Below are 72089 nucleotides of genomic sequence, written 5' to 3'. Positions count from 1 at the left end.
TGGCTTCTTTCTCCCTTTCTTTTTTTTTCTCTAATCATTGTTTGCTATTTCTTTTGACATTAAATTTTATTCTAAACCCTTAATGAATCGGATATCCAATTAATAACAAATTGCGTATAAATTCATTCATAAATAATGTCAGGTTATCGGATCAGATTGGATAAAAAATACTCTTATCAGGTTCGGATCGGATCGAGCATGGCCGGGTTTGAATCCAATCTGATCCAATCGCAAGCCTATTTGTAAGCATAGGAGGTTGGAGAAGTAAATTTAATGGAGGACTCGTAAGCATGGGAGGTTGCCATGTCATTTGCTTTGATATCACAATTGATGGGCTGGTAGAATTTGTAAGCATAGGAGGTTGTAGAAGTATCTTTAATGGAGGGGGACTTGTAAGCATGGGAGGTTACCATGTCATTTGCTTTGATATTGCTATTGATGTGCTGGTAGAATTATAGTTATCCTGCCCCTTGCATTGAGTTCATAACTGATGGATTGGTAGATTATGGACGACTTTTGCCTTATGTGATAGATAAGTCGGGGCTTGTTGAAGAGGTTAAAAAGAAGTATCTAGTTGATATCAGGTGTCAAACTCTATAGTTTCACCCTTCATCCGGTTGTTTGATGCCTTGTTTGGTATTGAAGTTTTAATTAACTGTCAAAGTTCGTTTAGAAAGTAAAGAAATATATCGTAGTTATTTATAGGTAGAGCTTGCAATGGATCAGATGTGGTTATTTGAAGACTCTCTAACCTAACCTATCCTGCATCAGGTTGAAAATACTCAACTTGATTCCTTAATGTGAAACTAACCTGGCAACCTTATCATGTAAAAGTTTTATTAAAACATAATAATGGAAACTAATTAATGATAGATAATAGTTGGATTGTTGATTGATGGATGGATGTGATCTTCGTTTACCTTGATCTATCCTTAATTTAATTTGAGGGAGTTCTAACAAGGAAAGCAGAGTCCGATTCTTACTCTCTTTTATCTTTCTGGACATCCATTCCCTCACGCACTGGATGTTTTGTTAAATGCAGGATGGCTAGCCAACCAGCAATGAACAATCCCAAGCCTCCAACAGTGAATATCCGTGGGCAGCCTGTTGCACAGAATAGTGGATGCTGCTCATCGTAGGCAAAATGAAGTATCTGTGATTTCTGAACTGTCTGGTCTTCTGTTTCCTCCATGGGATGTGAAAATATAGTCTTAAATGCTCTTCGATTTGAAGAGAAAATCCTATTCCTCCTGAACCAACTTATTTAAAATTTGCTTCTATTGGTGGTTAAATCTGTAACCATGAGGATCCCATTCTTTTGGATATATTTAATTGCAAAAAGAACAAAGAAATCTGTACAAATTAAGTTTACTTATAAATGTCATTGTTTGTTACATTCCTTGTTCTCTTCAATTCCATGTCAATTTTACATTTGCTTTGGATTTTATTTTATTTTGTTTCAGTTGCTCATAACAACATTAGATTATTGTTGGGCTAGCTCCACTAGTTAAAGCAAAGTGATTGCAACTTGAGAGTCTGAGATAGCTCTGGTTTGGCCCGTGTCCAGCAAATGTGGTGCACATGCAGACATGTCTTTATGAGTGGTCTGTGGAAAGTGATTAATGGTGAGTGATGAATCATTCTTCAAATTCACTAAAGAATGGACAAGGTTAAATTTTTTACGTACTTGTTCGGATATGACCTGAATTCAAGTACATTGAGGCAATACGAATTTTGTTATGGGCAGGTTTTGTACTGTTCTTAGTCTCTTTTGTATTAGGGTTTCTATTGTTCAGTCTAAATAGACGAAATTCTCAATATTGAGAGAGATAGAAGGGTATTATTAGGGTTAGGATTTAAGAGACTCGTACATTTCTTTTTTTTTCTTTGCATTTTGAAATCTGTCTTCTTCATCCGTAAACAGATTTTTTCTTTGCATTTTGAAATCTGTCATCTTCATCCGTAAGCAGATTTTATCAGTCTAGCTATATTCAGTGTAGTATGTTGCTTTGTTCTGATTTGCCACAACCAACCTGCCATACAAGTATGCAACAGTGCCTCATTGTATCAAGAATCCAAACCTTGGCATCCGAAAGTCATCCCTACCCGAGAGGAAAAGCTGATTTGCCTAAAATGTAAAGCAATTTAGACATCAGTAACATCAGCTTATGCTCTCACGTTTCAACTCATTAACCCGAGAAATTATTAAATGGTCCTGGTTTATTTAACACTTGGTGGACTAATTCAATGAAAATCCTCCGATCATGAAACTTGATAATTTATCAATAGGGCCATTTTTTCAATCACAGAGTCTGTATTTAACTAGTCCACCAAGGCTTTTTTTTTTTTTTTAATTAAAACCTCCGATATATGAAACTTGATAATTTATTAATAAACTCTTGTGAGACCATTTTTTCAATCATAAAGTCTATATTTAAGTAGTCCACCAAATATTAATAGTCCAGGACCATCTAATAATTTCTTCCAGAACCCTCCGAGGCTTTTTTTTTAGTTAATTAAAACCTCCATTTATACTCTGACACCCCTCAGAGTGCTCACCTGGACACCTCCGGGGCCAACTCCAAAAATTAATATCCAACCAATTTATACCCATTTCAGACAACTTGCCCATTATTACATCACCCACAGTTTTGAAACGTGATGTAAAAGGAAAAACTCTATCTGTACCAGGCTAAGAAAAACTAGGGGACGGGACAAGTTTCTTAAAATAAGATGAAAAATATAACTCCTGGGTCCGCAATGATTCATGACGAGACTAACAAAACCCTGCATACCCAAATTGTTTGGTTGATTTCAGTTACGTCTCGCCCCGGTTACTTTGAGCATATTAAAGAATGCCCATTGGAAATTCATTTTCCACACATCAAGCATTAATAGCAAATCTGAAATGATAACTGAATGGCCATTCCATCTATTCCAAATCAAAACTGAGCATCAATAAACCAAGTCATAAATATGCTCCATATGCCCCAACCTCCAGAGTGTAAAACATGGAAGGAAGACAATAAGGGAAGAAGAAAGCTACAGGGTTACACATGAAGAAACACCAAAATTTACATTTAATAAAAACTTAAATAGACCTTTCTGATACAGGAAACCCCATTATTCTAGACAATTTCCTGCCGCTCAGACTTGGAGAGACCGTAGGAGCAGATGCAAGGAGAACGAGGTTGGGGGGCAGGCAGGGAATAAATCTTACTTGGCAGCTAATGTTGGGAACTGCCCAGGATCTTCGATGGAAGGGGCTGCTTCCACACTGCTCATTGGGCGGCCGCCACTGAAACCTCCTCCTCTTGAACCACCACGGCCACGTCCCCGACCCCGACCACCAGGATTGTAGTACCTTTCTCCCTCAGCAGGCTTCAAGAATTCATTAATGCTGACAGACTAGAAACACAAGCAAATAAACAGTTATGGAACAAGTCAAAAGAAACATTAATACATAGACACCTGTGATACATGCAAACCCAAACTAAAAGTCCCATACATAGTTTATCAGAACCAGGCCGGTACCAAAGGCCAGGTCTTAGGTAAACCAATTGACCTGTCTGGCTACTGTAATTTATTCAAGAGACTGGCCTCCAACACCTTGGGATCCAATATTGCTACATATTATACCATTCCCCTTCTAATAGCTGAAGGGCACTAGTTGCATGGCCAATTTACTTCCCACTTCCCGGTTCTGATAAATACTAGCCACTTGGCAGAAAAATTTTAGTGGCAAAAGTTCTTGCGATGAGAGAGAGGTTATTTCGAGCCATGTATGTTAAAAGAAAGGAAGCATGTGCTGTCATATAAAAATTTTATTTTCTTAAAAAGAAATCAACTTCTTGGATGCATGACTTAAATAGGTGCTAAATAAACACGAACTGAATGTCAATCGAAAGTGGGAATTATGGCAGACTCGAACACATGGTCCTTTTGACTTCCTATATATATGTGTGGGGGAAATGAATAGGTAAGTAGGACTACCTTCTTGGCTCTCTCTTCCTTGTCAGCAATTTCTTTCCGCTTATCCTTATCAGAGTTCTAAAAACAATATCAAATGGAACAGAGGATTAGAATACTCGAGGAGCTTCACAATATTAACGTATATGCAGAAATTCACAAAGAGTGTTGGCGTATTTTACCAATTTAATAAATATGTCATCATTGCCCTTCTTGCTTGAAAGTTGCTGCATGGATTTGAGCTCCCTGTCAACATCCACCTTCCTTTCCTCAGTTTTAAGTGCCTGCAGAGCCTTTCTCTTCTCTTCCAGGACCTTCTCGTACTCTTCAAGTGTCATTTCCTGCATTTTCCAATAAAAATTTATCATGGGAACACTTAGAGACGCACGACAAACATAAAGCCACCTAAATAACTACTAAACTAATGAACTGTGTCATTGAAGGTATATGTCTTTAAACTCTTCAAGCCTCTGTTCTTCTGAATAATAATTTGTAGCCATCACAATGGAAAATTTGTTATCTATTAATATTTTAGTAATTGTAAAGAAGTAGGTCACTCCAACTCTTCAATAGGAGAAAACTTGTCATTTCAATTTCCCGGTAAAAGAGAAGTCTAATGCTTCTGTAGAAGACTATTTACCATTTTAAACCGATGGCACTCTTGCGAAAATATTCTCAATTAAATGAAGCAGCAGCTGAATACCATATCTTGTTACCATCATAATCGAAGCTTAGTTTGGAATCTTACACACAATTAAAATGACAATCAAATAAAATCACCTTAGCTTCAGGCTCTTTTTCTTCAGTTTCGTTTGCAGGAATTTCTTTGCTGCCATCTGTTGCATTCTCCTCTCCGGGCAGCTTCTCAGCAGCTTTTTTCTCACCTTCGTTGACTTCCTCAGTCACCCTGGATGAAGCAACACAAAAAGAAAAACTGCTTTATGCACACACCCACAGACACAAGTAATGCTCATCTCAAAAGAATATATGGTGAAGGTCCTGACAACATATAGGAAGTTACAGTAATCAAGAAAATACTCACTCAGCAAGGTCATCATTCTGAGTTCCCCAGTTTCCTCGACCAGATCCTTCACGTTTGATCTCACTTCTGCACAGAGCAAGCAGAGATTGAAAATGTAAATAATCAAATCAATAAAGACAGCAAAATGCAGGATACATCAAAGTTTTTTTTTCAAGGGCCATATGGATAGCTATTAAAGACATCAGAGTATAGGATACAGCATGAAGAACCATAAGAGAGACATATATACCCGCGCCCAGTTCCACTACGGCGTTCATATGCCCTACGAGGGCGCTCCTCGTCCCCCATCTCTTCATTACCAAAACCACCGCGGCGACCTCCACCTCCACGGAAAGGCCGGGGTCCACCATAGCCCCCGCGCCTTTCAGAAAGTTTTCCAGTATCTGCCTCTTCGGGGGCACCTTGACCACTAGAATACTTGCTGGTGCTGAATGAATTCTCACTGTAGGCCGTCTCTCTATTAAATCCACTTCCACCTCCACCTCCACCTCCAACTCCACCTCCACCTCCACCACGTCCACGTCCATACCCACGTCCACCACCACGGCCCCCTCCACGTCCAGTTTCAGTCTTTCCCTCCCTCACTAGTAAAAGAAAGCACAAGTGAATACATAACAAGTATGCAAAAAGAAATAAAGAAAATACCCACACAAAAAAAATAAATAAATATAAATCAAATCAAGACTGAATATAATATACTGCACACCAAATTCAGTATTCTGCACAATAGAAGAGCTACAAAACTCTTCTTGCCAGAAAATCATAATCAACAATACCTATGCGACAAACATAAATAAGTAAAAACAGTATATAGCATGAGATGAAATGATAATATGGCATGTGCAAAATTCGGCACTATGAAAAGCCTTTGAAATATAATCTGATTTTTCTCCTTCTGAAATCAGCAAGCTTAGGACCTAGGTTTAATACAGATCTAAAACCTTGGCCCCAAACTTGACCCTCTAAAGTCTAACCGACAAGTATACCTAACCACCACCCATATCATAGCACCAGATGCATCTAGCATAAATAAGCACAAGCTAACAAGTGCTCGAGAATTTGAGATCATTTTATCATCTTCAATAGCAAACAATCAACCACCCATACAAACCTAAAGCCTCGTATGGTTCTAAACTTCAGAGGAAAAAATTTGAGCAGACTTCTGTGCATCACTTTGCATTTCAATTTCCTCATATACAACATATACACCGTCATTGGACTCATTTCTAAAACGCAAAATACCAACACAGCAAAGGATAATTGATATACCCTTTTTTATATTCTTCTCATTATTTTGTGTATAACTCCTATAAGGATAAAAATATTATGAAATCTTACTATTTTGCCCTTCAAATTTGGGCAGACTTTTTTTCTGAAATAAAACAAATCTTGTGGGGAAATTTGGTATTTCGAAATTCCAGATTGCTGATACCTGTTAAAATCGTTGTTGAGTGGTTATCGGTTAACCATTAACGGTGGCGGAATCTGAACCATGTTTAACAAAGGAGGTCTGTAATTTTTCAAACAGGGTGAGCTACCTCAGGGAGGTCAATGCAAAATACCCATATCATTTTGACAACACCAGACCTAGCAAACCATATATTTACATAGAAAATTTTGGTACAAATGCTAAGTTGCTTACATACTATTTCTAGTAAAAGAAATCGTACCAGATACATACCAATTAAAGGAGAAAAAAAAGGGGGGGGGGGGGGGGGGGGGGGGGGGTGGTCTCTCTTTGTACATGGTAAAAAGTACAGTGTTATAATAAAAACACTATAAATAGTTCAGTACAAAAGACGAAGTATTGTGTCAGATTATAACAACAATATCAAAGCTACCCACTTTATATATGAAGTACAATCAACCATCGGTAAATTCAAAGAAACCCATTTATTCAACTGCAATCTATCACACCAAATTACACTATCCACAAAATCAAACTATATACATTAAAACATAATCAAATCCAAACAAACCCCATTTAAACACTGTGGTCTATCATTTGAAAAAACAACACAACTGATTTAGTCAAAATGAACAGCTTGAACACATGAAACAAGTATATGAATCAAAATAATAGCTCACCAGCCTGAGATGGAGGGACGGGCTTGCTGGGCAGCTTAGCCGCCGGCTTCTGCTGCTGTGGCGGCTGAGCCTTGGCTGCCGCTGGAGCCGTGGCTTTCTTGGGTACGATCTTCTGCTGCTGAGCAGCGATCAGCTGTGATGGGTCATCGTTATCGTCATCGCCCAACAAATCAAAAGGGTTCGCAGTCGCCATTTCTGGTCTCACCCACACCAATAGAAATCCTAGCTTTCAGCGTCAGGCGACCACAAAACCCTAACTCCACTTCACACCCATCATCAATCAATCGAGCAGATCGGAAACACACAAAACCCTAGTGCTGTTAGAGAGATGAGAGAATGGATTGGGGGAAACCCTAGCCGCAATGCAGTGTAGAGGGTGAGAGAGTGGAGAGAGAAACCTAATCTGAAAATCCGAATTTATTGTTCTACGGAGCTGGTGAGCTGGATTATAATATCATTATCAATCTTTTATCCGTGTGGTTTTTTTAAGGTGGAACTAAGTTACCATTTTAGTGCTTTCTGTTTGAGAATATTACGAGCGTACACTCAATCTTGCCTTAATGCCACACCCTTTTGCTGAAAGTGTGGCATTAAGTATGTATCTTCTCAACTAGTGTGGCATTAAGGCAAGATTGACAACACGGTCGCAAACGGAACTTTCAGCAAAAGTGTGTGTATATATATATATATGCTTCCTCCAAATTAAGTGTCGTATTTTGGGGACTGCAATTCACGTAAATTATAATTTTTAAAGTAATAAGTCACAATTTTTAAAATACTGCACTTAATTTGGAACGAATGAAGTAAATAAGATATATATCATAGAGAAGTTATTGTATTTTTTAATTTTTTTTAATTCAATTTGATGAAAGAGAAAAGTAAAAACTAAAACTTATGTGAAAAAAAAAAAATAAGAGTGTTTTAAATTATTTTTATAAGTATAGTAATATATATATATATATATATATATATATATATATTATTTTACTATTATATCTATATTTATTTATAATATTATAATTTAAAAATTTTATAAAAGTCTTACTTGTCTTTCCTCATCTCTTGTACCTATATTTAAAGGATAAAAATTCATAAAAGAAGAAAGACGGAATTCTATTTTTTTTTTTTTTCTCAACTCTTCTCTACCAGATAAAATTTGTTCAATTTTTTCTATTTCCCTCCACCCATTTTCCTTTACTCCCACAGTTTCGAAGTATAAGTCTTAGATGCATATGTCCAAATTATCTAAGTATAGTATCTTGGATTTTCTCAAAAAATGTGCGTTACACCTATTTTTCTCTTTCTTTCATTAGTAACCATATTTCGTGAGGCTTAACACTCCACTCCATCAACATATTTGGTCTAATAACGATCTTATAAAAATTTATTTTTTAACCTATGTATCATTCTTTTATTGCATAAAAATTAAAACCCACTAGTTTGCCATCATTTTGTCTAACCCGCTCCAATTTTACTCCATTTGTATTATTGATCTTAGATACTAAAAGTGATTTTTTTGAAAAATTATTTTGTTTTGAAGTGTTATAATTATATTATTAGCATTCAAATCTTTATTAAATTTACACTCAATATACCCCATTTTAGTTGGACTAATATTTCTCAAGCCTTTTGATTCTAATTCTTTGTTTTTAGCTTTATTACCAAGTTCGTTTCTAATTTTATTACTAAGTTCTCTTCAGAGATTTCCAGACAAATATATATATATATATATATATATATATATATATATTTAATAAGTAATTGGTGTTGGATTCTAGAAACAAAATTGTAAAGGTGGCGGTGATTTCACTAGTCAACGCATTCTATTATTTTGTAGGAGGGAAGAAAATGAAGGTTTTAGATTTTTTACCATCACAACCCTTCTATTTAAACTAATACAAATTATAGAAGGGTAGCAAATGTTACTTTTTAGCACACATCATATTTATCCATATGATTCATTCCGTCTTCCATCCATTTTATTCCTTCCTTTTCTCCCCAACTCTCCTTACGGTCTAAGCAATGAAAAACATGTTTTATTCTTTGTCTATTCTTTGCTTCTCTATCTTTTTTTCTTTTTCCTACCAAATCAAGCATAAAAATATACAAACGATTGTTCCCCTACTTATCGGTGTACAAAGAATTTATGCGTAAATTAAATCTTAACTCGTTGAATATAAAATAATAAACTATTTTTTTAACTATTTAATAAAATTTGACGGTTAATATTTGATAGGTTAATATTTGATAAGAAAAAATAAACCTAACATATCTTGACCTAACGATAAAGGCAACTAAGTGTTGACTGGCCGCCAGATCTCTTCTACTTTAGAAAGATAATATTTATTTATCAAGGATAACGATTTTCATTAGATAAGTTCGATGGGATAATGACAAATCTTATCAAGGATAAGATTTTCATGGATAATGATTATGATATTCCCTTATCAGGAATAAGGGAAGTGGCGATAAATAGGAAGACGACTCAGGAATAAGGTACGACTAAAAATGATTATTAAATCCCTGCCTTTCTTTTAGACCTCTGGTGACTGACTTGATCGTCGGAGAGCTCTTGGCAGGTACCACACCGGTGCCGTCAAGATTCATCAATCTTCTACTCTCTTTTTTGTAGGAAAACAGTGTCGTATCGGACGGCGTGAATTTCACCCTCAACAGTTGGCGCTGTCTGTAAGGAAATGACAATTCCCTTAAATCAATAAATTACTCGGTTGGGTATATGCACTTACGGTCCGATATGGTAACTGGAAAAGAAACATCGTTGCAGGGATCCAGTCAAAGAGAAGGGTCGGGTGAACACCTAAACGTCCCGAATGACCAGGAACGGCTTGTAGCGTTAGAACTACAGGTCCAAACTCTAAATCAGGGTATGAACCAGTTGATCCAGCAAAATGCAGAGATCCTACAACATCTTATCCCAGCGGGACCACCACCTCAACAAGAATTGTTCGACCCATGTCCTCCCAATCTGAATGATGGGGGACCACACGAGGAGGACCGAGAAAACAATCCTTCTCACAAGTTCGAGGCAGAACAAAGCCAAGTCGAAAACCGACACAAATAACCTCTTTCCCCGCCTCCACAAAATCCCCGGTCTCAAACAGGCACAACCTTCTGCGTTACGGAAAAGACAGAGAAAATTACCTATTTCGACCTACAGATTGAGGATCTCGAGGCAAAAATAGAAGATGTAATGCAGGCTATGAAAGGGAAAGGTCATGTCGCCATAGATGACCTGGTGCAGAGGACCACCTGCCATTCACCCCCGCCGTTATGAAATACCCCCTGCCTAGCAAGTTCAGGATGCCCTCATTCGAAAGCTTCGATGAGACCAAAGATCCCCTCGATCACCTAGAGACCTTTCAAGCTCTTATGCATTTGCACGCCGTGCCAGATACAATCATGTGCCGAGCTTTTCCTACTACACTTAAGGATCGGCAAGAGTTTGGTTCAATAAGCTGAAGCCAGGAACCATCAATACATTCGAAGAACTGAGTAAGCTATTTGTGAGCCACTTCATTGCAAGTCAGAGGCATAGGAGGCCGGCCACTTACCTACTTACTGTGAAGCAACAGAAGGGCGAATCGATCCGGGAATACATCACCCGATTCAACACAGAAATGTTGCAGGCAGAAGAGATGGACGACAAGGTGGCTTTGATCGCTTTCATAGGAGGACTTCAAACCTCTAGATTCTCATTCGCCTTATCCAAAGAACCTCCCACCAACATGGTAGAGTTGTTGATTAGAGCGCAGAAACACATGAACGCTGAAGACGCCATGAATGCACGGAAGGGGAATGAAGGAAAGGACAAGAAGAGGTCAGGCCCTCTCACCGGAGATGAAAATGATACCAGCTATAAGAGATCATTTTTTAGCCAAAGCGTAAGAACATATAGTGAGGAGGACTCGGGGGCCAACAACACATTTTTCCCTCATTAAAGGGATAAGAAATCGATTACTTCTTCTACACATAAGGTGAGATAATAAAAACTTTATTCATTTACTAGAGAGACGAGACGACTACCTCTCGTATTAAATGGGTCACCCTCCTTCAGACTACACCTCTTTCCCTTATAAAGAAACGACTGGTCAACTTCATCTTCTTCCCTCAGTAAAGAGACAGAGGGTTAACTACTTCCTTATTAAAGGGTGAGCTCACAACGCTCGAGCAAATCTACTTCCCTTATTAAAAGGGGTAAGAAAGTAATCATCAAGCATGCTTAGCTCAGTAAAACTTGGTATTCCCGACGCTTGACAAAAATCTAATTCCCTTACTAAAGGGACGAGCTTAATGAAACTCATAAAACCTAATTCCCTTACTAAAGGAACGAGCTGAGGAAAGCTCATAAAATTTAATTCTCTTATTAAAGGGACGGGCTAAGTGAAGCTCGTTCCCTTATTATAGGAGTGACGAGCTAAGTAAAGCTCGTAAAAATTATTCCCTTACCAAAGGGATGGGCTGACTGAAACCCACGAAGTTTACAACTAGTCTACTGAATTTTCAAAAGAAAAATCCAGTTTTACATCACTAAGAGTCATTGACCATGGGTTTGAATCCACGCCCTTTCAAAACAGAATCTTGATTTGATATCTATGTTAATTTCACCATTGGGAAGAGTATCAAAGTGAACATTACCCAAGGGCAAATTACCCAAGGGAAGATTACCCAAGGGAAAAGTACCCAAGGGAACATTATCCAATGACAAAGTACCCAAAGAAAGATTACCCATGGGAACATCACCCAAGAGAAGAGTACCTAAGGGTACAAAATAAATAAATAAATAAATAAAAATAAAAAATTATACTGTTCAATGAACAGTACCAGCAGGCACTGTTGGAACAGTGCCGGGGGGGGGGAAAAAAAAATCTACTATTAAAAAAAAACTACTGTTCAATAAACAGTACCCCCCCCCCCGGAGGGCACTGTTCCCGAGGGAAAAGTGCCGGGGTAAAAAAAAAAAAAAAAATTTACATTCCCAAAGCTAGACGAGCAAGCTTGAGAATGAGGGGCAACTGATAGAGAAAAATAAACCTAACCTATCTTGACCTAACGATAGAGGCAACTAAGTGTTGACTAACCGTCAGATCTCTTCTACTTTCGAAATATAATATTTCATTATCAAGGATAACGATTTCCATTCGATAAGTTTCGTGGGATAATGACAAATCTTATCAAGGATAAGATTTCCATGGGATAAGTTGTAATACCCCTAATTTTAAAAAGATAGTCTCGGTATTTATTTATTTGTTTTAATTGTATTTTTAATTATTTAATTGATTATTTGACTCATTGTTTATGGGTTTAATTGAATTAAGTGTTACTTGAGTATTTGATTATATGTCTATGTGTTATTTGTATTTGTCTATATGTTAATTGTTTAATTAGATTATGTGCTTAAATGGCATTTTGATTAATTGTAAATTAAATGTTTTCTTTACTTTTATTATTTTATTTTATTTTTCTTTTATAGTTATGGTTAGTAGTAATGGGTCAACCAATTGGGTCCCATGAACTACTTGGATAGGAGGTTGGATGGGTATAAATTATTACCCATGGATAGTTGTGTGTGTGTGTGTATATATATAGATATATATTATATACATATATAAAAGGGAAAGTAATTTATTAATTACTTTTATGGTAACTTGGGTAGTAATATTTAATCTGGTGTATATGTTTTATATTTAAATAATAAAAATATACATAGATTTGATACGTGTTATGTTTTAAGTTACTTTATAATATTATGGTAACTTAAGCATTATTGGATAATCCATTAATAAATAATGAGTAATTTATTAATTACTTCTATGGTAACTTGGATAGTAATATTTAATCTGATGTATATGTTTTATATTTAAATAATAAAAATATATATAGAATTTGATACGTGTTATATTTTAAGTTACTTTATAATATTATAGTAACTTAGGTATTATTGAATAATCCATTAATAAATAATGGGACGTGTATAATTTATTTATTTCATAAAGATATACATAAATTATATACGTAACATATTTTACTTATCTTTTAAATATTTTTATTATTATTATTTTTTAAGTTGAATTGGATTGGGAAAAAAGTTAGGGATATTTTATTTAGCCTATAAATATATAGTTATAGGTTGTAAAAGGGGGTTAGAAATATTCACGTGATATATTAGAGAGAGAGAGTTAGAGAGTGAAGGAGGAAAATGAAGGAATGTGGAATAAAATTGTAATACCCCTAATTTTAAAAAGGATATTCCTGATATTTAATGGTATTTAATTTATTATTTAAGTGCATTTTATTTGATTATGTGTCATTATTTTTTTTTATTAGGTGCTTAATTGTTTTCTTTTGTGGTGATTTAATTTATTTCGTTTGTGGTGATTTAATTTATTTAAATGATATTTATTTTTAATTATTTGATTGGAATTACTTGTTGGTGTTTTAATTATTTAATTGGCATTAATGGTTTAAGTGTAATTGGTTTAGTTATTTGATTGGAATTACTTGTTAGTGTTTTAATTATTTAATTGGCATTAATGGTTTAAGTGTAATTGGTTTAATTATTTTATGTGTGTCTTATTTGGTTTAATTGGGTTTACTAATTATTATTTTGTTCAATTAGATTATTTGTTAAGTATTTAATGGTGAATAGGGTAATTAGGTAAATACATATAACTAGGGTTTTAATTATAGTATAAATTAGGATTTTATATTATAGCCGTCGTAGGTTTCTACGTTAATTGGATGGGCCGGTTAGGATTGTGAGTTGGACTTAAATGAACCTAGGGTTTAGGAAAACTCTATAAGTATAAGGTAGACGTCTGTGTAGGGTTTTTTTTAAACAAAGCACACGTTTTGTGGAAGTAGAGAAGGAAAAACGCAGTTTTTCACATTCTGCCAAGGTTTTATCAAAGCTCCGATCCCGCTTCGTCCGTGGTCCGATCGAGCTGAATTTTGGAGGAGAGGTTCATGACTCAGTGACGCACAATCTGAACGGTGAAGATCAGAGTTTGACCTCGGGAACAGTGATTCGTACTCGTGAACAGTAACAGGGTCGCACAGGTTTTTTTCCATTCTGCCCAGATTTCATCAAACATCCGATCCCGCGTCGTCCGTGGTCCGATCAAGCTGAAATTTGGAGGATAGGTTCGTGACTCAGTGTCGCACAATCTGGATGGTGGAGATCAGATTTTGAGTTCAGGAATAGTATTTCGTACCCGTGAACAGTAACCGGGTTTTGGAACTCGCCGGGATTTTTTAAGAAGACGACGTTGAAACTTTGAACAAAAGTTTCTGAGGCAAGATTCTATCCTTACTCTTTCCCTTAGGCTTCATACTCTTTGCACTCTTAAATGATTTCAGGATTAATGAAGATTAAACCAAACTAAAATGATATCTGTTTTGCTATGAAACTGGTAGTTACAGTAGTGTTGTATGCTTGTTCAACCTAGACTAAGCATGTTTGTGGATGCATTGTGGTTCTGTGGTTCACGTTTTTCCTTACCACTTCTAGTATAAATTATTGGAAGGATGGGTCTAGATGATAGCTATCTTAACTTCTGTAATAGTAACTGTTGGAACTTAAATACTAGGAGGATTTGAGTTTAACACTAGATCGGTTTTGTGGAACACTATAATTTGAGCATGTCTACATACATACTGTGAATATTGTTTTGATACTTACATTATCACAGTTAGTATCAACTGTGGAGGTTAGGATTTTGTGATACATACCCCACAATTCTGTCTTTATATCAGACTAAAGGGAACAACTTAAATTGGGCATGTATATGTTGTTGTTGTGACCCTATTTATCAATGCTTATTTTATCACTGCTAACATTGAATGTTGGATGTTGGAATTTAGTTGATATATACTTGATTTATTGGTATTATTGACTACTGGAGGATTGGAAAGTAAGCACCGGTATGGGACGGTGGCATACTAAGGATAGGTTTGGTTTTTAAAACAATACCATTACCCACCTACTTGGAATAAGAATGGGATTAACTAAAAGTTAAGTCCCGTGGATTTGTATTGTCATGGCAACTACTTGTTGAGCGGCAATACCAGGGATTTTGGATGGATTTTATATATGTACTGTTATGGTGCCTCGGTATGAGCTTGAGCCTCAAGACCGATGGCTAGGGAGCGATATGCATCGGGATGTGTAGCTGGCTACGATGGTTGGAGTGTACCCTTTTTAGGTATAGGTACATATGCCCACTTCGTGTGCGTTTTAGCATGTTACCTCTATTCAGGTTGAGACCGGCCTGTAGTCCAGTGAGAGTCCTTTAGTGTGATTATATATATATTTACGGACTATTAGCTATTGTTGAATTGTTTAGGATGTACATGCGTATCGGGCCTCTGTTTGGATTGTAGTAGTATAGAACTTGCGCGTGGGCCTGACCCACTTCTATTTTTCACGTACACGACAGTTCCAGGCTTAGACGTGTTCGTGCTGAGCAGAAGTCTCTATTCACTCTTCCGACGATGTAGGGCCCTCTCTATAGTTTTATTTCTGGACGTTTATTACAGTTGTTCTACCTTCCGTTTGGATGTTTAATAGGGGTCCACTAGAGATGGATTCCCAAGTTGTAAACTGATGGAGTTTTGGAGTTTGGGTTTGATAGATTTTAATAATTATAATATTTTGCGGATTCTATTTTTAGTTCCTTTCAGCTTTAATTTCATTTCTTAATTTATTTTGTATTCCGTGTTCATTATAAAATATTAATTGTTTGATATTCCCTCGGGTTTGGGCCTGGGCCTAATCAACCCGTGTCTCGGATCCGAGGGGTATCTCAAAAACCCTGTAGAGAAAAAATCAAGGAAGAAGAAGTTTAACTTTCGATCCAAAAGTTTAAGGCAAGTTCTTCTTCTATCTTTTTCCTTTGATTCGTGTTTCTATACATGCCTAGGAAATTTCAGGATATATTAAACACCTAAAATTAAATAATTATGCATGTTTAATTGGATTAGAACATAGGTTTTATGAAATTGGTTCATATCTGTTCTTGTGTTATGAATTGATAAATGCATGATTTTGATTTGATTTCCGGTGTGAATTTTTATATGTTTACGTTATGTATTTTTCATATCTGTGGAATGATGGAACGTAGAAACATGCCTAGGATTCCTGAACATTAAATAGGAACTAAGTTTGGGTTTAAATAAATTTAAATAGACTCAATCATAATGATGCTTGCTATTTGAATGTTTTAAACAAACGACTGGATTTAATCTTTTAAAATGTTTTAGCAATTAAGATTAAATGTGTAGGATGAATTGGATATGGAGAATGCTTATTTGACGGCATAATAAAATATCATTATGTATAAGATTCAGTTTGTGTAGGACATATGATATAGGAAGCTTAAATAAATAATAAGTCATTCTTATTTTGTAATAACTTGATATCATATTATCATAGTTATTTCTGAATTGTTTGATGTATTTCCTTAATCGTTACATCAATTGTTGGATTGTGTGATTTAATGCACTGGTATGGGATAGTGGCATTCTAGGGACGGATTAACTTATCAGTTAAGTCCTACCTATTTTATATAAGGGAATTGATTAACTAAAATGTTAAGTCCTACTTATATTCAAGTCAGGTCACCTGAACAAGTTGAATGACTTATGGATGTTTAATTTATACTGGATATGATGGTTACTAGATTATATATATATAAGTATGGTACCATGATATGAGCTTGAGTCTAAGGATCAGTGGTTAGGGCGCGTATATCGCCAGGGATGTGTAGCTAGATATAGTGTAGTTGTGTACCCTGGTAGGTCTAGGTACTCATGCCCACTATATGTGCGTTTTACATGTTGCCTACTATTCAGGTTGAGACAACCCTATAGTCTAGTGAGGTTCTTTTAGTATGTGTGTGTATATATATATATATATATACGGACTATTAGTTACTGTTGGATTGACTAGGATGTATACGTGTATCAGATCTCTACTTGGACTGTAGTAGAGTAGAACTTGTTTGTGGGCCTGACCCACCATTATTTTTCAGGTGTTCGTCAGGAGTAGAGATTGTTCGTGCTGAGCGGGGATCAGTCTATTTCATTCTTCCGATGCTACATAAGAGTTCCTTTATGATTCAGTTTCCTGATTTAGACAGTTATTGCTGTCATTTATTTAGTTAGGATTTTCTGGGGGTCCACACAATATGGATTCCCGAATTGTATTTTGGAGGATCAGTTGTATCAGAAGAGTTTATTAATTAATGGAAATATATTATGAGGTTTATTATTAGATTATCATTTTAGTTTTTTGTCAGCATTTTATTTATTCTTCTTTATTCTTTTGTACTCTGTGTTTGTTTATTACCGATTTTGTTTTTGATATCATCGGGTATTCGGCCGTGGGTTTGGCAAACCCGCATTCGGAAATCCGGGGTTATCACATAAGTTCCATGGGCTAAGGATTATGATATTCCCTTATCAAGAATAAGGGAAGTGACGATAAATAGGAAGATGACTCGGGAATAAGGTCCGACTAAAAATGATTATTAAATCCCTGCCTTTCTTTTAGACCTCTGGTGATTGACTTGATCGTCGGAGAGCTCTTGGCAGGCACCACACCGGTGCCGTCAAGATTCATTGATCTTCTATTCTTTTTTTTGCAAGAAAACGGTGCCGTATCGAACCGCGTGGATTTCACCCTCAACAATATTTAAGGTTTTTATACTTAAGTAACATAATTCTTTTAAACGGGTGCCGCTCCCGTTTAAAATTTTTACCACTTTCACGCTCCCACTCTCGCACTCTCTCTGTGATTCCCTTCCACTTGACTTAAATTTTTACCACTTTCACGCTCCCACTCTCGCACTCGCTCACGCTCCTGCCCCCGCTTCATGTGACTTAGGTCTATACATTTTCATAGTACTTAGTTTTGTTAAAATTTTCATGTATACTAGATTGGCTCCCAAATAAAAAATCCTGGGTCCCTCTTGGGCCCAAATATATGGGCCTGGCCTGCCAAATGCCCAGGTTTGGGCGGGTCATCATGAGTAGGATAAAAGCGGGTTGAAGTTGAACCCAAATCTGACCCGCATATAAGCGGATTGGATACGGCCTGCAACAAACCTCAACAAATCTTCCCAACTACCAGCCAACCCAAACCCCAGGGCTGCCGCTCTCGCCGGTCACCGCCACAGCTGCCGTCGCGTTGATCTTCACCTTCAATATTACATGGCGGCCCTTTTGCTCTCAAACCCTATTCTTTCGTCACCTTTCCTTGGCAAACAACTGTAAGCACCTCTCTCTCTCTTTCCAATGCATTACACACATATATTGATGTATACAAATTATAAGTTGTAAGTAGGACAATTCAATTCAAGTTGATAAAAGTTCTTTGTATTCCCATCGCGTTTTGTTCTTAATTATTTCGGATTATTAAACATTTAATAAGTTTGTACAGGTACTCGAGGTTACATTTGGTAAGTTATCTTTTACAATTTTCACTAATTCAATCTTTTTGTGTGCTTTTCCTTTTTTTTTTTTTTTTGGTTTAGCTCTATTCGTGACAATTTGAAGAAGTCAACAGCTCGTGGGTTGGATTTTAGGAGCTCTAGGTTGAGTTTTAGGAGCCCTAGGTGTGCGGTGGATACACCTTATGAAGGTATTTAGAATATTTATATCAATTTGGTTTGATTTCTGCAGAGTGTATGATGTTATGGTCAATACAATTCATGTAAAGCTGTGTGTGTGATTGATCATAGTTTTTTATATAAGCAATATGAATTTGTATTTATTTTACCGAAAAAATATACAATTGTCTTTGACATCTGATGGTCATTAAGAAAATTGTCCTGCACAGCATTATCTTTTGTAAGCATTATGTTCGATTTTTGGTGCAGCTATAATAATACGCCCGCGCTGCAATGCAAATATATATGTTTCCTTTTGAATGTTGTTTGATGTTAATGTTTTTCCCTTGACAATGGCTTTTGGTGTTATTTGACTACTGAATATGTTGTATTATTTTGTTTACCTTTTACTTAGTTTTGCTAAATAGGAAGTTATTTCTGTGAAACCCTTCCCCCTTTCCAATCCCTACCCACCAACAAGTTTCTTAGTTCTTAAAGCTCAGACATTAGTGTTTGAAACTTCTGTGATTCATCTACATCTAGGGGGGTTATAGTGCTGTGATTCACGAGTATTCATAAAGATCTGGTATGAGTTTCATCATGTTAGTATGAACAAACTGTCCTTTGAAATGGAAATGGTGTGGATGTGTTTGCACTGGAATGCAATACAATAATTATGTCCAAATGTCTTTCTTGCAGGGCAATAAATTACTTAGTGTGGCTTTATTGCATTTTGTTTATGATTGCACTTATTCAATGTATTCTTGTTGAAATGTATTATGCCTCCTTTCTTGGCCTTGGCAGGGACAGAGCCACTAAGGGCACAGTGGAGGCTGCTGCATTGCTCAATTTTATTTTATTCTTTTTAAACATTATCTTTTCATAATTCTATTACCATCCCTTCATAAAATTATCTTAAATCTTAGTTTCCCCAACTTTTTTTCTTTTTTTTTTTTTTTTTAAATAAAAAAATTGATTTTTGTACACATCCTTTCATAATTATAAAGCCACCCCTTCTTGTAATTATCAAAAATATTTTTATTGTAATTCCTTTTCTTTTTCAATTTATCATAGAGCACATCTCTCTCCCTTTCCTTGGACCCTACAACTCTGAATCTTTTATCCTCTTGACCTCTTGGGTCTTTTGTGTGTGTGTGTGCGTGTGTGTGTGTGTGAGGAAGAGAGAGAGCTGAAGCACAACTCAGATGCTCCTCGTAGTGAGAATGATGCTTCATCCGTATCGAGGTTGGGGAGAAGGATTTATTATTATTATTATTTGTCGGAGGGTGGGGTTACTATAAGTCCATACCTACCCCATTGATAAACTGTACTTGTGCCAACTATAGATACCAATTTTGTATCGAATGTTGGATTTATCAAATAACCAATTCTAGTACGGCTAAATTTTCATAAATTTTAAACATTATCATTTTATTTTTTCCTCTCTTTCGTTTTTTTTTGGTAAAATGGTGTTTTATGTAATATAGAACGTCCAACATAGGAATTTCATTTTTATTGGGTTAATAATATAACAAAAGCAACATATATTCATAATAGCGTATACAAATATAGGAAAATGATAAGTACATGATATTTATCATGAATGAGGTGTTTGATTTAGATAAGGCCATGTTCATAACTAAAATTCCAAAAATAATTTCTTCCTTCTCTCTCTCTCTGTGCGGAAGTTTCGGTCAGTACAATTGTAACACCCCCACATTTTCCACGCATAAGTTGATCAGGCTTATACACGAAAAACGAGGGATATCAAAAACAATTGGCAATATACAAGCATGGAATACAAAGTGATGGAAATAAAAGAATTTAGACAGGAAAGAAACATTAAATAATACAACATCCATCCATCCTTTATTTAAATACAGTCCTCCATTACAACTTGGAAATCCTATGTCAAGGATCCCTAAATATAAACCTGAGAGTTCGACGTCAAAAGTAAATAAAAACTGAAACTGAAGTAATACGTAAAACTTCTACCCTGAACTGGATCGTAAGAGTAGATGAGTTCGGATGGTGGTCCCACACTGCTAACCTCAACCTTGGAACGGGTATTGACCGTATCCTGAAATAACAACAATGGTGGGTCAACCCCACGAGCAAGTCCTCTCTACTATGACCCAAATCAGAGAATCAAATAAATTAATCATTATGAATCGGTTGAGTACTATATCTGTATACATCCTAAGGGAACTATCCCATGTATAACATGACCTCAACCAGAATAGACGGTGATCACTTAGACTCACACTAGGTGGTTAAGTGTCGCCTTTCCCCACCCGGGAAATCAGCTATTATACATGGTGCACGGTACTGACAACACAGACTATAACGAACTACACAGTGATAACACCTCGCAAAGTACTGATGAATATACTGAGCATATAAGTTAGGCAACACATGCCGGCAATATTAATAAATATACTGAGTATGTTAATTAGGCAACACATGCCAATAATATTAAACCACATACCCCGACAGCCACACATCTGTCTATCGCAACGAATGCATAAGGTATAAATGAGTCTAAACTTATTAGCCAGCTCATATGGTTCTATATGGCAACACATCCATATAATATAAATGCGACATAATTAAACAGTCCATTTATTTCCTGAAATGCACACAGCATAATAATCATGGTTTATATATCAATTAACAGTATAAACATCCTATAAGATATCATGGATAATTTATCTGACTAAAACCATGGCCTTATTTAATTTAACAGTAATGTTTGATACCATTAAATACGATAATAACACTATTTATATTTAACAATGTCGTTAAATAAATCACATTAGTATCCGTACTGCGAACGAGCCAATAAATGCTTAGAAAAGATTAATCGGCCATAAGAATAAGTAACGGGTGTTAAAATAATAATTTCGTGGCCCGTTAAACCCGTAATTACCAACACAGTACCTAAAAATCCAAGTTTAAGGTTCTGGAATTTACAAAACAGGCCCTAAGGGTATTCTGGTAATTTCCAGCAGCTGTAGGGACCCCACACGCGCCCTCACGCGCCTCCCAGAGCCTCCCCACGCGCAGCCCAACCTTCCCCACTCTCCCACGCGCCTCCACGCGCGTCTGGCATCAGCCACGCGCTCCCACGCGCGCGCACGCGCTGCCACGCGCGCACTAAGGGTGCCTTGCTGACGTGTCACTTCCTGGTTGGTTGGCTGCATCCGGATTCCGTACTCGCGTCACACCGGATCATCTCACCCTATCTTCCCTCCATCCAACGCCCACAGATCCGGGTGTACCGCGGTATCATGGACCGCGATGCACCGGATCAATCAGACTCCACTAATGGCCAAGATGCGCGCGTACACCCTCCTATGGTGTGCCGCGTCGCACCGGATCACTCCGGTCGTCTCCCCCACTGCCGGCGACCGGAAAACTCGCCGGAAGGTCGCCGGAAATTGCAGAAAATGCCCGGAAAAATCTAGAAAATTCTAGAAAAATCCCTAAAGTCTTATTTAATTATTTTTAGCCATTATTAATTTCATAGGACATTAAATAAATATATACCATCCTATATAATTAAAATTCCATTAATTTAATAAAATAAAATTAATAATTTATTAACCTCCAAACCTTGGCTCTATGCATAAAAATAAGCTAAACAATTAATTTATTAATTCAAAGGGGAAAAGTAGATAATAACTTGCCTTTTTGGATTTAAAATAAATCCGTCGGTCTGCGCGTAGTCGGGTAAAATTGCCTACACCGGTCCAAGCTTCTTTCTCTTTCTCTTTTCCTTTCACTCTTATAAAATAGCTCTCTAGAATTTATACTTTGCTTCTAACTCCCTTTTATTTTTTTTTTCTAAGGCAAGCTAGTTAATTTATACACAAAATATATAATATAAATATTACAAATATCTAATTTATAATAACTTCTCACCCATTTCTCATATTCCTACCTATATGGCTTTAAGACAATGCTATCTTTAATCAAGATATTTGATCCACCATTCTACCATAGTAAATGAAATTCTATCCTAGTATTTAATTTTCCATCATTACATTGATTTATTATAACTATTATTATTATTATTACTAATATTATTATTAATAAACTTTTATTATTATTATTATTATATTCTTATTATTATTATTATTAAACTAATATAATTATTATTATTGTTATTACAAAATAATATATTATATTATCATAATACTTTATAACACAAATATAATACTCTAATTAACTAATATTGCTTAATTAAACATAATCAACAAATAAAAGTAATTAAAATAATACATGCACAATTAAATGAATAAATTTACTATTTTAACATACACAATTAATTTACATGCACAATTAAATGAATTTAATAAAATAATGTAGTATGCACAAATAAATAAAATTAATTAACCTAACACAAAATTAATTTAAATACATTCTTTAAAATTACGGGGTATTACATTCTCCCCCCCTAATAAAGGAATTTCGTCCCCGAAATTCACTACATACGTGTCTTAAAAAGTTCTGGATACTTGGCCCGGATAATATCTTCCCGTTCCCAAGTAGACTCTGTAGCACTATGATGGCTCCACTGTACACGTACTAATGGAATAGTCTTCGTGCGCAGTATCTGATTCCTACGATCGAGAATACAGTAAGGTTGTTCCAAATAGGTTGCATCGGGTTGCAACTCCATCTCACCCACATCAATGTGTTGGTATCGATCTTCATCCCGTAGAAATTTTCGCAGCATAGATACATGAAAAACATTATGTACCCTATGAAGATTATCTGGTAGAGCCAGACGATAAGCTACTGCCCCAATCCGATCTGTAATCATAAAAGGACCCACAAAACGAGGCGATAACTTACCCTTTGACCCAAACCGCATTACTCCCTTCATAGGAGAAGCCTTAAGCAAAACCTGATCACCAACCTTAAACTCCAAAGCACGAGTTCGACGGTCAGCATAACTTTTCTGTCTGCTTTGAGCTGTACGCATCCGATCCCTAATAATAACGATCTTTTCTGACGTGTCCTTAATAAATTCAGGACCCAAAAAGCTGTTCTCACCAACTCCAAGCCAACAGACAGGAGACCTACACGGTCTACCGTACAAAGCCTCAAATGGTGCCATACCAATAGTTTTCTGATAACTATTGTTATAAGCAAACTCTGAAAGCGGCAAATATTCCTCCCAATTGCCCTTAAAATCAAGAACACATGCCCGCAACATGTCTTCTAAAATCTGATTAACTCGCTCAGTCTGTCCATCTGTTTGAGGATGATAAGCAGTGCTAAGATATAGTTCTGTACCCAAAGCCTGCTGAAAGCTCCTCCAAAATCCTGATACAAACTTCGGATCTCTATCTGATACGATGGACAATGGTACACCATGAAGTTTCACTATTTCTGCAATATACAGCTTAGCATACTGTTCTGACGTAAAGTTTGACCGAACAGGCAGAAAGTGAGCGGACTTGGTCAATCTATCAACAATGACCCAAATAGAGTTGTGATTATGCTGTGTAGTAGGTAATCCCTCTATGAAGTCCATAGAAATACTCTCCCATTTCCACTCTGGTATGGGAAGTGGCTGTAACGATCCTGGCGGTCTCTGATGATCAATTTTAATCATCTGACAGGTGCTACATTTAGAGACAAAGATAGCTATATCTCTTTTCATGCCGGCCCACCAAAACTGGCGTTTCATGTCCTGATACATCTTGTCTCCCCCTGGATGTACAGAGAACTGAGAAGTGTGTGTCTCTCTCATCACAACATTTCTCAAATTATCAGCTGAAGGCACAATTAAACGTCCCTTGTACCTCAATCCTCCATCAGTCCCTATAGAATAAAAAGGAACATCTCCGGAGGCTAACTCCGAAACCCGATCAATACACTGTTGATCTGAGAGTTGCGCTTGAATGACCTGATGAATGATAGAAGGAGTTACTACCACACATGCCATAAAAGCGTCTGCTAACTCATCAACAGTCTTCAAAGCATCCCACTCTGTTGTAAACAAAGCTGAAAGGCTGACATATGGTCGGCGGCTGAGTGCGTCTGCTACAACATTCGCTTTCCCTGGATGATACTGAATAGAGAAGTGATAGTCTTTCACGAATTCCAACCATCTGCGCTGTCTCATATTCAGTTCCCTCTGTGTGAACAAATACTGTAGACTCTTATGATCGCTAAACAATCGAAAAGTCTCCCCCAAAAGATAATGTCTCCAAATACGCAAGGCAAAAACCACTGCGGCGAGCTCTAGGTCGTGAGTCGGGTAATTAAGCTCATGAGGCTTAAGCTTCCTAGACCCATAAGAAACTGGTCGCTCTTCTTGCATCAACACACAACCCAAACCCTTCAGAGAAGCGTCGGTAAATACTAAATACTCGATTCCACTCTGAGGTGTGGCTAAGACAGGTGCAGAAGTTAACTTACTCTTTAATTCAGCAAAAGCAGCCTGACAAGAATCATCCCATACAAATGGTACATTCTTCTTAGTCAGATGAGTAAGTGGACCCGCAATTTTGGAAAATCCCTGGATGAACCGGCGATAATACCCCGCTAATCCCAGAAAACTGCGAATCTCTGTCGGTGAGGTAGGCTGTCCCCACTCCATAACGGCCGCAACCTTGGCTGGATCTACTGCTAACGCTTCTTCTGACACTACATGACCCAGAAATTTGACCTCTTTCTGCCAAAATTCACACGTCTCAAACTTTGCAAACAACTGATGTTCTCGAAGTGTCTGCAATACTGTGCGTAAATGTCTGGCATGGTCCTTCTCCGACTTGGAGTAAACCAGAATATCATCAATGAAAACAATGACAAACTGATCTAAGTATTCTCTGAATACTCTATTCATCAAGTCCATAAAGACAGCTGGAGCGTTCGTTAAACCGAAAGGCATAACACGAAACTCATAAGATCCGTACCTCGTGAGAAATGCTGTCTTTGGAACATCTTGTTCTCTGACTCGTAGCTGATGATAACCAGACCTCAAATCGATCTTTGAGAAGTAAGTAGCTCCCTTCAACTGATCAAACAGGTCATCAATTCTGGGCAACGGGTACTTGTTGCGAATAGTGACCTTGTTCAGTTCTCTGTAATCAATACAAAGACGAAGAGATCCATCCTTCTTCTTTACAAACAGTACTGGTGCTCCCCATGGTGAAGTACTCCTGCGAATAAATCCCTGGCTGAGCAACTGTTGAATTTGATCTTTCAACTCTCGCATCTCCACTGGTGCCATTCGGTACGGCGCCTTAGCAATAGGCGTAGTGCCTGGAGCTAAATCAATAACGAAATCTATCTCTCGACTCGGTGGCAAGCCTGGAATTTCCTGGAATACATCCTGGAATTCCTGTACTACCGGGATGCTGTCAAGAGATACCGCAGTCGCTTCCTGTGAGTCCTCCTCAAGAACGAATAAATAAGTGCTAGGCCCTCTATCAGGTTGTGGTACAACAAGAAGATACATCTCCTGTCCTGGTATGGAAAATACAATAGACTTTTCGTAACAGTTAACCTGAGCATGGTACTGAGATAACCAGTCCATCCCAAGTATAACATCATACGAATGCATATCTAACACTAACAAATTTGCAAGAAATCGAAGCCGGCCCATATCTATAAGGATATCACCGCTATACTCTCGTAAAATTGCGCCAACTCCCAATGGTGTATAAATATTAAGAGGTTGGTCACATAACTGAGTCGTCATACCAGATAAGATAACAAAAGATCTAGACACAAAAGAATGTGATGCACCAGTGTCAAACAGTATACGAGCAGTTCTACTATGTATAGAAAACATACCCTCAATAGCCTGAGGAGCCTGCGCATTATGTGGCATGAAGTTATAAACTCTGCCATGATGCAACTGCTGTGGAGGTTGTCCTGGAGGAAATGGTGGTGCTGGAAGTGCCGAAAAATTCTGAACTTGCCCACGTGGCATCGGTGGGGCCGGTAGAGGTAACGGCTGATTAGGTCTCGGCTGCCCATACTGTCCCTGTTTAGCTTTGGGACACATCTTGGCCGGATGCCCAATCTCTCTACAGTGATAACAACGTCCCGTAAAAGGACCTGCCTGCCTCCTTTGTTGACTTCCCGACCACTGTTCCTGTCCGGTCTGAGGTATCCCACCTTGTCTACCCTGATTAGGGACTCCATCCCTCTGCACATCTAGGTTTCCTTTGTTTTTCTTCCAAGGTTGATGTCCTTGAAATCTGCCCCGATCATTGGACTTGGCACCACTGCTGCTTCCTTTCTCCACTGTCTGGTAGTCTCGGTTAGTCCGTTTATCTCCCTTGGACTTCCGGTAATCAATTCTCATCTGGCAGTGCTGTAAGGCGGCATTAACCACCTGGATATAAGTAGTATATGCCGGACTACCTAAGATCACCACTTTAATCGGCCATATTAACCCCTTCACAAAGCGGTCTCTCTTCTTTTCTTCCGTATTGACCTCCTCTGGTGCAAATAATGACAAATTTATGAACTTCTGTTCATACTCAGCCACAGTCAGATCTTCCTGTTGCAGATCCAGAAATTCGGTAACACCCCCACATTTTCCACGCATAAGTTGATCAGGCTTATACACGAAAAACGAGGGATATAAAAAACAATTGGCAATATACAAGCATGGAATACAAAGTGATGGAAATAAAAGAATTTAGACAGGAAAGAAACATTAAATAATACAACATCCATCCATCCTTTATTTAAATACAGTCCTCCATTACAACTTGGAAATCCTATGTCAAGGATCCCTAAATATAAACCTGAGAGTTCGACGTCAAAAGTAAATAAAAACTGAAACTGAAGTAATACGTAAAACTTCTACCCTGAACTGGATCGTAAGAGTAGATGAGTTCGGATGGTGGTCCCACACTGCTAACCTCAACCTTGGAACGGGTATTGACCGTATCCTGAAATAACAACAATGGTGGGTCAACCCCACGAGCAAGTCCTCTCTACTATGACCCAAATCAGAGAATCAAATAAATTAATCATTATGAATCGGTTGAGTACTATATCTGTATACATCCTAAGGGAACTATCCCATGTATAACATGACCTCAACCAGAATAGACGGTGATCACTTAGACTCACACTAGGTGGTTAAGTGTCGCCTTTCCCCACCCGGGAAATCAGCTATTATACATGGTGCACGGTACTGACAACACAGACTATAACGAACTACACAGTGATAACACCTCGCAAAGTACTGATGAATATACTGAGCATATAAGTTAGGCAACACATGCCGGCAATATTAATAAATATACTGAGTATGTTAATTAGGCAACACATGCCAATAATATTAAACCACATACCCCGACAGCCACACATCTGTCTATCGCAACGAATGCATAAGGTATAAATGAGTCTAAACTTATTAGCCAGCTCATATGGTTCTATATGGCAACACATCCATATAATATAAATGCGACATAATTAAACAGTCCATTTATTTCCTGAAATGCACACAGCATAATAATCATGGTTTATATATCAATTAACAGTATAAACATCCTATAAGATATCATGGATAATTTATCTGACTAAAACCATGGCCTTATTTAATTTAACAGTAATGTTTGATACCATTAAATACGATAATAACACTATTTATATTTAACAATGTCGTTAAATAAATCACATTAGTATCCGTACTGCGAACGAGCCAATAAATGCTTAGAAAAGATTAATCGGCCATAAGAATAAGTAACGGGTGTTAAAATAATAATTTCGTGGCCCGTTAAACCCGTAATTACCAACACAGTACCTAAAAATCCAAGTTTAAGGTTCTGGAATTTACAAAACAGGCCCTAAGGGTATTCTGGTAATTTCCAGCAGCTGTAGGGACCCCACACGCGCCCTCACGCGCCTCCCAGAGCCTCCCCACGCGCAGCCCAACCTTCCCCACTCTCCCACGCGCCTCCACGCGCGTCTGGCATCAGCCACGCGCTCCCACGCGCGCGCACGCGCTGCCACGCGCGCACTAAGGGTGCCTTGCTGACGTGTCACTTCCTGGTTGGTTGGCTGCATCCGGATTCCGTACTCGCGTCACACCGGATCATCTCACCCTATCTTCCCTCCATCCAACGCCCACAGATCCGGGTGTACCGCGGTATCATGGACCGCGATGCACCGGATCAATCAGACTCCACTAATGGCCAAGATGCGCGCGTACACCCTCCTATGGTGTGCCGCGTCGCACCGGATCACTCCGGTCGTCTCCCCCACTGCCGGCGACCGGAAAACTCGCCGGAAGGTCGCCGGAAATTGCAGAAAATGCCCGGAAAAATCTAGAAAATTCTAGAAAAATCCCTAAAGTCTTATTTAATTATTTTTAGCCATTATTAATTTCATAGGACATTAAATAAATATATACCATCCTATATAATTAAAATTCCATTAATTTAATAAAATAAAATTAATAATTTATTAACCTCCAAACCTTGGCTCTATGCATAAAAATAAGCTAAACAATTAATTTATTAATTCAAAGGGGAAAAGTAGATAATAACTTGCCTTTTTGGATTTAAAATAAATCCGTCGGTCTGCGCGTAGTCGGGTAAAATTGCCTACACCGGTCCAAGCTTCTTTCTCTTTCTCTTTTCCTTTCACTCTTATAAAATAGCTCTCTAGAATTTATACTTTGCTTCTAACTCCCTTTTATTTTTTTTTTTCTAAGGCAAGCTAGTTAATTTATACACAAAATATATAATATAAATATTACAAATATCTAATTTATAATAACTTCTCACCCATTTCTCATATTCCTACCTATATGGCTTTAAGACAATGCTATCTTTAATCAAGATATTTGATCCACCATTCTACCATAGTAAATGAAATTCTATCCTAGTATTTAATTTTCCATCATTACATTGATTTATTATAACTATTATTATTATTATTACTAATATTATTATTAATAAACTTTTATTATTATTATTATTATATTCTTATTATTATTATTATTAAACTAATATAATTATTATTATTGTTATTACAAAATAATATATTATATTATCATAATACTTTATAACACAAATATAATACTCTAATTAACTAATATTGCTTAATTAAACATAATCAACAAATAAAAGTAATTAAAATAATACATGCACAATTAAATGAATAAATTTACTATTTTAACATACACAATTAATTTACATGCACAATTAAATGAATTTAATAAAATAATGTAGTATGCACAAATAAATAAAATTAATTAACCTAACACAAAATTAATTTAAATACATTCTTTAAAATTACGGGGTATTACAACAATTGTTTCAAAAAGTTCAATACAATCTTGAACTCTGATGGCGAGACAATCAAACTCAATACAATCGTTTCAATTACTCCATTGATTGGAGGTGTAGGAGTCGAATATATGAGAAATTAAGCGATGGAGGTACTCGTACTTTACGGCATCAGACACTTTTTCTTGTTCATCCTCCTGCGTGTTTCCTACTTTTAGAGAAAGAAAGTTCAAATAAAAGACTTGAATGGAATGAAAGGAAAATGATGGTTCTTTACAAATCAACGATAATGAGAGAGAATTTATACACACAAACCACAACAGTGTCATACTTTTGGGGGTGTGATGGAACCATATGAAGCCATTGAACACTGATGACCTTGACATGCAAATTAGATTGAGTACCTGAAGCCTGAAAGAGTTTCAGCATTCGTTGTTGTTCATCACACCATGTCTATTTCATATTGTTTTAGAGAGAATTGGGGTTTTGAGATGAGGGTAACATATGAAGAGAGAGGGGATGAAAGAGGGGTAACGTGTTTTAAACGTTGTCTTATTTTCGAGATGTGTATCATTGCTTACAATTATATAGTGAACTTGATTAATTATATATGCATGCAAGGTTTTTGTCGAAGATGCATGTCAGGTATATCTTAAATACTCAAGTGTTGTGTCCGACACATTTCACGCATTTAAATGAGTCCATGGAATGCGAGTTGGGACCCCAGGCTTTGCATTAAAGCTGTGTTATCCAAAATGATTACATGATCCAAATCTTTGGGGTCTTTTTGAATTCTATGGTTAACATTTGAGCTAAAACCGTTTTTTTTTTTTTTTGTGATGGGAGCCGGGTTACATGGTCCTTTATATTACTCTCTTCTTTGGCATGCATTGAGTTAATATTAACTTAATTATAGTTTTTTTTTTTATTTTTATTTTTAAGAAAGGATGGTTGTTCCTTTTCTATTCCATATAAATGGTATTGCAGCCATGTAAAGTTACAGATGCTACTCTTAAAAATTTTGAATTTATGTTATTGTGATTACATATTTACAATAGCTCCAAAAGAAAGTGGTTTAAAAAACATAATAGGTGTTCCTTGGGATTTCCTTTTCCAACAATAAACAGTGTATATATTAAGTAGTTCTTACTACTTTCTTTTTCTTTCTTGTTGGTTCGAAGCATCCAATTGGCATAACTGATCTAGTTGATTGAATCCTATGGATTGTTTATATCACATGATATTTGGACTTGACAGACCTACATTAACAGACTTGTCTCATGGTTTGCAATATATTGCTGCGCAACTACTGATTGAAGAAAATGATTCATGTTAAATGTTTAATTTTGTTTTATGTAGGCAATGTTTCGAAATTCCCTAGAATGCGTGTTTGGGATCCTTATAAGCGCCTTGGTGTAAGTACTGATGCTTCTGAGGAAGAAATTTGGGGTTCCCGCAACTTCCTCTTGGATCAATATGCTAGGCATGAAACAAGTGCAGAATCAATAGAAGCTGCCTTCGAAAAAATACTGATGGCCAGTTTCTGGAAAAGGAAGAAATCAAAAATCAACTTAAAAAGCAGGTTGAAACAGAAAGTAGAGGAGTCTCCGCCTTGGGTTAAGACCTTGCTCAGTTTTGTGGAAGTTCCTCCTGCTGTGATAATTCTTAGAAGATTGTTTCTATTTGCATTCATGGGTGGCTGGAGTGTGATGAATTCTGCCGAAAGTGGGCCTGCTTTTCAGGTTTCTTCTACATCTTTGTTTGAATTTTAAGTGCATTTTTTTAATGGCAACTTAAATAGACACCAATTATAAACCCTTCTAGATTGTTTAGTTCAAACTTCAATTCATGTTCAATTATAAACCCTTTTTAGTGCTCTTTTTAATCTATAGGGGTCATCCAAATAACTGCATATTGAAAAATATAATTAAAGCTGCTAACCTGCGGTTTCATGTTTTCCTTCTGCAAACTATTTTCTTAAAAATGTTTTATGATGGTGCATTGGAGGGGGATAGCCCTTTTGCCATATTTTGGATTTCTATTTGCTCTTTTGGGTTCTTTTCGGAAAGTTCGTTTGTAATTGTATTTCTTTTATTTTTTCGGTAAAAGGGCAAGTAATCTTTTTCAAAAAATTTAGTTGTGTTTCTTGAGAGTGCTCTGCTCATAAATAAGATCCATCTTAAGCGTGACAAACTTTATCAACAAAAAATAAGAGAGTAAAGAATCAACCGCGGATACTTGGGGATGTCTGCTGGTCTTACGATCTTTAGTTATTTGCAAATTTGCATGGTAAAAATGTTCAGCTAGTTTGGAGGAAATTGTATTTGCTTCTGAGGGGTGTCAAATTTCCTTTTATGTAGGAATATGAGTTTTACATTGCCCTTCACTTGGAATGTCAGAAATTTAGTGATTGTTTGGAACCCATGAAGTACACCAATAGGAGATGGCTATGGCTGAAGTTTTGATCATTCGTCTTTCATTGGATGAACTAGTTGTTAAGTCTTTGTTTGGTTGAGGAATCCCTAGGGAAGGGAATGTGTCTCCCCCATTTTTTGTTTGGTTGAATGGAATGGATAGTAGAAGGGATGGATGGGGTGATATTTATTTTTTTGTTTGGTTGGAAGGAAGGAAAGAGAGTTTTTATATTTTTTTACCAATATACCCTCACTGTATAAAATAATAAAAGGTAGATATTCATTTGAATTTTTTTGAAAAGGTTAATATTGTAAATTGTATATTTGTAGGTAGTTATTCACTTTCTCTCTCCTCCCTTCCCCCCAAAATTGGGTGGATAGAAAAATATGAAGAAAGGAGGGATGCTTATCCCTCCTTGCTTCCTCCCTCTCTTTCCTTCCCTCCAACCAAACACGAAAAGTTTCATCCATCCCGTCCCAATCCTTCCCTCCAACCAAACATAGCATAAGTGATTGTTTGGAACCCATGAAGTACACCAGTAGGAGATGGCTATGGCTGAAGTTTTGATCATTCGTCTTTCATTGGATGAACTAGTTGTTAAATCTCTGTTTGATAAATGGAATGAGCAATCTTATTTGATGACCTTAGAAGCCTGGTGAGGTTTCATAATATGATGGCATAAGGAAAAAGCCTACAATATATCATAAACTAACCCTTTTGAACATGTTAAATGCCCCCAATTTTAGGCCATTCTTATATGTAATTGATCTCTGCATCTACACGGAAAAATAATATATGGAACATATCATATACTTATATTTTTTTAGATCCTTCCTTTTACCTTTACTCGTTTTCTATTTAGGTGGTTGTAACCTTTCTTTTCCCTTCTGTTTTTTCCTTCTGTTCAGGTGTTTCTATCTTTGGGAGCTTGCATATACTTCCTTAATGACAAGACAAAGAGCTTAGCCAGAGCTTCCATTATTGGGTAAGTTTGTATGAGGAGATGAAACTCTTGTTCTACTCCCCATCCTCCACACATTCGCTCCTCCTCTTCCTTTTCTTTGTTTCTTTTTGACTTAAAAAGGTTTGTCTCCTTACATTGCAGATTTGGAGCTCTTGTTGTTGGCTGGATTTGTGGCTCTTTCTTGGTTCCTACGATCCCTTCATTTCTATTACATCCAACTTGGACACTTGAACTTCTAACATCACTGGTGGCTTATGTTTTCTTATTTCTTGCTTGTACTTTTCTCAAGTGAAACCAAACTCTTCTGTCGTCCAGTTATTTTTGAACTAATGGAGTTCAGAACTACATCAAACCATACCCTGGTTCCATTTTGTTTAAATCAAGATAGATATATTTTTTGTTATTTTATGGTGTTGTAAATTAGGCTTATGTGCTCTGTTTGTTTTGGTGTAATCTATTTACCAGAAATATTTTCCACATTTTCCGGTGTTTGGTCCTCACAGAAATTTCGTGAAAGTTAAATATTTTATTAGTATAAAATATTTTACATTTTTGTTTTTAACAAAAATGACTTTCTTTCACAAAATCGCCGGTCATTCTTATGCTCTCTTCCCAACCTATCTCATGAATGGAATATTTTTACATTGAGATCTGTCTTGACAAAAGAGGCTTTTCATTGCCCACAATGCAAAACTACAGACTATTTCAATCATTGTCCATGACTATTTTTCAGCACCAACAATCTTCTTCTACCTTTCTGATCATTGTCCATGCTATTTTTTTGGATGCTGTTTTAAAGCATGAAATCTCGACCTCAACAGTTTTCTGGCATTTCAATTGCCATGTTTTGAAGCATTTTGAATGTTGTTTTGGTTATATTAATAAGCTTTACGAAAATTTTGTTTGAATAAACTCCATTTTGAAATTCATGGATTCTCATATGTGGGCTTGTAATGCTCACTGTTATCTGATTTAGTTTTTACATTAAAATTTTGAATTGTCTAGTTCAGGATCATCATATTGGTTAGATCCAAATTGAAGGCTTGTTCTTTGTCGAACTGTGAAGGAACTGAGGACTGGGTTTCACTTTCATCTTGTGGTCCTTGGTCTGCATTGTTTGTTGATGGTATTGATCTTCTCTGTAAACATACAGTTGGAGTAGTTTTTGGTTTAATGATCAATTTTGTGAACATTGAGATATTTTGGGTAGGTGAGATATTTTGGGTAATACAAGCCCTTTTGCTGTGTACATGATCTGTGTGTATTTTTCTGGTATTAATTTGTTTTCATATCTATAGCTGAAAGATATGAACATGGACTACATGTTCTTATAGGGGATTTGTCACGGAGGTTTGCAATAGATTGAGAGAGACCCATGTCAATCATTCATTGCTGCTTTTAGAGGTCTTTGAAGAGTTTCTTGTTAATTAGAAGCCATGATTGATACACACACACATTTATTTATTTAGCAGTATGGTCTGATTCTTTACTCAGATGTATCTAACTTGCCCTTGAAGTGCTAAGCAATTTTTGTAAGGAAAATGATTTATCAACCGAGTAGCCTTGCCAGATTCATCTGACAGAAGGGCTTCTCAGCTATTGAATATTTTTTTTTTTTGGGACCCATTTGAGTAGCAAAATAAAGCATGTGATGGCTTCGGTCTTTGAATACTGCTTAGACTATTCGGTTTGAGTATCACTGGCTTATAATTTACTTGTCTAGCATAGAACTTTCTGGACCCCTTTTTGGTTATAAGCTCATCTTTAAAAGACGTTCATTGCATTAACATTTTGAGTGGAAGAGAACGTTGGCGTCATTTTGTTAGAGATTGTATCTGAGAAATAACTTATTGTTCTATTTTGAATGGGATTTAGTGTAAAACTTTATTTCTTTATTTTTTGTTCTTATATTGATAGATCAATTTTTAATATTGTAGGTTTATTATTTTTTCATGATAAGAAATTAGGGGTTATGGGTTAGTGGTTAGAGGGGGAAGGGTTTAAGCCTCGAACACGGTTTCTGGACACACAAGGAGCAACCTAACCACTTAGACAACACGACACTTGTATAGATCTATTATTGATAATCATAATATCATGTTTATCGAATCATTATTAAGTAAAATAATAATAATAATTGAACTAATTGACTCTTGTTTTGTTGGAAAATGATAGAGTTTGGGCGGGCTTGGAATGTCTAGGTTTGCCCTTCCTGAGCTAGGCACATAATTTAGGTTAAGGCAGGATTGGGCCAGCCTAATGGCAATGTGTGGTCAAGGCATTGCTTTGACCGATAAAGGTAAGGATAATGGCCATGATAACGATGCATGAGAGTGACCGATCTAAGATTCATATTAACCATTCATTGTGAATGCACATTATGTTAGGCAATATCAGTTCTCCATTAGTTTAGACAAAAATTTGGAGTCTCTTATGCTTTACGAGGTTCATCATTGTCAAACGTAAAAAAGAGGTTGAATTTAAGAACAATCACGTTTACATCAACTAATAACATATTTTTACTTGAGTTTATTGAAAACATAAACAACATCTCCATAATTTTATTGAAAATGAATACTCTCATTAAAGCTTTTAAAGAAACATTTTAAATGCTCTACCAAATGTGTTTTTGTTTACCTATATGATTTAATCATTTTCAATGATGCTAACAAGTTATTACTAGGGTTAGGACCATTTCAAAAACTATAGGATAAAAATACATTAAAAAGAGATTAGACATTTTGAATGCCTCATAAGTACTCTATATATGCTATGCCTATGAACTTACTTGGAACTGATTAGCATCTTTGATTGTGATTAATTAATATAAAGAAAGATTGAAAAAGTAAAACTATGCTCCTTATTTAGTGCAGGAGTTGGAGGCAATGACTGAGAATGCCCACTTGAAAAGCCCCAAGTGGGATCAAAACCAAGTGAGAAAGGAATCATGAAAGAGCCCACCTTTGAATGCCTCCCTTTTGCTAATTCCAATACTCTCTTTCTCTCTCACACACTCACACACTACACACCTAACACTTTCAAACCATAGGCTTGCCCTTTTCAAAAAGCAAGGGAGAATTGGAGTGGCCCACAAAAGATTACAAAACACTTCTTTTTTTGGAAATGTGGGTGTGACTTAGGTTATGAGTAGTAAAATATTGGGCTAATCATTTTAATCACTAAGTTTTGGATTTCATGGGATTGGAGATCCACATGACAACTTGTCTAATTGCTAGTGGGCACCAACAGTAAAAAGTGTGCTAATCATGGTCCACATCATCCACACACACACTAGGAGCAAAAAAACCATTATCTTCACACACACACACACTCACTAGGAGCAAAAAAAATATTTTGTCTCATCTTAGTGTACTCCCTTTCAAATAGTGATAAGGGTATGCATACATCGAATGGGAGTTTTGGAGGTCTTTTTGGGGGAGGTTCAATATTACAATCATTTTGAATGAGCTTTTTACATGCCAAGTGGTAGCTCAGATTTACTTTGTAAAATTGATATTTATAAGGGACTTTTACAAGTCCAATTATGTGAGCTCTCACTTTCAATATATAGTTGAATCCACACATTGTATCTAACAGCTAAAGATGGGGGTTCTTGGTGTGGACATTCTTTTCAATAGTTCACGCACCTATTTTCTCTTATTTTGACCATCCTTGTCAATATGGTTATCTTTTTATTTTTATTCTTTATTAATTTATGAACAAGACTTATCTAATAAGTAAATTATTCCTATTTATTATTGATGTGGTCTGATCATAAATGCACAAATAAAATATAATTAGAAAATTAAAAAAAGTGATAAATAAGAATAATAACTTTTTTTTTTTTTTTTGAAATAAATTCAACGTGATAAATAAGGAAATCACGGAAAGTCGTGAATTTATTCCAAAAAAAAAAAAAAAAAATTATTGTTCTTATTTATTATTTTCTTAATTTTATAATTATAAATTATTTGTGCATTTCTGATTGGACCACGTGAGCAGTAAGTAAGAATAACTTACTCATCAATAGACAAGTCTTGTCCTTAATTTATTCAGACATAAGAAAAGTTAACTGATAAATTGTTGTTATTATTATTTTTCTTTTCTCTCTTAATTATTTAAATTATACTATTTTTAGTATTGTAGGTATATTTATTTATATTGAGAGAGGTGAACATGAATTCTCTCTTATTTAGATGATATTGTGCATATGATATAACACCACATTTATCGATTTAAAGTTATATTGTATTTGAAAATATCTAATTGATGACACTGAACACCGATTCAGCACTTTCAAACATAGCTTATTGTATTCACCACGTAAAATTATTGTATTAAACACGTGACAACACAAGACAAGAAATGAGACCAAAGGGGATTTGTTCACGGGAAGAAAAGAGAAGATGTGAAAGAGGAAATAGATATTCCGTGCACCAAGTCCCGATGCACTAATTCATTTGAATAGTACATACACAACTTGCAATTGCATAACACATAAGATTCGGATAAGTCCGATGCATAATGGGTCGGGCGTACCCAATATGTTAGAGGGATCCGAATTCTTTCCTGTGCACCGTGTGGCCACCTCCGTGGAGAGGGACCACTGGCAAAGGAACTGAAGAACCGACCAGTCCCTGAGCCTCCTGACTCGTATATTGTTTTTGATACACCATTCTCTCTCGTTGGTATTTCACTTCACATTGACGCTTTTGTCCTTTTTATTACTGCTACTCGTGTGCTTTGTTGGACACTGAGTGAGCGTGCACGCGCACACGTCTTTTTCTTGGCAGTCTATTTTAACCTCATCTACCAGGCTCATATTCTTGTTGGAAGCTGTCGAATGGAAGGGCATTTGTAACATTTCATTCGTAAACACCAGACAAACTTAGGTGTGATGACGTGGAACTGCCAGGACTACTGCCCCGTCCAACGCGCTACTTAGAGGCGTGGCTGAGACGATATCCCTTTGGCCCATCCATTGGGTAGTGCTTGGTATTCTTCAATTAGCAAAATGCATTTTTAAATGATTGTCATAATTCATTATATTTTAAATTAGAGTAAATTTAGTTTAAAATTTTAATTATTATTTATTTTTGTTTAATAAAAATACCTCCAAAATCCTTCAAAAGCACGTGACTTTACAATTATCATAAAAGTACTTCATTATTAGAAACATGCTTAAAATAAAGCGAAGTCCAAATGTATAAAAGATAACTGTCAAACATGTCATGATCAATGCTAGTGGAGAACTTCCAAACATATATTATTAATTACAATGTGATTTTCAAGCTCGAGTTAACTTTATTGAGTTTTATCATGAAAAATAGTTTTTTTTTTTTTTTTTTTTTTTTTTTTTTCAAATTACAATGTAAAGAAAAATAAAAAATTACTAACGGGCCAGTGGTCTCTTACTTCCCAAAGGGAGGTCAGTGGTTCAAGTCTCAGAAGAGACATGTATGTGTGAGTACCAATTAGAAAAAAAAAAAAAAAAAAATAACATACCAACCTAAAACAATATTTAAAACATAATAACAATCTTAATACAAAACTAAACATTTAAACAATCATCAAATAAATCTACTATAATAATGATGATAATGATATGTCCCTTGTAGGACATCTCATAAAATTGATGCTAATGATATATAATGTACGGAGTATTTAGATTACGTGACAAACATATTCAAACTAACTCAAATTGACGTTGGATTGAATTTTTAACTCAAACTTAATTCACACTATAATAAAAAATAAAAATCCAAACTCGTCCAAAGTTTTTGTTTGATTATGTTTAGGTTAGGTTGAATCTGCAACCCTAGTTACTATTCAATATAAATAATCAAAATTCTATTACAAAATTAATAATAACAAAAAACAAAAAAGCAATATTATAATGAGGACACTTGCTTGAACCCTATTATGGGGCGTGATAATAAAAAAATCAAGAGCACATTAATAATTCTTAAATTAATGTGCTCTTAGTAGAGAATTATATATATATTTTGAAGTACATTAATAGAGAATAAAACATTAATTTTAAAAGTATATTGACAGAGAATTAAATACAAATTCTTCTAATATTTTATTTAAAAAAAAAAAAAAACACACACACACACAAATTGAACACCAAATGCACGCGCTTAAAGTAGCGTTGTAACTTGCAACAAAACTCCTCAATCACCAAATCCAAACCCGACCCGGGACAATAATGAATAGGATCGATAATAGAGGGCGTCTGAAAAGACGTGTAGTCCAAAGAAGGAACATAAGTGGGCCCCATTTAGTGGGCCCAGCCCAACATTGACACTGTCTGTGGGCCCCAGGCCTATTCACCAGCAAATGCTTCTCACCATCACCACCTCGCCGATCAACTCAGTCAGTCACATTTCCCTCACACACACACACACACACACTCACGAAAATACACTCTCACGAAAATACACTCTCATTTCTCTCTCTATAAAACTCTTTTTCTATCTCTAGAAAATGCACTCTCATTACTGCGACTATTGCTACTATTAAAACTTGACTAATAAAGTGTCTCGTAACAAAGAAATATGAGAAAAAGCAAAAGCAATCAACAAACAACCACCTTTAGTTGCAGACTTTGCAGAGCTCCTCCTCCTAGAGAGAGAAAGCTCTAGAGAGAGAAAATCGAACAAGAGCTCCAGCTCTATCAATCAATACTGAAAACACTCTCTCTCTCCATCTCTCTATTCCTTTTTCATTGTACAATTCCAAACTCTCGGAGAGTAAAACTAGAAAGAGAAAGAGAACCGAGTTCAAGCTCAGCTAAAAGAGAACTACTCTACTTGGTGGAGCTCTAGAAAACCCTAAATTCACATTTCAGAGACCAGATCAGGATTTATCTATTCGGATTCCTATTATTCACTGGTGATGACTCGATTCTGTTTCTCAATTTCTAAGAATATCCTTTGATTCTTCTGATTTTCTTTTTGGGTTTTGGATTCTATATTTGTTGATTACCGTTGATTTTGTTGAAAGATTTTGCGTGGAGTCAGGGGAATTGTGTCAGTGATTGGAAATGTGAGGTGATGGTAACGTAGAGAATTTCGCATTTTGCTTTTTGGAGCTTGCGGTTTTTGCTTTTTTGGAGCCTTTACGTTGATATATTTGGTTTATGTTCTTGTTTCTCTCGACCTCTCTGTTTTTCACTTGATTACGAGTGAAGTTAGGGATTTAAGTTGATGCTCATTCATTTTATTGCTTGATCTGGTGAGGTTACTGAGAATTTTGTAAATTAGGGTTTTATACTGGGTGCCTTTTTGGAGTTCCATCCAGGTCTCATGCGCACAGGTTAGTGTAAATTAGAACAATCTGCTGCTCAGACTCTTTTATAGCATACATGCGTGTGTGTGTATGTAATTAGTGTATGTATGTAATTAGAGATAGATACACAAGTTACCTTGTGTGCTTACTGGAATTGATGAAGAAAATGAAATTAGAGTCTCAGGACAATCCCGATTTTGGTAACTGTTTATTGTGAACCACTATTAATTTTCCTAAATGTGCTATCCTGGATTTTTTTTTTTTTTTTTTTTTTTTGTATATATATATATATATATATATATATATCATTTTTTCCTAAATATTTATATATATATCGTTTCCATTTCATTTTTATAATTCTGTGCAAATTTTGGATTGAGGTGGCTGTTAGTGTTAGATTTCACCTCTCTCTCTTCTTATGGTAACACAGTGACCATATGGAGTATTGAGCAATCACTGGATACACTTACAGCTTTTGTTGTATACATTTTTTTAAAGAAATCTTCCCTGATGATTAGTACCTGTATTATTCAGAGTGCATATTAAATTGTTCACTAGAAAAGATAATAATGCTGCTTTAATTATCCATGATATTGGGGAGGGTTAAAACTCTGTTGAATAATGCTTGATAAGACTAGAATTATCAATGTTCATACCGTAAGTGTAGTTGAGCCTACTGTATACAAGTTTGGTTAGATGGTAACTGAAGAAAATGCTTTAGTGGGATTACAATTAAATTGGATTTGCTACCCTTTACAGGTTGTTCCGCTGCATGAATTCTGTGTAATGATATACAGTGATCAGAGATGGAAAGAGTTCCTGAGTCAAAGGCGCATCCCAGGCAGTTGCCTGTTGTTCGTCAGGTGTCAATTGCTCGCACAACTTCAGTAAGAGAAGATGTAGGACGATCAATTGCACGGGATTCTCAAGATTCAGACTCACCTGCTCCCTTAAGAAGATGGAAAAAAGAATATTTGCTGGAGCAGGAGGAACTTATGCCCGATGTTGCTACATTAAAGGGCAGTGATGATTCTTTTGAGGAAGGTGGCCCTAGTTCTTTCTCTGGGGCTAGTCATCCCCCAGAACCCATCGATTCAGATCTAATGAGACCAGTGTATGTACCAATTGGTCAAAATAAGTCAGACGGTAAATGCTTGGTGAAGAGCTTGTCAATGAAGGGTCCTTTTCTAGAAGATCTTTCAATTCGGGTTCCTGGCATCAAACCTAGCCCATCTGTTCTTTCACCTGCAGAGAGCTTGGTCGAAGAACCAAATGAATTAGGGGCAGTCTCTTCTCCGTTTTCAGTTCCCCAACCATCACAAAACACAGAAAACACCTTACTTCCTCCAGATTCTGAGGAGAAGGAATGTGTTTGGGATGCTTCGTTACCTCCAAGTGGCAATGTAAGTCCACACAGTAGCATTGATAGTACTGGTGTGGTAACAGCTATGAGCATTGTCAATAGCTGCACCAGTACATATCGGAGTGATGGGATCATGAGTGATGGCATGCTTAGTATGGACAGGAATTGTGAGAGTACAAAAGGGAGTGTTCGCGGGGATTCTCTTGAGAGTGCAAAGACAAGTGCCAGCCGAGCAAGTGATAGCAGTGGTCTTAGTGATGACAGTAATTGGAGTAATATTACAGGGAGTGCCAATAAACCTCACAAAGGGAATGATCCTAGATGGAAGGCTATTCTTGCCATCCGAGCACGGGATGGCCTTTTGGGCATGAGTCATTTTAGGTTACTCAAACAGCTCGGTTGTGGTGACATCGGCAGCGTGTATCTCTCTGAGTTGAGTGGGACGCGCTGTTACTTTGCAATGAAAGTGATGGACAAGGCATCCCTTGCAAGCAGGAAGAAGTTGACCAGGGCTCAGACAGAAAGAGAGATTTTGCAGCTGCTGGACCATCCATTCTTGCCGACTTTGTACACCCATTTTGAGACAGATAGATTCTCATGTTTAGTCATGGAATATTGTCCAGGAGGGGATCTGCATACCCTGAGGCAACGGCAACCTGGGAAACATTTTTCAGAGTATGCTGCACGGTATGGTTTTGGTGTTAATATTTTCTCTGCTATTCAAGGAATTCTTAGTTTCTAGCATCACAGCATTCTTTCTTATAATTAATTTAGGTTCCCTCCTGCATCATTTGACAAGGGCTTCAGTGGCTTCCATTCTTTTGTTATTATGTATAACTCTTTTTATGCTGTAAGCTTGAATATTAGGCCAGGCTGTTCATTTTGCATAAAAAGCATGGTGTCTTCAATCACCTAAAAATAAAAAGAGCAAGCAAGAGCTTTGGAAATTTAGGTTACCTAAAGTTGAATCAAGTGCCTTTGATTGTGATGTTAGCAACCAAGTACACTTCTCCTTCTAAGTATTATCATTAGTATTTTTTTTGTAATCGACATTAAAGTGATGGCAGAAGCAGTGTTGAACTGGAACATTCATTTATTTGTGATCTTGACTGGTTGGAAGTTCCTATGGACACGTAAATGTTGTTTCTTAAACCTTGGTTTCCATATGTGTGAATTGGGGCAGACGAGAGATTTTTTTCAAAAAGCAATTGGCAATTTGAATGATGAAGCAAATTTAATGTAAATTCTGATCATATAGTGTGATTTTCTTCTACTATTTTAGCAAAACAATCTTTCTTTCCCTTTCTCTCTCTCCAGCCCCTGGGACCTTCTACGCTTTACTTCCAACTTGTGTAGTGCCATTTTATGTAAATTTTGGTAGGAGTCACAAGAATTACACATTTATATATAGGCTTTCAGATGTCACAAGAGGGGGAGTGAGCAATGTTTGGTCTATTTTTTTTGGGGGAATCCTTTGGTTCTGACTCTAAAAGGCATCGAAGATTGTGTAGGACGGCTCCAGCATTCACTATTCCTGGCCAGGGCAAGAGGAGAGTGTTATTGTTGCTGACTGTAGAGGGAGACAGACAGAGAGTCAATATAACCGCGAAGTTATTACTTGGAATCATTTAAAGACAAAAAGTGGGACATTTTGGTCCAGGAAATTTTGCGATACTGCAAAAATTCACATGTAGTGTGATAACACTTAAGTGTGCCATGTAATTAATGGAGTTACATTTGCTATGTATTTATACTATAACTGTTCTTTACCTTGACGGGACCTTTGAGTTTCATGCTTCAAAGCCCTCGCTTTGTGTTTTAGACACTGAAGTTCCACGCTGATCTTATTTGTGAGAAATCAAAATTCTTAATTGTTCACATTTTCTTTGTGATCAATTTATCTTCCATCTTTATGTATAGTTGCTATTTCTATTCTTCTCTCTCAACAGTTCCAGTTACATACTTATTATTGAAGGAAGTATGAGAATCAGTAATGGGTTCCTCTGTCCTACTTACAATCACACTTTTATTTTATTATTTTATTACCTGTAGCTCTTAGTTTGAGCTGAATCTCCTTCTATCTCCAAAGAGGGAGGTGCTTATAAAGATGCCACTCTCCGAGGGAAGTACCCCAGGTAGTATTTTTGGGTTCATCCCAAACAAAGTGAACCCTTTAGTGTCTGAAACATGTGGATAACATGCCAGTAGCCTGCAGAGTTGAGATTCAAGTTGGGATGTGGAGTAGTGTGTCTTTTTTTGCTTTTTTCTTTTTTTTTTTAAGTTGGGGGTGGGAGTGGAGAGGGGTGCATGTCTTATAAAAAATAACATGTTTACTATACATATATTCAAAATGATATTTATTTTTGTGATTAAGACAATAATTTTATTAATAACGGGAAAGATTTGTCACCCGGGAGAAGGGGCTGTGTTGAAGCATTGGTCAGCTCCTGCCTCCCTTGGTCCTATATCTACGAGTATATGAGAAAATAATAATACTAGTATCTTGAAGTGCACTTTTAACACACACACACATTTTCATTTTCTCATTGCAGGATGTATATTAGCCTGATCAAGGATGAGATGTCTTGGGCAAAACTGATGTTCTGCCTTACCAAACATTTCTCATCCACAAGTTCACACTCTGGAATTTGCTCGACCAAGTTTTAAAATAATTGAAATGTAAGCCTTTGTTGAGTTGCTTTAGTTACTAATCCCGATGACTTTCCTGAGCACAAAGATCATGCTGATAAACTCCAGAATTGCACACTAGAAGGAGATAAAGCAAAACTTTTAAGTGTGTTGGTGCTGATTCTATTGTTGAAGGAAGAATTGATTCCCTCCGCTCCTCCCCACCATCCTCGTAGTTGTTACCCTTCCTCACTATTTCCAGCTCAATACATTACCCTCTGATACAGATGTCTTGACTCCAAATGCAGTTCACATTTTCACTTTTCTGTCCTCAGGACAATTTTGTGGTCAGACTCCTCTTACCGTCAATCAAAATCATCTGTCAGATAGTGCTGCTCTCATGATACCACTCAAGGTCCTCTCATGCTTGATGAGTATTTGTGAGGCTTTAATGTCTTCACAGCCACAAAATGCTATCTTTACCATTTCAGTGCTGCTAGCCTTCCTGAGTCCTTCTTTATAGTTGTTTGGCTTAGGTTTTGGTTGAGTGCGACACTGATCCAGTTAAACACCTCTTTTGAATGCTTCTGAAACAGGATTGGTCTGTTGATTGTTTAAGTCCTAGAAGAAGATGACACAGGGCTTTTAATTGTTGTAATGAGAAGTTCTAAAGTCATTAGTTCTTATAGGGGCAAGGAAAGGATCTTGATGTGGAATCTTTGGAGCATCTGACTTTGATGAATGAGGTCAGTTCCTTGCATTTGGACGCGGTGAGCTGTTTGCTTCATTCTCTGTGGATTTTGGTCCTGTCTCGGGTCTTTTTAACGAATAAACAACCAAGGTCAGCTTGGTTCTGTTTATTAAACAAACCCTATCAGAGAAGCAAACCTGTATGTCAAATGATCTATTTATTTACCATTGTTGGTAGTACTGCATGCTTGGTATCATATTCTCTTTGGTGGAATAATATCACAGTGTAAGCCTCTTTTAACCAAATCACTTGCATATAGTATTTTTATTTTTGAATAGCTTTTAGTATTCTCATCCATTTTTTAATTTTTGACCTATAGATCCCCTGTTCTGGTAATTTTTAATGTCGTCTTCAACTTAGGTTCTCCCTTGTTGATTCATTTATTAGGTGGACCAGCTGACAAGATTAAGTGTGAGAAATAATGTATTGGTTGATAGAATTTGTGCTGAGTCTGGATGGCCAAAGGATAAAGGGTCAAAGCACTGTGGTTTTATAATTTTTCCAGTTCTCATCTTCGTCTTTCCCTACTGCATATATAGGACTGGAAGAACAGGACCAAAGGCATGGGTAAGAAAATGGATGCTTGGTATTGAATGGCTGAGAAGTGAAGCAGCTTCTCCAATCTGAGAGCCGAAGCAAACCAACATGTTCCTTTTTGGGGTGAATTGGTTTGTTTCTTATCTTGATATATGCAGCTGAAGTGGGGACTCAAGAAGTGACCATGGTTCAGGTTCATTTAGTGGAAGTCAGCTAAAAAAAAAAATGTAGCTGCCAAAAATATTGTGACATAAGATTGCCCTGAACCAATTTATTGGCATTGTGAATCTTGATGTAGCATGCATTTTGTAGGCTAACTAGCGTTGGGAATTAGGATGGAATAAAGAATTATTGAAAACAAGGCCTTGAGAAGACAAAAATACAAACAAAAATGGCATACCATTTTTACCACATGATAATATGTCAGCCTGTGACCTTGTCTCATCTGCTTACATTAGTATGCTACCTTGGTTCAGTTCTTGTGGTGTAAAATTTCTTTTTGATATCCGGCTGTGGTTTAGGAAATGTGTTTCATTGTATCTGTACAAGGAAACTGGCTCTCTGGTCTACCAAGGAGACTTGTGATTTTGATTCCAGTCAGTTGTAGGTAATTGTATGATTTGTCTGCTGTGTATTCTCCTTTCTATTTAATAATTCTGTTTCACTCTAAATGCTGGTTGCGATGATGATGATCTTTAACGAGTAATTAAATTAATAATGGGAGAAGCTTCTGACAAAGGAAAGGAAAAAAAAAAGAAGAAAAGAAAGGAGATAATGAATTTGTTGTCTTCTTATGTTGTTTTCTCAATTCATTTTTTTTCCCACTTCTATTTTTTCTCTGGAAAATCAGTGTAATAAATTAATGTCTTTCCTCATGTAAACAGGTTTTATGCTGCAGAGGTTTTGTTGGCATTGGAGTATCTCCATATGCTTGGAGTTGTGTATAGGGACCTGAAACCAGAAAATGTTCTGGTACGTGACGATGGCCACATAATGCTATCTGACTTTGACCTTTCCCTACGATGTGCAGTTTCACCCACCCTCATCAAAACCTCCTCATTTGACTATGACCCCTCCAAACGAGGAAGCGGAGGTGCATTCTGTGTCCAGCCTGCCTGTATTGAACCCTCATCAGTATGCATCCAGCCAGCATGCTTCATTCCCCGAATCTTTCCTCAAAAGAACAAGAAAAAATCCCGAAAACCTCGAGCTGAGCCTGGGCTGCCTGCCAATATGCTGCCTGAGCTAGTTGCAGAGCCTACTTCTGCCCGTTCCATGTCCTTTGTTGGAACCCATGAATACTTAGCCCCTGAAATCATAAAGGGTGAAGGCCATGGCAGTGCCGTTGATTGGTGGACATTTGGCATCTTCTTGCATGAACTGCTATATGGTAAAACCCCATTCAAGGGTTCAGGGAACCGTGCTACACTGTTTAATGTGGTAGGGCAGCAGCTCAGATTCCCTGACTCACCAGCGACCAGTTATGCCAGCCGGGATCTGATCCGGGGCTTGCTTGTGAAGGAGCCCCAGCACCGGCTTGGAGTTAAGAGGGGTGCAACTGAGATCAAGCAGCACCCCTTCTTTGAAGGTGTAAACTGGGCTCTGATACGTTGCAGTACACCACCAGAGGTACCAAGACTAGTGGAAGCTGAGCTTCCGGCAAAGTACGGGACAGTGGACGCAGTTGGGGTTGGCAACAACAGTAAAAGGATCATGGGAACAGACATGAAGTCTGGGGGTAAATATCTGGACTTTGAGTTCTTTTAATGTTAGATTATAGGCTTCTTGTACTTCTATTGTATTAGTATCATTAGTTAATCCCATAGGAGCTGGACTGCATTACCGTGTTTTTGCTAATGCTTTTCAACCCCACTACCTCATAAAGTAAAAAATTGGTTTTAGTTGGAAATTTATTACCTTAGAATTCTCAGTTCCTGATGGGTTCTGATTATGGGTTTGACAAAAGAATCGAAATGGATAAATCCTAAACGGTTTGTTATGTAGAAAACTCAAGTTATTCTTTTGCTAGAGGTAGTGTTATCAAATGAAATTACAAAGAGTTTTGTGTCTTTATCCAGTGTTATCACATTCTTCTGAAATTAATTTGATCATTAGAGATCAACAGAATGTTAAAAACTCAACATGTTCTTGTTGACGCACAGTATCTGCATCAATGAGTGCACAACTACAATATGAGACAAACGTTGCTTGGCTAATTATAATAAGTAACACATCAATTTTCTTTGCCTCACTAATTTTTTCTTTTATTTTCCCTGTGGAGGGAACATGGTGTCAATTCTGTGACGACTGGGCATTTTGTTTTGTTTCTAGTATTTATTCATTTCGCGGGAACTTGTTAATGACACTGCACTATCCTTATAATAATATTTCTGTTAACGATTGAATGTTACGAATTGTGAGGGCTATATATGGATTCATGTATAAGAATAACAGTCAGTAGAATTTTTTTTTTTAATTGCATTTGTGCATGGCTGAAAAAAACATGGTAAGAAACAAAAAGAATAAATAAAAGAGGGGATTTTTATGGGTAATCTTTTCTGGTGAAGTTGCTTCAAAATATGTATATTTGTTAACATAAATTATGTCTAGAAGGAAATCAGAGGACAGTTTTGTGGATTTTTTGAGGTCTCAGAGGATTTTAAATTTCCCTTCTTTGTTTTTTTTTTTTTTTTTTTTTAATAATCATCTTTTGGCTTTTAATTGAGGTTGAAAGTTGTTTTGGGATATGGTCCTATTTATTGAAGAATCAGGTAAACAAAACCTATTGATTACAGCTTGTGAACTTCACATTATCTTGAGAAGGACCACTTTGGTTTGGTCATAGCTAGAGAAGAGGCTGGTGTTACAGGGGCACATTCTACTGAAAAGAGAAGCACGTCTTGGATCCCCAAAAAGGAAGGGGCTTCAGGAATCAAGAAATATTTTTCGGAATTGAATCCCACTGAGCCTTGTAAATTGATCCCTTGAAGAAAAACTGCTCCCACAGATCATTCTGCTCTGGATTCCTCGAATCTGCGATTGGTCGGAGGAGATAAATCAGTTAGATCATAATGTCACTGGATTTTTTGTAGGTACATGCATTCTATGAAAAATATTTTTGGCAATCTGGTTCTTTTTGGCAAAAATGCACTGTGATGGTGGTTTAAAGCTTCTTTATGTTCATCGAGGTAACATAGAATCCAATTTTTATTTGTATCTTGAATTTATAATTAGACCTAGAGGTCACTGGTCACAGTCACAGATTCGAAATAGGCAGCAACTTCTTTGCATACAGAGTTAAGATTACGTACATCAAACCCTATCTAGACTTTGTACATCAAAACCTATCTAAACCCGCAGTGGTGGGAGCCTGACCTTTTAACAATAAAAATTTAGACTGATCTCTCTATTTATTATTATTATTATTATTATTTTGTAAAAAAAATCTTGTTTATAAGTCTCTTAATAATTAGTAGAGTCTGAGTTTAAAATACTTAAATGTGATTCCACCAAAATTCATTAACACTTTTTATTCATCCCAATATAAAATAAAAAAAAAGGAGAGTAAATTATAGTGGTAGTCTTTAGTAAACATATCAATATCAATGCTATATTCAATATTTATTTATAGATATACTTATTATTTGTATGAATTCAAGAGAGAAAAAGATGTTAAGCACCAGCAATTTCTTTTATCGACTCGTTTCTCTCTTTTCCCTTTGCCTTCTCGCATTAGTTTCTTTAATTTGTTTATTTAATTTGTTTTATCCTAATTGTTTGAATTATAAGATGATGGTGCTCTCCCAGCTCAAAAAAAATGATCTGCTCATAATAGGCATGCTTGTAATAATATATAAAACAACATATATTTTTAAAAAATATAACAAACATATTGTAATACTTTTATATAATTTTAATCCAAAAATTAACGATTCTGATTACGATTTTAAACTTTTAATCTTCAACACAACCCATATGACTTGTCAACTCTTAATCTTCGACACAATCTATATGGCAATTGTAGGATTGCATCAAATATTCAATCTTCAAAACCATCCATACTACGCACTTACGCCTATTTCACCCTCTCGGACATGGTAATGGTTAATATCTACTGTCTACGACACTCTATTTTCAAAACTCTCTATTTTCTTAGAATCTTATACAATCTATCAACTTCTACACGGCTAATATGCCAAATATATATATAAATACACACACACATATTACGGAGTATTTTGTAAATCTAACTCATACTCAATAACTCCTCTTTGAATAAGATAGCAAAACACTCTTGTTCCTGATAATTGTGCTTCGTTCCAGTTTGTGGAATCAAAGTAATAATTTTTTATTATTATTATTTTTTATACAATTTGAACTATATTTTTTCTTTACAAACTCTTTTTTCTTTTTCCCTCTCTCTCTCTCTCTCTCTCTCTCTCTCTCTCTCTCTTTTTTCTTTTTCTCTTTTATATCAGTTTTCATCACTACAATTTAGGTTGCTTTGTCCTTATTTTGGATGGTATTTTCCTCAATATTTAAACTAATAAGAAAAATATTATAAAGGCTCACAACACTTCATTTTCTCACCAGTCATTATTTGGTCCCCTCTGTTCCACTCAATTCAACTTTCTTCATTTACTGCTGCATGCATGAGCACATTCCACCTTTTTTTCTTTGTTTTTTTTTGTATCATGTCATGTACACTTTTATGGCTTTGTCATAAGATAACAATTTACTCATCATACAATTAAATTGTCCATTCCCTATCTATCATCAAATATTTATCTACTTGAACGAATCAATCACCATTCTGTGATTTATCTCAAAGTCTGAATCCCACATGGCCTTTTTAGGTCTTGTCATGACAACAACTCATCAACCATCCCATTCTTATCATCATCTATCAAATATAATCATTTTTTAAAGCAATCAACATGGTATGATGACATTAACTAATTCAATTGTTTTAGCCCAGCCGGTGGCAAGGTGTAAAAATGGTCATTTTTTTTCCTATCGAATTCGAATAAAAAAATAAATGAGGGTAAATGAATTAATATGTAGTATCATCCAAAAATTTAAGTTTTTAAGTAATTGGACAAGCATTCACCCGTTACAGTTGGTATCAAAGTCAAATCCAATCCTTGATCCGGTGTCAGACCAAGCGCCCGAGCGGGAGGACGTCCGGGGTTTGTGGCTCGGGTAGGTAGGGTTGTCTGAGCCGTAACGAGGGCGTTGCGGTTTGGGTAAGGGAGAATGTAATAAGAGTCATTTGTCCCATATCGGATCCAAATGAGAAAGTAATTGGGTATAAATGGATAGGTATGCAACACTACCTAACAACCTTTGGGTAAACGGGCAACCGCCCATCCCTTAGACAAGGTGACTTGATCCTGTTGCCTTGTGAAGTATCAAAAACGAGGTTTTATTCTAATTGGTTGTAAACAGTCCCCATTGAAGCCCCAGACACACCCTTATTAATTTTTATAATAAAAAACATGATATAATGACCTGACCAAAGCCAAATTCCATCCAAGTATATATTTTAGGGTATTCACTGAATTCGGAAAAATAATTTAAGAAATTTTAAAAATACATATGGGAATAAAACAAAAAGGACGAGAGAAATAGTTTCATTATTTTTATCATTAGTCCTTGATACACCGAAAAATTAAGTACGAAATTAACCCGAGATTTTATTTGCACAAATTAATTGTTCTCAAACACAAATATGAGTTCTCACGTACAAATTCCCGTAACAAATGAAGTCATTTTTAAATTAGATACAAGTAAGTTTAGTTTAGGGTAAAGTGCAAAAAACCTCCCTAAACTATTGGCTTTTTGAAACTAACGCCCCTGAACTAAAGATTGCCCCTCTAAACTATTGATTTGTTGCAATTAAGAACAAAGCCATTGCAAAAGACTATTTTACCCTTTGTTATTAAATTTGTCATTTCTTATTAAATTATTTTTTATTATATTTTCTCTTATTTGAATATTAATTATACCATTTACCTTAATTTTATAATTAGTATCAATTGATTATAAAAATGGAAAAAAATAAATAAATTTATAGCCATCATTTTCTAAAATGATTAACTTATTATACTCACTTTAAAAAAATTTAGTATAAAAAAATATCTTCTTTTTCAAACAATATTCATGAAAAATTAATAAATTACGTAAAAAGAAATATATCTTCTTTTTAATGCAATATATTCATGAAAATTAGGAAATTATTTAAATTGTTTCAAAATTTTCTATTTAAGATTTTTATTTAAATATTTAATTAAAAAAATTAAAGGCAAACTTATGCAAATTTAATGGAGAATATTTCATCAAATTAGTATGAATTTTTTTTCATAATTTATTTTAACAAGAAAAATATATCAAGTGTAATTCAATAAAAATGGTATTATGGTCATTTAATGAAAAATAGGTAAGACAATGGGGCATTTTGTAACTAAATGTAATAGTTTAGGGGGTTTTATGCACAAAACATAGTTAGGGGGGTTATTTGCAAATTTAGACATAGTTGAGGGGTTTTTTGCACTTTACCTTGTAGTTTATAATTTTTTTAACTGCAAGCTAGAAGACAAATGAACATAAAGGCTTCAGATCCAAGATTAGGGTAAAGTGTTAAAAAATTAACTTCTGTTTAACTCATAAATTAAAATTAAATTCTTAGGTCAAATTTTAATTAAAAAAGAAATAAGAACCTATGGTCATATGACTCGTATCTTTGCAATGTTGTGCAGACTCCTGTTTTGTAGGCGAGGTCTATGGGCCACAGTTTTAAAACTGAAAGTGATCTGACAGTCTGACCATATTAACCAAAATGGTTGTGTCAGATTAACAAAAAAATACTGGTGTGATGACCTTTGGGTAATTTAATTTGATGTTCTGTTTTTTATAAGAGAAAATATAAAATAAGCAATGGGCTGTTTTCAGATTAACAAAAAACTACTGGTGTGATGACTTTGGCTAATTTAATTTGATGTTCTGTTTTTTATAAGAGAAAATATAAAATAACAACTGTTCTCTATGTTATTTTCTATCTTTTAACTAAAAATGCTTTGGAAAACATGAATAGCGGTATTAGAAAGGATTAGTATAGTGCACAGAGTTTCGTCAATGCAGTATCTAGAGAGGGTCATAAATACACGATCTTATCTCTTCATCAGTACATTACAAGAGACTATTTTTCGTTTCGAACTCATGACCTCAAGTCCTCAACCACCAACCACCATAAAGATGAGTAATTATAGATAACTTTCTGACGGTGAAATAACACTATGGTAAGGTTGCGTTCAGTAAAATTACTCCACTGTAATATGGAGGTCAATGAAAAATTACCTCTCCAAACTTGAAAATAAAGATATGTCCATAGATCCGTAATGACAGAAGTCTCGTGCCCTAGACTAGCCTTTTTATTTTTAAGGTAGAATTAAGGTTGGGTTGTTGAACCTTCAACCATATTGATTCCAAGTTAGTTGAACTATGACAAAGGCAATGCAGTTCAAAATCACCCCACACAAGGTGAGCCATAAATTATATCTGCTGGTTAATTTGAGCTCATGGAAATTATTTTATCTAAAGAATTCAGAATTCTATTAAAAAAAAAAAAACCAATAGTATACAATTAGAAGGAGAAGCTGATGAAGAGAAAGCAATTACAGCTCAGAAGAAAAGCAGAAAGCCATACATTTATTCATCTGCTCAAAAGTGAACCTCTGATACAACAATGCAAGCAAATTTCATGTACACTGACATTTCATTCCCCTCTTCCAACCAAGAAAAAGGATGATAAAAATCACAAAATTCCATATTATCTACATACCCAAAAACAAATTAAAAAAAACAAAAGAAAAAAGAAAAAAGGGAGCCCACCAGTCAAAAATCCCAGCCCTTACTAATTCCAACTGACCTCAAAACCCAAAAAGAAAAATAATATAAGTATTAGAAATACACTTGTGTTTATCTACTTAATAGCATAGGAACGGGTGCATACTACCTCGAGGGCCTCCATAATTAAGGCAGAAAAACTGGTCATAGCCTGAAAAACTCCCGGCAAGCCTGTCTGAATGTTATTCAGTGTCATTGCTCTCGTTACTTCTACCGCCTTGGAGTGCCTCAGCATCTCATCTTCCACTCGCCTTCGGCTAGCTGCGAGCTCGGACTTTTTCTCAGCAAGGGGGTCCCTTGCATCCAATGCATGCCCATTATCAGGTCCAGTATCAGGAAGGCTAATACCAACCATAGAGTATGAGTGGTAATACTTCTTTTCTATGTTCCGAAGAGATGAGGATTTTTTCTCAAGCTCTTTTGATGCAGATTCAGTTCGCTTTTTAATCTTGAGCTCCTCTGTTTGTTTCAGAGTTATTGAATGGACAACATTGATGAAACTCTTGATGGCTTCGGAAGCAACTGTGTCAGGGAGACGGTCAAGGGCAAGCTTCCACTCATCACAGAAGGCATATACCTCGGAAGGTTCCTTGTTGCCAATGGAAGGTTCATTGTTGACAGGTATAAAGGTGAGCTTGAACCAACCATGGAGTGACTGGATGAAGTCCCGTTGGAACTTTATTGTGCGGCAGAAACTGGAGTGCCAGGCAGAGACGGCTGCCTCAAGGTCACGTGTTGCTTGCCGATGCAGATCGGTTGTTGATTCACTATTGGATGATCGGTTGACTAGGCCCCGCACTTGCTGCACAATGTGGTACTGGACTTCATGGAACTGGTTCATTGATCTCCACATGTACATGAATCTGCATGCATTTTCATCAATACAAACTTGGCTTGAATTTCAAGTTGCATGCTACCCTCATCATCCATTGATCAATAAAAGCACACTTATAATATTAAGAGAATTGTTATGAAAAAATTTGCATCATCTGAATGTAAGAATATTTTATTTGCTAATCTGATTAAAAGATGGCAGCTCTACTATGAAATTGTGCAACAGGATTCTTGTCATGAAAAACACAAGGATTTCTACCAAGGGGATTCATTTTTCAAGACAAACTACTTGGTCCAATTGGACATGAGCATTGTAGAAGGCTTGTTAAGGGACTGCTTATCTGACCTAAAATATTAGCACCATCAACAAAATTTGTGAGCTTTTTGGCTGCACAATTTGTGTTCAATAAATCTAATTTATCTACAGTCATATCACCAATATGTTCTTTCGAAAATAAAACCCTAAAAACAAAAAGGCCTAAAGTTCAGGCTGTACTTATCGACCCTTTAGCTCAAGTGGTATCTTCTCATCCCCATCATACGGGAGGGTGAGGGTTCAAGTCAGATTTACTGTGCAGAGTCTCTTGACCAATGAGTTGGACTTGCAGCATCAGTCAGCCAACTTCAGTATGGTTAAGAAAGGCCTATTCATTAACAAGCAGCCAAACTCTTATTTTTGTTGGACATCCTCAATCATGCTGCTGGCCCTGGCACTATTAATAACAATTATGCGTATAACATTACTTCCAGACATGTTCATCCTCTGCATCAGAAAGAAGTATTAGTGAAATTTATTTACATATGATTAGTGGAATTAGAGAGATCATAACTAAGTGTGGGGTATAATCTGTGAACATTTAGTTGAAAGCTTCATCTTCTCTAATGTAAAAATGCTCGCTGGTTCCAGTAGTTAGGTGACAAAATATGATGTTCTGTTCTCTATGTTCCATGCAAGTTGCTTTGTGCTTCTGTAATTAGAAATGCTTGTTGTCCTCATCTACTGGCGGCCTCTTCAAAACAGGCTGGGGCCCCAACCTGATCGTTCTTTTTGACCTTGTTCGATGAACTTCTTTGGTGACTTATTGACCATAAGTTATGCAATGAGTTGGACTAGTAGATTTTAATTTTGTAACCCATCAGCCAGCCAACTTCAATATGGGTAAGAAAGGCCCATTCATTAATGAGCGGCCAAACTGTTATTTTTTTTTGGACATCCTCAATCATGCTCTGCTGGCACTGGCACTATTAATAACAATTATGTGTATGACAATATTGCTCTTACTAAGAACCACATCCAGCAAGAACAGCATAATGGTGGGTCCTACTACAGTTAAAGCAAATGTACCTAACTCTCCAACAACCAATAGCTTTCTTCATAACTTAAGGTCAATAGGCACCAAAGAAGTTCATTGAACAAAGTAGAAAAGAACGATCAGGTTGGGGGCCCAGCCTGTTTTGAAGAGACAGCCAGAAGATGAGGACAACAGGCATTTCTAATTACAGAAGCACAAAGCAACATGCATGTAACATACAGAACAGAGCATCATAATTTTTCACCTAACCACTGGAACCAGCCTATGATCTATGCTAGCATGTTTCACATTAGAGAATATGAAGCTTGCAACTAAATGTTCACAGATTATGCCCCATGCTTAGTTCTAATATCTCTAATAACACTAATCATATGTAAAGGAAATATAATAAATTTCACTAATACCTATCTTTGATGCAGAGGATGAACATGCCCGGAAATATTTAAGTAACTTCCTAAAAGCATGTCACTGAGGTGGTTTTAAACCTCAAGACATGAGCTCAAAAATATTGAAGCAAGATTGAATTTGAACTCGGGCAAGAGAAACTTGCCCTTGAAATTAGAAATTTGTTCAATTAAAAAAAAATATACGGAATCCAGGAACATCAGAATCAATTTCAATCATTTTGGGAAAGCAGATTTCTGATTACTCTATCAAATTCGGGAAGAATTCAAGAATTAATATTGATAATATATCAAATGAGCTAATTGTTTTTGGCCAAAAAAACCTGGTTCTAATTGAAATAAAAACTATGGCTGGGGAAAAGTTTTTGGAGTTGCCTAGAGATCAACAGTTTTTGAGATACTGTGTGGTAGAAATATTTGATAGACATGACTACACACCATCGAATTTCTGCAATGAATTCATTCTAGTACAATTTGTTATCATAAACTGGGTGCACGCAACAAGTTCTCCAGTTTCAGATAAATGAAACAAGAAATCACTTACCCATGGCAAAGTTCTACAAGCTGCGGGACAAGTTCAGCATCTCTTAGACCACTGATGGCGGAGGAGGTGGTAGAGACAGCCTGAGATGTGACCAAAATTAATGACTGCAGACTCTGTATTGAGGTCTTTGTCTTGTCCAACTTTGCTTGCTCGTCCCCTCTGTACTCCTGACTCTGCAGGGTTGACAGCTTCTTTTCATGCTCAATTTTCACACCTTCTCGAACCTACAATTATTATCAATTCAATGCCCACATTAACATTCATCAACCACAAACCAACACTCAATACAAAGTCAACTGCAACAGCACAAACTCATTTTCAATTACAGGAAGCTCCATTATTACCAGTTGGTACCATAATAGTACTTCATTCAAAAGTTGCACTGTTACAAAATATTTTCACTTTATTATAGCTATGGAAAGCATAACCATGAAGAAAAGGTTTCCAGTGCCCGCAAAAAGTGAATTGCAAAGCATATGACCCTTTTATGTTTTGCTCCTAAATTTGCAAAGCAACCTTGTTTTACTAATCTGCTTGTCATAAACATAAATAACAGTAACAAATAAAAACTCAGATGCATATAGATACATACATATATATATTGGTGGGCTTTGGATGAAGGGTATAAAATATAGAATAATCTCTAATCCCCTTGGTCCAACGTTTTTAAATGATCAACTCCATCAACTAAAGGTCTTATAGGATCTGGCCTATTATACTCAACTTAGAAAATGCTGAAGTTTTCGGCAATTGGAGATGACAAAAAATTAGCACCTTTATGAAGTTATTGAAATTTTCACCAAAATGTATGAGAGGACTGCCAGGTTTATTGGTACCAATATAATCCCAAACATTACACCAAAAATGGAGCATCTAATGGTTACAAGCAAGTACACACCTGCCACATTAACCACAAAAGGGGTTTAGAAATACCAGTAAAAAATTGTCTGGTGAGGGGAAGCATCATACAAAAATTGACTGAGTTGGGCAGGCAAATACTGGGCAAGTGGTAACCCACCTGCATGTTCCAATCTTAACAAGGTAAAAAAGATCAGTACAGGTGGTTTCCATTGTCAGACTAACAGTTATTAGGGGCATTTCAGTCATTCAACACACCACCAAACCAAATAACCCACCTATAAACACAGTTAAAAATATACTCTTGCTAGGACAATGGACAATGGTAACTATCCAAATCAATAAAATAGCCAGAGTGACAAAATGTCATTTTTAGGCAACTGAATTTTCCACCATTCGAGGGGTACTTTTGTCCAACTAAAAAAGAAAAAACAAAAACAAAGTCCACCGAAAAAGGTCCTTTATGTCATTGTCAAATATTGCGGTGGACCAACGCTATTAACCGTGGGGGGCACATCTGTCCTTTTTGCCTAATCTTTTGTCCTAAAGTTTGAATTTAATAATATAATAAATGAAAACTTTATCTTAAAATCAACTTTTGGTAACAAACTTATAATTTTTAATAATTATTTCAAGGAAATTGGAATACATTAAGATGATAATTTTAATTAATTAAGAGAGATTAGAATCGATAAGTACCTTTACTTCTTGATAGAGTTTTTTCTCCCAAGCCAAGAGCCGTTCCAAAGTGGAACAGAGACTCTTCGAACCGCCCGGTTCATCCATTGGACCGGGTTCGAACCGGTACTTAACGGCCAATGGCGGTTTGGAAGTCCAGCTCGAGCTCAAGTTACTCAACACTCCACTCGAATGATACACAGTCTCTGCAACATTCAAACAAAAACACAAAATCAAAACCCTAACAATCACAAAATGTTGACCTAATTCATGAAGTTTATCAAAATGTTGAATTAATTTCAATCAGAGAAAGTAAAATTGAGTGTAAAAATTGAAAAAATTATAATCAATTTTGATTCGAAAAGCCCTAAAAACTCACTCTTCAATTGTCTGAAACTACGATCGAGCTGAGCTCGGCTGGCCTCGAGCATCTCCGAGACCTTTTCGCCGGCCGAAGCAGCATTATCGAAGTTCTCTTTGATCGCGGCTACAATCTCCGCCAGATCTCGGTGCCTCACCACAATCTTCATGTCGGAAATCCCGCCGTTACCGGCGTTCCAGCTCACCGAAGATCCGGCGTCGTCAGATTTATCCGATTTGCTCATCGTCGAATATTTTGACGCCGGTGGCGGCACCGCCTTCGATTCGTTGTGCACGGAGGATCCGAAATTCGACCGTGTCCCGATCTCGGATCTGGACTCCTTGTCCTCCTCTTCGTCGGAGGAGCTAGTCGTGCTGTAGTGGTCGTCCCATTCGCTGCACTGAACCTCTTCTCTATCCGTCTCTTCAACTTCATCATCTGCGTCGATGTGGTGGTGTTTGTGTTGAGTTCGGTAGCTGTAGTTCGAGACCTTGTCATCGTCCATGTGGTGTTTGTGTTGATTTTGGTAGTTGAAATTCGAGGCCTTGTCGTCGTCGATGTGGTGGTGTTTAGGTTGATTTTGGTAGCTGAAATTCGAGACCTTGTCGTCGTCGATGTGGTGGTGTTTGGGTTGATTTTGGTAGCTAAAATTCGAGACCTTGTCGTCGTCGATGTGGTGGTGTTTGGGTTGATTTTGGTAGCTGAAATTCGAGACCTTGTCGTCGTCGATGTGGTGGTGTTTGGGTTGATTTTGGTAGCTGTAGTTCGAGGCCTTGTCGTTGTCAATGTTGTTCCGTTGTTGGAAGAACTCGGAATCGGGTGGTGACGGAGGGTAGAATTCTTCCCAGTTCCAGACCGATGAGGTTTGAGAAGGAGTGGCAGAGAATGTTGAATTTGCGTTGTATGTAAAGTTTTCTGTATAATTATTCGATCTGTAGGGGTTGTGGCTCTGTGGAGACGAAGAAGGGCTCGATTCGGAGAGAATGTGTGGGAGTTTCACTGGTTTCCGGCGGCGAGAGGTCGGGAGATTGGAGGCGGATAGGATGTGAGGGAGTTTGGAGCTATGGATGGTGGGGGACGGGGACGGGGACGGCGACGGAGAGAAGAGAGGAGGTGGTGGTGGTGGATGGCGGAGGGAGGGGGAGGGAGAGGGGACTCGCGGCGGAGGGGGGTTGATGGTGGAGGAGCGGGAGAGGGAGGAGGGGGTGCGGAGGAGGACGGCGGGGGTCTGGTCAGAGACGGAGAGGGGTTCGCCGGCGGCGAACACGGAGAGGGCGGTGCCGGTTACGCGGAGGGAGCGGCAGTAGTCGGAGTGGGCGGCGGCGAGGTGGTGGCGCGCGTAGACGGCCTCCTTCATTAGACGGCGCCGCTCCTTGCACCGCCTCACCGTGTCCTCGTTGTCCAGCTTCGACGCCGCGCAGCCCATGCCGGCGTATTTTTAGAGAGAAAATGATAAATAAGGTCGGTGGTGATGGTGGCGCGTTTTTCTGCTGCTGGCGCCCTGTTTAAGCGGTTTAGAGAGAGAAAGAGAGAGGAGGAAAAGGAGAGAGAGGGCTGAGCTTATAGTCGCTCTCTGTACTGTTGATGTTCCATCGGTGTTGACTCAAATCTTCACTCTACTCGCTCACTTACTATGTATAAGAATTAATTAAGCTAAAAATAATACAGTATCTATTTTACTGTTGATTTTTTTTTTTTTTTTTTTTTTGTAATTATTCTAGTTTAAATTTTAAAATGATATATATAGTAAATTAAACACTTTATTGGGTGCTTTTTGTTTTTGTTTTTAGTCTGGTTCGTTGGGTGTGAATTTGTGAGATGGAGGAGGGTAGGGGTGTGGGAAGATAATGATCCATCTCGACAAAATTGCATGGGCCCACAGTGATATTAGCGAGTCCAATACTTCAAGTAACATGGGCTCATACCTGTTTTTTCTTTCCTTTTTGGTAGGGTATATTAGTTTTTTAAAAAATATATATTTTTAATTAATATTATATATGTATAATATTTTTACATATTTAAAACTATTTCAATTAAATACGTAAATATATTCGCAATCATCTTACAATCACAAATATATCTTAAATTAAATCTCAAACTTAATCATATATTACTTTATTTCGACTTTAATGATCAGGATATGGACTTCATTTAAACTATATATATATATATATATATATATTACATTCATACATATATGTGTATATATCTTTCACTTTGCCTTTTACCTCAAAGGAGGGCATATTCCTAGCATTTGGTCAAAAAGGTGTTTGGGTTTAATGAATGCACAATTAGTTACTCACTTGTGCCAATAAACTAACCATAGAAAGCGGTTTAGTGAGGTACACACTGGATTGTGTTATGTACAATCGATGGTATTTCTATTGCTTTGATTTTGTTGTGCACTTAATAAAGGGTTGGTTACTTTTGAAGGAAAGAAAGTAAGAAAAGAATGAAAGTGGAAGAGAAAATGTTGAAAGGGTTTTTCCCTCCACCTTTCCCTCCCAGTCTCAAAGGATCCAACCACACCCACCTCACATGCACATCTTTTTCCCTTCCACTTTCCTTCTATTATTTATGTCATATTAAATCTATATATATATATATACACTCCGTATATATTAAATAAAAATGGCCTTTTTCCATTCCATTTACATAATAAATTGGTCATTTAACCCCACATGTCTTCTGTCACTTTATGGGTATAAATAATCCAATTCTTTTTAAAATAACCAACACTCCCACCAATTAAAACATATCAAATATGATCGAGCTTAATAAAATTTTAATATACTCTTGTAATACTAAGTATCTGTGAAGTCAAGTTAACTAAAATCTAAACAAATCAACAACTTTTAAAACAATCCATACCTATTAGTTTTTATAGTATAGTCTTTAAATAAGAGGTTGAGTGTAGCGCTGTGAAAATCAATATTGTAAGTACGTATATTTAAATAAATATATGCTAAAACTCAAAACTCTAGTTTATCTAATTTACGTTGCCAATAATACAAGCAATTTTGAAATTTCAACGAGACGTCAATCAGTGTCAATGAAGAGACTTTGACGAAATGAAGACACCATGCGTTCAATCAAGATTATGAAATAGCACACCTAAACCATTTTTTTCAGCCTTGCCGGAAAGTGACAACTTGAGGAAGATGTTGATGATAATAACACTGAAAATGATGTCCCAATTAAATATAATCTAATCTTACATTTGCTTCGCGGAGTTAGGCAGGAGAATGAAAAAAACTATAAAAAAATTTAAGTCTCCCATTTTTCACAATTTCATTTGTTTAATAAAAAGAAAAAAAAAATTTAAAATCAATCAATAACGAGAAAGTCATTAAAAAAAATTCATCTCAACAGTTGGGTGATTTGAAGTACTCCGGTCAATCCTGACAAAATTTCTGATTGATTTGATGTGAGTTAGTAAAGTGTCTCATATTAGTGGTGAGATCCACCACCCCGTTACATAAAATCATTCAAAATTATTGGACTACCCAATAAGCTATCATTCTAATACTACTTCCCTTTCTTAACAGTCAATTCCTGTGTTAAAAAAAAAAATACCCATATTTTCTTTCCCATTCTTTTCTCTTCTCTTTTTTTAGTCTTCTTGTTTCCTTAAAATAAACAATCAAACAGTGAGAGAATGACAAATTATCAACAACACATATTTACATATAAGATAATCTAGTAATTTGCCCAAATAGTGCAACCTGACCACACAGAACCTAGATAGAGGTGTGTAGGCACTGTGTCAGTGTAGAAATATTTCCATCCTTTATCATAGAATACATTATTATATAACCACAAAGTACAAAATAATAATACTGTAATTTTTATATATGCATTTCTCTTTTTCATATTCCAATTCCAGTATTGTTTTTAAGGAGCAGAAAGCCAGTGGACATATAAACCAACCATGATCTTGACCCTAACCAGTAAACAATAGTCATTTAAAGCTGCAAAGATTATTTATTTCCCTTGATTTGGGGGTTTACTTTACCATCCAAACAGTGCTTAAAAAGTGTGTTTGTGTGTGCATATGGGGGCAGACAGAGACTCTATCAGCCACCAGGAATTTACATCTTTAGCCTCTATCAGTCGCAAGGAATTTGCATCTTTAGCCGTTGGATAGATAATATCACATTCCAACAACTGATCAAACGGTTAAATGCACGAGCTCACTTAAAAACAACTGATCAGAGGGTTAAATTTACGAGCTCACTTGAAAGCACACTTAATTTTTTCATACATATATCTGCATATCAAATGCCAATGGAGACCAGTGGTTGTGTAGCGTAATGGTATCTCTTCTACCTTTCAAGGGATGATGAATGTTTTAGTCTCTTTACGGACAAATGAGTGTGTGGGTTTCTTACCGATGAAAAAAAAAAAATCTGCCTATGAGGCCATACACCTTCCTTCTCTCTCATAGTTGGTGTCGGGTGTCCGGAACCCCTAACATTGTTAATATTGACAAAAGTCCGGACCCTAGCATTGTTGATATTGACGCTGGGGCAGAGATTACGCTGCAATATGCAGAAAATGATGGAAATATATTTCTCCTAAAAAGGCTAAAAAAAAAAGGGCCTCTTGTTCTTGGCCCACCTCAAATTGATCCACTTGTAAGCATTAAATTTTCAATCATCCATAGCTGCTACTTTTTCAATGGGCCCAATCCAATCTCTTCTCCTAACTTTTGTTATTTTGCATGATGAAAGAAAAATAGGCCAACAAAAACCCATATTTTTTACTCATATTAACAGCAAATGTTGTATAGTGTAGGTCTCACCACCAACAAGTGTTGAGGGTGGTAAAACCAATACATACCTTGTTATTATGTGCACAAAGTAGTACTTTAAATCAAACTCGCACCTCAAATTTGATAGTCCAAACTTTTCTACTTGCATCATACAATAACCCTGCACAGAAATCAACGGTCGTTAGTCAAGATGGTATGATCTCTCCTTTACAAAGATGATGTTGTGTATTCGAACCTTACCGTGAACAGTATAACGAGTGTATATGCGTTTACTCATAATTACAGATATTCTTAATACGAAAATAAATAGATCCATATATACATGCATTCTGTATTTCTAAAAGTCCCACCTCAATTAGGGTATCTATTCAGCAGGGCATTGCAATGTAGACCATGATGGCACATTGCTCTTGCACATCTAGTAATCCAATGGCATTTTGGTCAGATTGTGAACAGAAAGGAATAAAAGGGTGATGCAAAAGGATAAGAAAAAAGGGAAGAAAAGAGAGAACACAATAGAAAGAGACTACAATTAGAAAGGGACCAATTTTTCTCCACACAAGACCATAGGATGACTCATTTTTTGGTGCTGTACTGGTCCCACCATGTTATATTTGCCAAACAGCTAGCAAAAGATGGATTTTTCCTTTCATGTGAAACTGCATACACACATACATTCATACAGGTACTCATCCATTTGGAAACTTAGCTAGGACTAAACTACAATTTTTATTTTTTTTTATTTTTTTTTTCTTTTTGGTTCCTTCTTGGTAGGATAGGGCATGCCTCTCACGTGCTTTTGCAACACACAGATTTGACAAAAGATCTGTCGTACACATTGTACCACAATCTGTAATGAAGTTTAACCAAGATTTAGAACAATTTATTGGTTTTTTACTTAACTATTAGTCAATAATATGTTTTAAAGGCATTAAGACTTGAATGAGGAGGGAAAAAAAGTTCAGGTTTCAACGGGTCAACCCATACAAAAAGGGTCGGATCTAAGTTGACCCAAACTCAAATGGCTGTATAGGGATTTCCCAGATCTTAGCTATGAAAAGGGTTCTTTATAAAAAAAAATTGGCAACTTGTTACACCTGACCCGGTTTTATGCCGCTCGAGTACGGATTTAATTTCAATTTCAACCCACCCATTAAGCCCTGAAACAAGTATCTGAAATAGGATGGTAAAACTAAAAAGTGAGTGATAAGCAATATATGGGTGTCTTTACCTTTCAATATATATATATATATATATATATATGGTGGCTTTGGTGGTTACATTGTATGGACGTGACATGGCAATAATGCTCCAGAAATTCTGCATTACAGACAAAGGAAAAACATCATCAGAGTTGATATGATAACTTTTTATATTCTAAAGTGTATAAATCAAGAAAAATAAAATCATTAGACATAATATCATGCAATATCTAAAAAGAACATGACTGATAAAAGCCAAGAAACAAACCACACCAAGGGTGGTTAGACAGTCAGTTTAGGTACTAAACAACATGATTGTTAAATGCAGAACTATTTATCAATCATCACTAATGTCTTTGGATCTATACTTAATCTTTTACAGTTCAATTCATTCACAGCAATCCACAACTCAGGCAAAAGTTTTGTTGTTTCAACAAAGGACTATACCATGCTTTTTTTCTCAGATTAGAAATGCATTCCCAATTTTTTTTTTCTGAAATCTGCTTGGTTCTTCTGTTGTTCTAAATATTCTCGAATGTTATCAATTCCGGTATGTAGACCAAATAATACAATGCAAACAAAAGTTACTACATATCTGGAGATATAGAACAGCATACTTTTTCTTCCAATTATAAGAAAGAAAAATCCCGAAAAATCCGTCAATAAATGATGAACTCCAATTTAGAGATGATAGGACAGTGTCAAGGCAGTAAAAAAAAAATTTGCATGAACTTAGATCAATCAAATAACGATATTTCTATGCACAAAAGCTGCCATCAATCAGTACTACTAATTTAAGAGTATCACTTGAGACACTGTCTTCACTACCATTCCTGGTGTACTGCTATGTGGTGTGACACCACTGGAGTGGAGAGATTATTTTCATTGCGTCAATCTTATTCCATTACCATTTCTGGTGTAAAGCTATGTGGTGTGACACCACTGCAGCATGTGAACCAGATTCCAACCACCAAGCCAATGGACTTAAAATCTTCTCCGTTATGGGTCCCGCATTGTGAATCCGACGGTGCACAAAAGCTCCACATCACCCACTTATCAGAACGACAACGTTTGTATTTTGAAATTTCAAAGTAAATGTAGTGCAGTTGTACAACAGTAAAAAAACAAAAAGTACTTGAGAGGATTTTGATTCCCAAACCAGCTTCTCGGGACAGTATAGACATGAACCAACTTCCAACTCACATCAGGAAATGGATTTAAATCTGCTCCGTTATGGGTCCCGCATTGTGAATCCAACGGCGCACAAAAGCACCACATCACCTACTTATCAAAATGACAACATTTGTACTTTTAAATTTCAAAGTAAATGTGGTGAAGTTGTTAAAAAAAAAAAGTACTCGAGAGGATTTTGATTTCCAAACCAGCTTCTCGGGACAGTATAGACATGAACCAACCACATCAGGAAAGAATCTCCCTAACAAAGACATTATCATTCCAACTCAAAGGCACAGCCCCCAACTAATCAAAAAGGGAAGAAAAGGGTAAAAACTAAAAACGTAGTAATGCTTTGGTCCACATCTGAGTCCAGCTTTTGTTTGTTCAACTAAGGATTTGATGCATTATAGAAGAAGGGACCATCAAAGCATCATCTTTTTTCTTCGCTTTTAGCTTAGAAATGAAACCAACATTCTTGCAGCATGTGACACTCTTCAAAATCAGAGAACCATACCAGCCATTCATTCCTAATTAACCAAAGATCGTGGATTCCTTTGAAGAATATTTCAAAAAAATTGTTCACTCCCCAAGAAAAGTATATAGAAAGAGAGAAAGGGTACAAAGGAAAATCAAAAAGAAAAAAGTCGCACTTTATTCTTACAAAGCAAATGCTTAAAAACCATAGGGGGGTATATTTCTCATCCAGAGTCTGGGGTTTTAATTTCCAAAGGTAACCCTCCATTTTGTCGAGATAATGTATTTTCAAGGGATGAAAGTTGTAAAAAAACACAAAAAAACAGAAAGTAACAAATTTTAGTTGTCCTATGGTCCTGGTTCTAGAGTTCTTACTGCAAAGTCTTCCCAAATTTCGGAATCCATACAAATAAGAACACTAAGATAAAAATAAATAAAATGTCTTTAAGCTTAAAACTGCTTGTAGTTCTAAAACATGAATGAATTCACCTCAATGCTGCATTTCTACATTTCATAACTTGTTGAGAGAGAGCAACCTCTCAACAACACGTATAGCAATATCTGTCTATCCAGCTTCTACGAAGATGATCTTTGAACAACACAAATTATCAAACATACTGTTATAAAATTATAAAAATAATTATAAAATAAAAAATAAAAAAGAGATAGTGAAGATTGGAGAAACTGATGATGTGAAGAAGGTGAGTCTATAAAAAATATGGAAGTCATTGCAGGGGAGAGCCAGTATGCAGAGCTATTGATATGATGTACTAGGCAACAAAACGACTATCAATCTAATGCAGCGGAATTCCATTCATTACATGTCCTTCCAAGCACCTGTCATTGACATAAACCCATTTATTTGAGAAATAAGTTCTGATAAATCCAACATGTTCACCCAGTTTCAAGCAAAAACGAGTTGCTGCAGTTTCTTTTAAGATATCAATCTAATCCCAGTGAACATTGACACCATTGTCTTGCATTGGCCTTGGCCTTGGGATTTCTCATTTTGTCTAAATGACTTTAAAATGAGATTTGAACCAAAATCCAAATTCAAAACCAAAACCCTTTGAACCCAAGCCCTTGTTTTATCCAACAGAATTGTTTCAACATTTTCAAACACAATATTGGACTTTCTGATGTGGTTAGTCCAATCACCATTTCGTGCAAGGAAGACGATGCAAGTTCATAAAGGACACGAAATGATTAAAGATAATTTTGTCATCTTTTACAGGAAACCAGTGAGCCAGATATTGCAATCCTGAATATCTAAAAATTAGAATTTGAGGCTAAGGAGGAAATCAGAGAAGTATTGCTACCATAAAAGAAGATAATCTAAGGAACTTTGGCATGTCAAAACATAATAAACATTAGATCAAACGAAGGCCCCACATTATCAGACAAGATTATTGAAGAGCAAAGATGGACAATTTCAATTAATAATCTATCAAAATTCATCCCACTTTCAGTATGTAATTATGCTTTGAATTATTCTCAAACCTAATATAAAATTTAAAGTTTCAAAATGGACACTCAACTGTCTCAAACCTCTCAAATATAAAATTTTCAGCAAGAAAAATGTAGGGAGGTCATTAATCCATCTTCCACGAATCACGCACTAAAAGTTATTGCAATACAATCATATAACCATCTAGCTTTGAAATTGTGCTGTACAGTGTGCCGTAACTCCTCTGACCATTGGTTCAATTTGTCAGGACCCAAAATAGGGGATACGACAAAACAGGATTCGGAAACCATTCGAATAAAATTACCAAAAATCATCGCAAATACAAATCCAAAGTATATTCATTGTCCCAAATAAACTTGAATAAACTCAAACATACTCCCTTCACTCTTGAATAAATCCATTGATACCCCAAATCTCCAATAAATGATAAAGACTCCCAATAATATAAACAAGACTCCAAATAATAATTCATTAAGTAAAATCAACCCAAAAGAAAAACTATGTAGCAGCATAGAAGGGCTACGCCTCAAAAACAATTTCTCCTAAATATCGAATACAATAATCATTCCAAGCAAATTATCTGAGCATATAACATCTCCATGGCAAACACCAAATATGTGTATTTACTAGTAATGTGAAATGAAGTCGCTTTTAGTACAAAGAATCAATATTGTTCGCGAAATATATGAATTGAGAGGACCGAAATGTTCTAGCACTCAAAATTCATAACAATCCATCCTCCTTTTAATGCAAAATGAATTTGTTTTCCCATTTTTTTTATTTGGTCATTTATTATAATTATTATTTGGGAGGAGACAGCACTTCAAGCCCCAATTATTCAAAATTGGTTTTGATTTACCAAAACAAATAAATAGATGAGATAATAATTATATACTTATGTGTGTGTGTGTATATATATATAATCCCAAACAATCTGGAAACTATAACGTGACATTAAATAATGCTATGAAATCAAGTTAGTTTGCTTGCTTGGAAATTAGGAATAAAAGTGCCCCTCCTCTGATTTCAACACAACTGGTCAACAACTCAAGTTAGGAAGCATTTTACTATAAAAAGATTATGTATTTAGATTACATTGTGGTACTTTATTAGCATAATATTAGCATTATGTTAGTTCTGTATAGGATAGTTATCAGCCACCAATAATTATATTAAGTTATCGATCGTGTTGCCTTTAAAAAATAAAGAGCTAAAGTAAAACGGACATTGCAATTCCTATTATACATACACTTTTGTTTAATGCAATTCTACAAAATGCAAAAATCATCATCATCTTTGCATTTGTCTCATACAATACACATCCATTGTTGGTCTTGCTGAACTATATGGTGCCTGAACGAAATCCAGCACTCTTTGCCCCTACAATGCTCTACCGCGGGTCGCCCCATTCCTTTTTTCCTCTTTACTATCAAGTTGGGATCAAGTCAACCACATGAATTCTCTTTTTCCATTCTTTCCTGTTACAAACCATGTTTCTTACCCTATTTATTTTTTTAAAATCATTTTTAATTGCCACCCAATTTGTTGCTTACTTTCTAGGCAACAACCCTTCATTTCCTAACCAGTGCATCTTCCACTCTACATTTGTTTATGACCCTGTTTTTTTTTTTTTTGTCCCCCCCCCCCCCCCCAAATTCCTAGGTCCAATCATATATCGTACCATCCTCAATTCCGCTATATGAATGTGTTGTTCTTGTTTCTTTTTCAACACCCACCCCTCCTGAAATTACAAAAAAAAAAAAAAAAAAAATCTATTATTGCCCCCCCTTACAAATTCCTAGGTCCAATCATCCATCGTACCATCCTCAATTCCGTTACATGAATGCGTTGTTCTTGTTTCTTTTTCAACGCCCAACAGTTTGCTCCATACAACATAGCTGACCTAATAACCGAACGTCATATGCAATAGATCCTCAATTCTTCTACATGAATGCGTGTTCTTGTTTCTTTTTCAACGCCCAACATTTTGCTCCATGCAACATAGCTGATCTAATAACCGAATGTCCTATGCAATAATCGTCTATTCAAATTGGTTGGTCTTACTTTGAATTTTTCTCTCCCCAGAATCAGAAATTTTCTTTCTTCTTATCCTTACCCAAAAATGAACAATGAAAATTAACAGATTAATTATTCTACGTGCGGTGATAGTGTGATGATGCAAGTAAAAATTGCAGTTGACTCAACCCTACCCTTCTGTCATTATACTAAATTCCAGTTTATGCCAAAGGTAAAAATGGGATTTCATTTCAAATCCCTTCAATTCCTCAACTTTTTGAAATCCAATTTCCAAACTGAGAGTAAGTGTTGCATACATGAAGAACTTCAATAAACATATTATGTGTGTCAACAAATATTTAGCCATTAAAAAATATAGGGAAGATGAGAATAGAAGTGGCATACACGTTAAGTCCAGCTTGATTCCTCGTTGGTGTCTCGAATAGCTGCACTATTGCTACGCGAATATGTATCTATGTATATACACGTGTGTATTTATTTGTTATATCAATATATATATATATATAGCGAGAAAGACATAGAGTAGGTTTGCCAAAATCATCCCAAACAGGCCGGGTGGCCCTGAGTGGAAATTTTTGCCATCCTTATTTGTAGCTTTTTTTTATTTTATAAGACTTAAAAACATGAAATGAAAAGATGAGATGAGAGTGTTAAAATTTCTTTTTGTGCGTGTATATATTTAATTTATTTTAGTAATATATCATACTAGATAAGAATAATTTAATAAATTTATAATATTTTCATAGCCGAAAAATTCTTCCCAAAATCTTCTTGTATCCATTACATAATCATTTCTTCAAAACTGTCCCAAACAGGATTTGCCATCCTAGGAGAGAGAGATGGACACTCAAATCGAAAAGTATGAGATTGATATTAAGGTGTCTGGAACGAGGATGGAGATAGCTGGAGGGAACTAAACATTAGGGGAAAGGCACAAGTAACAAAATGCTACAGACTAAATTTATAATATTAGTTTTACTCTTACAATGCTATTTTTATTTATTTATTTGTACTAAAATGTATCAAAATAATGGTGGGTTTTGTTGCAATCATAATGTATTAATGTTGCTTGGATATGACCTCAAGGTCAAAATTTGAAACCATAAACCACTTTTTTATATGAATAATATCTGATATTTTTAAACTCCTAAGAGGTAGTCATGCTTTCTACTTAAATATAACAAAATAATTTAGTATAATTTTGATAAAAGGCTAGTGTAATTAAATTTATTGTTTTTTTTTTTTTGTTTAATATTATATTAGCAAAATAATACTTGGTTTTGGTTTTTCTAACGATCTTTGTGAAAAAAAGAGAAGCAGTAACCGATATCTTTTTAGTTAGTATTTGTCTTATCTTTTGAGTTGATTGCCTCAACAGATCGACTGTTTATCCTTCGAAACAAGATAAAAATATTTTGTGCTCATGAAAACTATATGGGATGGTCTTACAATTTGTTTTATTTTAAAATTTTAAAATTTACTTCATTTGTTTCGAAGAAAAATATTTTTTAGGTAAAATATTCTTTTATTTTTACTTTTTTTATGGTTGCCAAAAGTTTACATTGAGATTGAGGTCGAATCCATCGAGTGGGGCACGTAAAATAATTTGCCGAAAAGTGATGGATAAGCTATTTTTGTTAAATTTTAATATTTGTTTACTTCATAAATATTTTACAAAAACCAAACACCAAAAAATGAAAAAATATTTTACATACGGAGCCTTTACTCCCTCTGTTTCAATGTAAAATATTTTTCTCAAAAAAAAAATTTTTTTTAGGTTTTTTTTTTTTGATAAAGGTTTAGGTTGAAATCAAGGACAAACTCAAAAAATATAGGGGTGTTATTTTAAATATATAGTTGAAAAAACCAAATAGAGCATATAGTTGAAAAAACCAAATAGAGCATAAATATTGATGCACTTCATATTTTTGTCAAATTTTTATTTTTTTATTTATAATAATCTAGCTATATTTGAATACATGTGAAGCCTGACATAGTTATTAAAGGACATCTAGTCCAATGGATAGCCTTCTCATCCTCAACGAGGAATGGAAGGGTTGAATTCAGTTATAGACAAAAAGTGTGTTTTTTGTCAGGGTATGTATATA

At 36.1% G+C, this 72089-nt stretch overlaps 6 protein-coding genes across 7 annotated transcripts in view; 4 read left to right on the top strand and 2 right to left on the bottom strand.

The window, feature by feature from the left end:
* LOC132299183 (ras-related protein RABD2a) overlaps positions 1 to 1399 on the top strand; it is an 8434-nt gene extending 7035 nt beyond the window's left edge. Inside the window, exon 8 of the mRNA XM_059795665.1 lies at positions 1043 to 1399. Coding sequence (XP_059651648.1) covers positions 1043 to 1139 — 97 coding nt within the window. The 3' untranslated portion in view covers positions 1140 to 1399. The remainder of the gene's footprint in view (positions 1 to 1042) is intronic.
* A 1510-nt stretch (positions 1400 to 2909) lies between these two features.
* LOC132299182 (RGG repeats nuclear RNA binding protein A-like) lies at positions 2910 to 7545 on the bottom strand. The gene is made up of 7 exons (XM_059795664.1): positions 7100 to 7545; positions 5241 to 5595; positions 5012 to 5077; positions 4750 to 4876; positions 4152 to 4310; positions 3994 to 4050; positions 2910 to 3408 (listed from the first exon to the last, which is right to left on the bottom strand). Exons 1-7 carry the CDS (start codon positions 7290 to 7292, stop codon positions 3217 to 3219), a joined length of 1149 nt encoding a protein of 382 aa, XP_059651647.1. The 5' UTR covers positions 7293 to 7545; the 3' UTR covers positions 2910 to 3216.
* A 2309-nt stretch (positions 7546 to 9854) lies between these two features.
* On the top strand, positions 9855 to 11058 carry LOC132300988 (uncharacterized). The gene is made up of 2 exons (XM_059798288.1): positions 9855 to 9984; positions 10550 to 11058. The coding sequence occupies exons 1-2, from the start codon at positions 9855 to 9857 to the stop codon at positions 11056 to 11058; spliced, it is 639 nt and encodes a 212-aa protein (XP_059654271.1).
* A 7154-nt stretch (positions 11059 to 18212) lies between these two features.
* On the top strand, positions 18213 to 33784 carry LOC132299181 (protein CHAPERONE-LIKE PROTEIN OF POR1, chloroplastic). Its single transcript, XM_059795663.1, has 5 exons — positions 18213 to 18387; positions 18652 to 18758; positions 31362 to 31744; positions 33326 to 33402; positions 33523 to 33784. Exons 1-5 carry the CDS (start codon positions 18329 to 18331, stop codon positions 33671 to 33673), a joined length of 777 nt encoding a protein of 258 aa, XP_059651646.1. The 5' UTR covers positions 18213 to 18328; the 3' UTR covers positions 33674 to 33784.
* A 5984-nt stretch (positions 33785 to 39768) lies between these two features.
* Positions 39769 to 48064, top strand: LOC132299180 (serine/threonine-protein kinase D6PK). 2 transcript variants are annotated; one of them, XM_059795661.1, is made up of 3 exons: positions 39769 to 40278; positions 41434 to 42724; positions 46838 to 48064. In XM_059795661.1, the coding sequence occupies exons 2-3, from the start codon at positions 41481 to 41483 to the stop codon at positions 47718 to 47720; spliced, it is 2127 nt and encodes a 708-aa protein (XP_059651644.1). In that variant the 5' UTR covers positions 39769 to 40278; positions 41434 to 41480; the 3' UTR covers positions 47721 to 48064. The 2 variants fall into 2 exon arrangements, with proteins under 2 accessions (XP_059651644.1, XP_059651645.1); XM_059795662.1 differs by lacking the exon at positions 39769 to 40278 and adding an exon at positions 40287 to 40701.
* Positions 48065 to 53633: 5569 nt separating this feature from the next.
* Positions 53634 to 60475, bottom strand: LOC132299179 (nitrate regulatory gene2 protein-like). The gene is made up of 4 exons (XM_059795660.1): positions 58869 to 60475; positions 58511 to 58695; positions 56954 to 57177; positions 53634 to 54721 (listed from the first exon to the last, which is right to left on the bottom strand). Exons 1-4 carry the CDS (start codon positions 60274 to 60276, stop codon positions 53935 to 53937), a joined length of 2604 nt encoding a protein of 867 aa, XP_059651643.1. The 5' UTR covers positions 60277 to 60475; the 3' UTR covers positions 53634 to 53934.
* Positions 60476 to 72089: the final 11614 nt, after the last annotated feature.

Source organism: Cornus florida, unplaced genomic scaffold (assembly GCF_030987335.1).
Source record: "Cornus florida cultivar Cherokee Brave unplaced genomic scaffold, ASM3098733v1 CherokeeBrave_3.0.0_Hap2_Chr03, whole genome shotgun sequence".
NCBI classification, from domain to species: Eukaryota; Viridiplantae; Streptophyta; class Magnoliopsida; order Cornales; family Cornaceae; genus Cornus; species Cornus florida.
The sequence above is the reverse complement of the archived record's forward strand: the minus strand, read 5'-3'. Positions and strand labels throughout refer to the sequence as shown.

What these genes read in the sequence shown, in the direction of transcription:
- LOC132299182 (XM_059795664.1), bottom strand. Translation starts at nt 7,292, where the DNA reads ATGGCGACTGCGAACCCTTTTGATTTGTTGGGCGATGACGATAACGAT. An exon ending in CGTAGTGGAACTGGGCGCGG is followed by an intron (nt 5,078 to 5,240) that starts GTATATATGTCT and finishes TGCTCTGTGCAG; the next exon opens with AAGTGAGATCAAACGTGAAG. An exon ending in AAAAAGAGCCTGAAGCTAAG is followed by an intron (nt 4,311 to 4,749) that starts GTGATTTTATTT and finishes TGGAAAATGCAG; the next exon opens with GAAATGACACTTGAAGAGTA.
- LOC132300988 (XM_059798288.1), top strand. Translation starts at nt 9,855, where the DNA reads ATGGTAACTGGAAAAGAAACATCGTTGCAGGGATCCAGTCAAAGAGAA. An exon ending in GGTCCAAACTCTAAATCAGG is followed by an intron (nt 9,985 to 10,549) that starts GTATGAACCAGT and finishes ACTACACTTAAG; the next exon opens with GATCGGCAAGAGTTTGGTTC.
- LOC132299181 (XM_059795663.1), top strand. Translation starts at nt 18,329, where the DNA reads ATGGCGGCCCTTTTGCTCTCAAACCCTATTCTTTCGTCACCTTTCCTT. An exon ending in GGTGGATACACCTTATGAAG is followed by an intron (nt 18,759 to 31,361) that starts GTATTTAGAATA and finishes TGTTTTATGTAG; the next exon opens with GCAATGTTTCGAAATTCCCT. An exon ending in AAAGTGGGCCTGCTTTTCAG is followed by an intron (nt 31,745 to 33,325) that starts GTTTCTTCTACA and finishes CCTTCTGTTCAG; the next exon opens with GTGTTTCTATCTTTGGGAGC.
- LOC132299180 (XM_059795661.1), top strand. Translation starts at nt 41,481, where the DNA reads ATGGAAAGAGTTCCTGAGTCAAAGGCGCATCCCAGGCAGTTGCCTGTT. An exon ending in TTTTCAGAGTATGCTGCACG is followed by an intron (nt 42,725 to 46,837) that starts GTATGGTTTTGG and finishes TCATGTAAACAG; the next exon opens with GTTTTATGCTGCAGAGGTTT.
- LOC132299179 (XM_059795660.1), bottom strand. Translation starts at nt 60,276, where the DNA reads ATGGGCTGCGCGGCGTCGAAGCTGGACAACGAGGACACGGTGAGGCGG. An exon ending in TAGTTTCAGACAATTGAAGA is followed by an intron (nt 58,696 to 58,868) that starts GTGAGTTTTTAG and finishes TGAATGTTGCAG; the next exon opens with AGACTGTGTATCATTCGAGT. An exon ending in CTTGTAGAACTTTGCCATGG is followed by an intron (nt 54,722 to 56,953) that starts GTAAGTGATTTC and finishes AAATGCATGCAG; the next exon opens with ATTCATGTACATGTGGAGAT.